General features: G+C 36.6%; 1 protein-coding gene and 1 long non-coding RNA gene across 3 annotated transcripts in view; both read left to right on the forward strand.

Moving 5' to 3' along the window:
- The first annotated feature begins 6465 nt into the window (after positions 1–6465).
- LOC112633774 lies at positions 6466–26643 on the forward strand. Its single transcript, XR_003121583.1, has 2 exons — positions 6466–6652; positions 26038–26643. It is a non-coding gene; the product is annotated as an uncharacterized LOC112633774 (long non-coding RNA).
- Positions 26644–53021: 26378 nt separating this feature from the next.
- The window catches only part of ANKEF1 (ankyrin repeat and EF-hand domain containing 1), a 22216-nt gene continuing 3148 nt past the window's right edge, over positions 53022–72089 (forward strand). The window contains exons 1-9 of one of the 2 annotated variants that reach the window (XM_025398262.1): positions 53022–53356; positions 56288–56677; positions 58791–58836; positions 61258–61457; positions 62530–62679; positions 63708–63831; positions 67866–68688; positions 70168–70394; positions 71620–71783. In XM_025398262.1, the coding sequence (XP_025254047.1) occupies positions 62551–62679; positions 63708–63831; positions 67866–68688; positions 70168–70394; positions 71620–71783 (1467 nt within the window). In that variant the 5' untranslated portion in view covers positions 53022–53356; positions 56288–56677; positions 58791–58836; positions 61258–61457; positions 62530–62550. The remainder of the gene's footprint in view (positions 53357–56287; positions 56678–58790; positions 58837–61257; positions 61458–62529; positions 62680–63707; positions 63832–67865; positions 68689–70167; positions 70395–71619; positions 71784–72089) is intronic. The other variant, XM_025398261.1, reaches the window with a different exon arrangement.

The raw sequence follows: 72089 nt of genomic DNA on the forward strand, positions 1-72089 counted from the left end.
AAAATAAGTTGCATTGTACAGTAAAGTGAGAAATAAGGAGCAACAAAAATGATGCCTCAGCTTGGCATGGGGACTCACACCTCTAATCCCAGCAGCTCTGGAGGCTGACGCAGAAGGATTGCTTGAGGTCAGAATCTGAGACAAGTCTGGGTAACATGGCAAGACTCCATCTTTAAAAAAATTTTTTAAATAAATAAACACCTGGGTGTGGCAGTGTGCAACTGTAGTCCCAGCTACTGGGGAGGCTAAGGCAAGAGGATTGCTTGAGCCCAGGAGTTCGAGGTTGCAGTGAGCTATGAGTGCACCACTGTACTCCAGACTGGGTGACACAGTGAGACTCTGTCTCTAAAAAATATATACAAAAAATGAAAATAATGCTTCATAAAGTTTATAAAGTTCTTTCTATGCACCTGATAATCTAAGCAACTTTTTAAGATAGGCAAGATCGCTAATAATGCCAGCTTAAGTTTGAATACTTAAGACAGTTTTCCAGCACTTTATACCTATTAAATTATTTAATCTTGTAATGGCTGTATGAGGTAGGTACTATTATTTTCCCCCTTTTCCAACAAAAGAGACTAAAATAGAGAAAAGTTAAGTTGCTTCCCAAGGATATACAACAACTAAGCTAGCTGGAATTAAAACTCAGATAGTCTGAAAAACTCACACAATCATTGCATATCACTTTTAGAGGTAAAAATGGACATTAAAGTTTACATAACAGGTTATTAAAGGTGCAACTGAATTTAGAACCAAGGCATTAATGATTTGTGGCCTGATGATCTTCCTTGAATCACATTTCATTTTTTTTTTGGATAATTCCTGACTTGCCAAAAATTACATCTCCCTTGAATATAAGTGCCATCTAGACTGGTCTACACACAAACTGTGGGAGGTTGGTCTACCACAGATATTTCTCTGCACCTGACCACTGTGCTATCTGGAATTTCATGCCCACCCATCTCTGTAGGTTTCAGAATAAATAAAGTCAGCCTGCTCTTCCAAGACTCTTCCCAGTTACAAGTTCTTGTCTGAGAAGTCTATAGTGGCCAGTTTAATGCTGACCTCAAGGAAGAAGAGGAAACAGAGTGGTCTTCAGACTTTAAGATTCCAGACCTGTCTTCACTTTGGCAAGAAAAAGGAGATTACTAGATGCCTTCAAGTATAGGCAATATAGTATTCCTGAAAGCAGCTTGCGCAGTCTCCAATATTTTCCCAAGGATATGTAAGGATGATAGGACAGAAGTATAGAAGTCCCAAATCTTAAGAAAATAAGATACCACTCTCATTGGCTAAAGCTTTGCTGAGCTTTCTTGGTTTATTCCTGTTCAAGCGTTTCTTACAGTTTCTATGTGGGATGCTTATTGTATCAGTCAGCTTGTGCTGTGTTATGCTACGGTAACCAAAGACACCCCCACCTCCAAATGTTGGTAGCTTACAACAAACAGTTTTCTTTCTTTCTCATTTTACATGTCAATCATAGATTGACTTAGGCTCTTGTATCTGGAACCCACGCAGGCTGAATGAGCAGCCCCTACCTGGGACCTACCGGGCCACTGGCAGTGAGAAGAAAATGATGTGAAACCACAGAGTGGTTCTTAGAGCTTTGGCTCAGAACTGGCTTCTGACATTTCTGACCACATTTCATTGGCCAAAGCAAGTCATGTGGCCAAGCATGATGTCAATGGGGAAGTCTTAATCCTTTATAAGAATGTCTTAATCCTTTATAAGAATGGAGAGTTCCCTAATATTGGGAATGAAAATACAATGATCAGACTTACTGAATTACATTATATTAGGCATAAGGAGGCTCCTATCTGAATAAATTAATAGGGTGAAAATACAAGCAAACTGTAGAAACTTCAACTAACTCTATAAAATAAAAATTCAAGGAGTCTAAGCATTGAAACTCTTCTCAACCTTTCTCAGCAGTGGCACAGTGAAAAAAATAAAAAGTCATTTCAGGGCATGGTAGTTGACTTGAGAGGGCAGGAAACATAGCCCAGGGAGCTGCTGAGCCCAAAGTGGAAGTGCTCCTCCATCAGCAGCTATAAAGCACGGGCCAGGTCACACAGCTCCTTATTTAGTAAAATTGGCAAAAATCCAGGCTTCATTTATAACTCACTGCATTGCAGTCCTTTTCGAGTACATTACCAGGACTTCATAAAGATTGATTGAGCTCTGGGAAGCCATTGGGTTGAAAGTCCAGATGTACATAAATCAAGTTACAGCATCATTTAATTCACAATGTATCTGCCGAAATCATTTTGGGGTGGAAGTGAAAAGATTTATAGTAAGTCTTATGGGATTTGATGATCTGAAAAGTAAGAGATATTAAATGGGTGATTTAGCTGCAATAGTCAACTGCAGTAGTTTTAAATGGACTGCAGCCTTCATTGCTACTGGTTTAAAATGCATTTTAAATAATTGGAAGTATATTTTGGGAGCTCTTTAGGGTGACAAGTTAAACGTGATTTTTGGCAGTTAAAAATAAGATCTGATTTATATTCAGAAAAAACTCATCCATCAATAAAATACATGTCAGCAAACCTCTTTATATCTTAAAGCACTGTTCTCTACCATACTTAGTCCTAGATCTAAAAACTTTTTCTTAAATCTGTTTTATGATAAGAACCCAAAGTTCTTGAACTTGATGAAAAGAATTTCTGTGATCCTTTTAGTCTTGAGCCACAAATCAATCTACAATTGAAATCACACCAGTTTTTATGTGGAAGGACATTAAAAGCCACAATTCCAATTCATGCCCTCGTGGTCTCACACTAGCCAGGCACCTGGAGTTCCAAATCTGTAGAGGAGGTGAAGTTTGCTATAATCTTCTCTGAGCCCAACTCTTCCTGTATCGTTTTCTTTTCTTTTTTTCTTTCTTTTATTTTCTTTTTTTTTTTTCAGTCAGAGCCTCCCTCTGTCTCCCAGGATGGAGTGCAGTGGGGACTCCAGTGATCTTCCCACCTCAGCCTCCCAAGTAGCTGGGACTACAAGCATAAGCCACCATGCCTGGCTTATTTTTTTATTTTTTATAAAGACCAGGATCTCACTATGTTTCCCAGGCTGGTCTCAAACTGGACTCAAGCAGTTCTCCAGCTTTGGCATCCCAAAGTGCTGGGATTACAGGCTTCCGACACCGGGCCCGGCCTTGAATTTCATGATGTTTCTTAATGCCTCAATTCCCCTTTTCTCTTTTCCTATCTTTTCATCTTTTTCTATCTTTTCTTTCAAAATCTATTCTTTAAAAGAAGTTATTTTTAATTAAAATTCACCGTCAGATACCTTAAAGGCTGAGGATATTTAACCTACTAGCATAGGCCATCGTATGCAAGTATCAGTAGAAAACAAAGTTTTGGCCAAAGGAAGGATGATCTAAAGGGAAATTAAGACAACTGAAAGTGAAAGTGGGATATATTCCTCTCTTTTTAAAATCACAAAGTGGAGCAAATTTAAAAACAAATATTCAAAAGGACAGTTGATTCATATGGATGTTACATTTCTGTCTGCTCCTCTCACAACTTTACTGGCGTTTTTGATGGAACAAATTCTTAAAGGAACAGAGTTTTCTCCCCAGTGACCTCTAAAAATTTGCTCTTCATTGTGAAAGACTGAACTCAGTATTTTTTCCAATTAATTGTAATATTTATTTAGTTTTACTTGATGTTCCTGAGAAATGTCGACTCTACATTTGATTTTAGTAAATGTTGCATGTGAATTTACTTTCATTCTATCTTTAAAAATTGCAATTAGAAAAATCTAGATCCTTTCCCTGCCTTTGTTACTTCTCTAGCAGTTCTGCGAAATTAGGGAGTGGAAGCCGAGATAATACTTGAGGGTGTTCAATTCTGAAATTCTTCATTGGTTCTTTTAGTTGAGGACAAGCTTCCTTAGTGAGAATGATTACTGCCAAATTTATCTCTTTGTTAAATTGGAGCATGTGTGTATTACTTAAGCATAAAGCTAAGTACACTGTATTAATCATTACATTGCCATCTTCTACTGGCTATCAAAAATTATTATTTAATCCAATATGTAGAAAACTACCCAGTGATTTCTAAAACTGGATCGTAAGTTTAAAAAAATGCACTATTGATTACTATAATACATTTTAAAATCTAAATTTAATATCTAAAACGTAGATTATAATATATTTCATATCCAAAATATAATTATAATTATCTACACTTCCCTTTCGTTCTTTTCCTATAGGTGTGTTGTTTTTACATTTTGTCTAAATTACTCTTCTTATTTCATTTGTTTGATTTTTGCTTTCAGTTCACCCCGCTAATACACTCTTTAAAAAGGTATTATAATTTTTATTCATTATACATTATATTTTATGTGTATTTCAGTCAATAAATGCATGGACTTGATAATAAAAATTCAGGCTACGCAAAAGAGCACAAAGTAAAAATATAAAGTCTTTCTCTATCCCTACAACTGTCCTACTTTGCAAAGAGGACTATGTTTAACATTTTTTGGTTTTGGTTCTTGTGATGATTAGCTTGGAAATTCTAACTCACTGCTGTTCAATAGAAGCATAGTGTGAACCACGTTTAATCTGTCTAGTAGCCATATTTTAAAACGTAAAAAGAAACAGGTGAAAATAATGTTAATGATACATTTTATGTAATCTCATTTATCCACAATTTTATTATTTCACATATAGTCAACATAGTCAAATTTAAAAATGAATATTTTAAATTTTATGTTTTATCTTAACTGTATTTATACTTATAGCACATATTAATTCAGATTAGCTACATTTCAAGTGTGCAATGGCCACATGTAGCTAGTGGCTATCATACTGGACAGTAAAGATCTAGATAATATGCTAAATAAATCAAATTTTTTGTTTAGCAGTTTTAAACAGTATTTGCTAATTTCCTGCCAAAAAGATGAAGAATTCAACATCTTGTGCTACGCATTCTATCTTACAAATCTCATTAAATATGTATTTTTAGATCTCCCATCAGTCTTCTTTATTATTTTGAAAACTATACCTACTCTTCTTTTCTTACACTAGTATTAGACAATATCCTTTGAATTCCAGCTATGCAAGGTGTGGAAACTAATATTCCCTCACTTCTCTCCACCTCTCCCACCATGCCTCCCAACTTTTGTCAAGCTATATCATTACTTTTAAATTGTTAAAGTTCATAACCTTTTTATTTTGTTCTATCACTTGAATAAGTTTAATTTGCTTGTCTTGTTTTAGGTCTCTAGAAATGTAAAACATGTGACAGTATTTGAAATATTATGAGTTTGGCAATTTCATTGTACAATCAAGCAGTGTGATTGAACCCTTTGGAAGTACAATCTCCCACTCTCAATCTGTGCTACTTAAAGAAGAAACATTCTGAATATTAAGGACAAATAAAGTCTCATTTCCTGTATTCTATCAATTTCTCAGAATTGTGCTTCAGTTTAGTTTGTTTCATATGAGGATCATGGCTCATTATTCAACGTTGTGGTTTTTCTTGAATTCTCTTCTTACCTTTCATTTACCTCGTTAACTAAGATATATACTGGCCATTTTATTTTTAGATCATCATGCTTTTTCATCATACCACTTAACATACGAAAGTGACTGTCTTCTTAAAGACTATCTCTGGTAGCTCACTAAGTTCCCTTCCTAATTTGAATTTATTGCCTTGTATGTCTGCTGCTGAGCTATGATTCTGGGATTTAATTTCATTGCTCTATTGGCTAAATTTGCAGTTTCTTACATGCCAAGTATTTCTCTTTCAGCAAGCAAAATAATTTATTGAATCATATTCTCTAGTAACTTTAAAAAAATACACAAAAGAAATAAACTTTCTGAAGCTTTGCATGTTTGAAAATGGCTTTATTTTCCCTTTACACTGGGCTGGCACATTTTAATTTTCTAAGAAACATCAGATATCTATAATAGCCTTTTATGCTATAAATGCACATTAGGGTGTCTATACTCTGTGGAAATTAAAATCAGTAATTACACAGTTATAGGATGAAATAAATTCTTGAACTTCTCCCCATTAGAGTCCCCACAGTGAAGCAATATTCCACACTTTACCTTTAGCCACTGTTTTGTACCAGTTGGGAAATCAAAACTTTCATTAAACCAGCCTTCCTGGTAGATACTTAGAAGAATTACAACACTCTTCAGCATGTTTAGAAATGTCCTTATTCCTGCCCACATTTTACAAAGACATAATCACATGGTAGGTGCCTTTGGGACTTTTGAAATACATTCTGTGAACGAGAAGAAATGCCAACATGTTGGCAAAACTGATTATTTTCATTGTGGATCTCATGCTTGCTTTGGCCATTTTTATTATCTTTTATTTAATGGCTGTCATTGGTATTTTCATCTCGGTCATTTTCTGTCTTTTCAAAGCGGAGATAGAAAAAAACTGTAACTTCAACCAGCCCTGAATCTGGGCACTGGATTCTCGCAATGCTACTGAGGAGCCTTTGGCAGGCGGCGCAAAGAAAGTCAGCTCCAAGCTGCTTCCGGTCCATTTTCCAGCTGTAGGAGAAGGGTCTTCCCTGCCCAAGGAGAGTGGTCCCCTCTTCTGAAGAGCGAGGAGCTCTCTGCGGTGGAGGAGGCATGTGAAGACTTCCCAGAACGCTGCACCCACCTGACTGAGAGGTACTTTTTAAGGTGAGCATGTTAGACACCGAGCTTCATTTTCCTTCTTAATGCAAGTACGATACATTCTTGAGAGGAGAGGAAAAAAACAAATTCTTTTAATCACTGCCTTCTAGATTTCAAAACTGGAGTTGTCATCCTCTATAAATACTACAAAAGTTTTTGTTTTTAGCTGAGAGTCTCGATTACCCAGCAAACCAAGGAATCCTACCTATGTTATTTTCTCTCCCAAGCACTGATTAGACAAAGGGAAAAAGAGGATGAAACTTCGGTTTTAATCTTCTCTAGCAGTTTGGCTAAAAGGTTTGGTGTAAGAGAAAGTTTGAGAAAATGGATGCTTTGATCATCCCTATTCTATTTCACAACTTTGGTTCAATGGAAGCAAATTAGACCAGTTTTGCCTTGGCTTTTGACAGAAAAAATGGCTACCATAGGTTCCCTGTGTTTGGGTTTTTGTGGTATAAATCCATATATTTTACAGTATTTGCATATATGTTTGTTTTCAGAAGGTTCTAGTAAGTTGATTTAATTTTAGCAGTTGTGATTACAACTTCCTAAAACCAAGTCCTTGTTTTCATATTTTATCTCCATTGACTTGTAGACTTCTGACTTCTTAACTTTTTAAAAGTATTTCTTCCAAACAAACTGAAAATTCATTTCAGTCTAAATGTCAAATAACACTTAAATGAATTCCTTTAAAAATATAGCAAAATCATACTCAATGAAGGGAAAATAATAGGCTTAACCTCAGAGGCCATAAATGCATAAACTTTTAGAAAAAAATAAAGTGCTTTAGTATAATAATGTTATCCATAGATCAGTAATGCTGCTTGTTGAAGAGGACAATAGCTCCTCCACAGAAGAAACTGGTTAAATTTTGTCGAATGAGTACAGATTGTAGTAAGGGATTTTAAAATCATCTCCATTGCATCATTTCCAGGTTTATGCACAGAAGTAGAGGGGCTGATCTACCTGGTGGGATGGGGGATGCACAACTGAAGAATACCTTAAACAATTGCCCTGGCCAGGCGCAGTGGCTCACACCTGTAATCTCAGCACTTTGGGAGGCCAAGGCGGGCAGATCACGAAGTCAGGAGATCGAGACCATCCTGGCTAACACGGTGAAACCCCATCTCTACTAAACATACAAAAAAATTAGCCGAGTGTGGTGGCGGGCGCCTGTAGTCCCAGCTACTCAGGAGGCTGAGGCAGGAGAAAGGCATGAACCTGGGAGATCGCGCCACTACACTCGAACCTAGGCAACAGAGCAAGACTCCGTCTCAAAAAAAAAAAAAAAAATTACCCTTAACTGCTGATTACCTGCATGGAATTTACAATTATGGAAGCAGTATTTAATGAAATGGTTTTTCAGTTATAAGAAAACTTGACTACTATGCAAATATCTGGGAAGAGGCGCCCAGAGTATGTTTCTGTTTGTCTTTAAATCTTGCCATTATTTTACTCCATAACATATGTAGAGGGACTAGAGGGATGAGTAATAACTTAGGTAAATGTTGATTCAGAGGAGGCAGAAGAATAGGTCCTGCATGTGAGGCACTGGTGAAGTCAGGTATCACGGGGAAGAACTCAGGGGCAGGGGTAAGGAAGAGGAGTGTGGAAAAGAGACATGATGTGAATGTAGGATGTGATGAAATTGAAGGGCACCGAGGTGAACATTCACCTTTGGCTTGTGTAAGCTTTTAGAAACTGAAGAAAACTCTACACTCTACTGTGCTAACATTCACTGCGGATGGGTCATGGTTGGACCCCAACAAAGATTTCTTATGTGGTCTTGGCCATTTGCTCCAGAGTTCTCTTGTTTATCTCCTATGTGTTCCTAATGTAAGGGATTAGGGTTGATGGCAATGATTTGATAAGAAAGGAAATAAAAAATGCTTTACATTTTGAACATGTTCTGAAGCTGGTCCTCAGCATCCACTACACTCCTGTCTTACACCTGGCTTCAGAGGACCTGCTGGCCCTGCAAGGAGTTTAAGTTTGTGTAACCTGCCAGGTTCCTCCAGCTCCACTTGAGTGAGTTTTGCATCCAAAGCTGTCTGTCCCTTAGTTTCTATGTGGGTTCCAGAAAGGTAAGTTTAGTACTACTAACTTATAAATTCGGTTAGGTGAAAATTCATTTCTGAGACTTATTACTTATCAGTGATTCCACCAGGCAACCTAGGAACCTTTTGGCTCTATTTTTTAGACTACGCCAGCCCACTCTTAAAATTCAAAAGGGTCTTGAGAGTCACTGAGTCCACTTCTCATCCAATATTATGCGGTATCTTCTATGAGACACTTGTCCAACCCACGGTCTGTGGGCTGCCTGCGACCCAGGACGACTTTGAATGTGGGCCAACATAAATTCATAAACTTTCTTAAAATATTATGAAATTTTTTTTACAATTTTTGCTCATCAGCTAGCGTTAGTGTTAGTGTATTTTATGTGCTAATGTTAGTGTATTTTATGTGCTAGCATTAGTGTTAATGTATTTTATGTGTGGCCCAAGACAATTCTTATTTTTCCAATGTGGCCCAGGGAAGCCAAAAGATTGGAAACTCCTCCTCTATAATATCCCTGAAAGATAGTTGTCCACCTTCTGCTTAGCCATTCTGCATGAGCTGCAATTTTTTCCCTCACAAGGCAGTGTGTTGTTAAGAAGTTCTTTATAACATACAGTGGAAATCTGAGTCTCCACAACTTTCATTGCTTTGTCCTATTTTTACTCTGTTAAGCAATCCAGAAAACAGTTGACTAAGTACAATGACTTCACAGGAACCACAAACTCTAAGAAGAAAGATCAGCTTCTCCTTTTATAAATTTCCTGCTTTCTACACAAAGCATTGAATAATGTTGCCTTTTTCAGTGCAAATACCCCATTTAAGATCATAATAGTAAGATAAATCTAGAATTTATTGTGTACATTATTAGAAAATTCTTGATGTGTCTTTTCTGACTTCTTGCACATATTTGCTAATCAGGAATTTTGAAATTCATGTCTTCAAAGCTTCCTCAAGTCTGGGAGTGTTGCCAATTTGCACGGAAGAACATTTCATGAGTGCATTCATAACTATTAAAATATAATTCTAATGCACTGACCCAATTTCACAGCACATCAAAAATTTAATTGAACCCAAAATGACTCTCACAGATGTCTGATAATTTTCCAGTGGATGTTATTTGTAAGGTCAGATAAATTTGAGCATTTTAGAAAATTGTCAATCTTGCCAATACAATTTTTTGTGAATACGGCAACAGGAAAACCTCCAGTAGCAAGCTATGCTAATCTTTACAGAATGAAGCCCCCTTCATCAAAGGTAGCTGAGAGTGGAGAAAATTGGGAAAGAGTGCAGCCATCACATTTCTGGTGGCAGTGGATTTAGCTAAAGAGGCCCTGGGGCTGGACTAAGGAAGTCCCCATGTTCAGGATCCTCATGGCTTTATTAGTAGGTTTGGGGGAGTCAGAGTGCTAGAAGCCAAAGATTTTCTGCCTTTGTGGAAGGCTGAGGGTGAGCAAGCTTCTAGAAGACAAGGAGAAAGTCAGTTCCTGGAATGCATATCTATAGTCCCTTTTTTGTTTCTGCCTCTGGTGACATTTCTAACAATATACAGTTGGCTCTCTCTATGTATGGATTCCACATTTGTTAATTCAACCAACCATGTATGAAAAAATATTCAAAAAAATTTTAAAAGAACAATACAAAAATAACACAAATTTTAAAAATATAGTATAACAACTACTTACATAGCATTTACACTGTATTAGCTATTATAAGTAATCTAGAGATTACTTAAAGTATACAGGAGGATGTGCATAGATTAAATGCAAATACTATGCCATTTTATATAAAGAACTAAAGTATCCTTAGATTTTGGCAACACTGGGGATCCTGGTGCCAATCCCCCATGAATACAGAAGGATAACAGTAAAAGCGTTTGGATCTGGGAGTCCCTTTAGGATCTGGACCACACCACTTACTGGCCGTTTATTTGTATCAAGTGACTGCCTCCTTTGGCCTCTTTTTCTCCATCTGAAAAGAGGGGCATATGAAACTAATGCCTTGGAAGTCCCCTTAAGGCCTAAACTACTATAAATGTTATCAAACAAAATGAGTTTAAAAGTCAGATGCTGGCCGGGCGTGGTGGCTCACACCTATAATCCCAGCACTTTGGGAGGCTGAGGTGGGCAGATCACAAGGTTAGGAATGCAGGACCATCCTGGTCAACATGGTAAAACCCCGTCTCTACTGAAAATACAAAAATTAGCTGGCCATGGTGGTGTGCACCTGTAATCCCAGCTACTCAGGAGGCTGAGGTAGGAGAATTGCTTGGGAGGGGGAGGTTGCGGTGAGCCGAGATTGCACCACTGCACTCCAGCCTGGGCAACAGAGCAAGACTTCATCTTGGAGCGGGGGGAGGGGGGAAGAAAAGACACCTGGTCGGCCAAGAGGGCAATTTACACAGATGGTTTCTCAGCATCTGTCACTATACTTTGCTAATACCTGGGAAATGCATGAGTTGTGGGAAGCCTCAAGGGGCAGGGTAAGAGTTTTCAGGAGCACGTATAGGACTAAGGGTAAATTCTTAGAATAAATTTTCTTGGGGGCCCGACATTTATCTTCATGCCCCCCTTGCACCACCTGCTCACAATTAAAGTGCAACATGATATGCACACCTACATCCCACAGGTGTCCATTGTCCTGTGTGTTCAGACAGGCTATCTAAACATCTAAACCCGAGTATTTTTGTTCTGTGTACAAGCAAGGTATCTGTTTTATATTCAGTATTAATCACTTGGATTATTTTGCCTCCCAAGATATCAATTTGTTCAACTATAAAATGAATATATGGTGTAAATACTATCAAAGAGTACCACCTGGGTTAATATTATTTTAAGGGTATATTGAGTAGCTATTCTTTGCTATTAACTCTACTAGGGGGTTTGGCAAAACAAAGACACATAACACATAGATGTAGACTTCAAAAGAGTTATCATGTTATTTCTATTTGAAAGCATCCATGAACTAAACATTAACTAGAAACTTCAGGTAAAGTAATTAACTAAACAAAAAAAAGTAATGTTTTTTCAAAAGTTAAAGTTCAATAAAGTCCCAGAGTTTGCCAACTTCGATTTTGTTTATTTTTAATATCCTGTGTTTTGAATGTGAAAAGCCAGACAATCTAATTGTTTTGCATTGTAAATAATCTTTCTTGACTTATCAGACAGAATTTGCTAAAAGTAAATGAACTATTTGTCACTCGTTTCTTGGGTATGACACCAAAAACCCAGGGAAAAAGTGAATTTTTTTTCAAAATTAAAAACTTTTTATCAAAGGACACAAGTAACAGAGTAAAAAGGCAACCCACATTATAGGAGAAAAGATTTGCAAATCATGTGTCTAACAAGGGATTAATATCCAAAATGTATAAAGAACTCCTACAACTCAACAACAACAAAAATAAAAACTTGGTTAAAAAATGGGCAAAGGATTTCAATAGATATGTCTTCAAAGAAGATATACAAATGGCCAATATGACGTGAAAAGATGCTCAATAAAAACCACAGTGAGATATTACCTTATACCCATTAGAGTGATTACTATTTTTAAAGAGCAGCAGAAAATAAGTTTTGTTGAGAATGGGAGAAATTGGAACTCTTGTGTACATAAAATGGTGCAGCCACTTTATGTACAGCCACTGTGGAAAAGAGCATGCCAGTTCCACAAAAATTAAAAAGTAGTGTATGTGATTCAGCAGTTCCACTTCTGGGCATATACCAAAAAGAATTGAAAGCATATTGGTGTACATATTGTACACCAAAGTTGATAGCAACATTACTCACAACACCAAAAGGCAGAAGAAATTAAAGTGTCCATTGATGAACGAACGTATGAACAAAATGTAGTGTATTCATTCAATGAAATATTATTCAGCATTAAAGAAGGAAATTCTTACACATGCCACAACATGGATAAATCTTGAAAACTGTTTTTTTTTTGAGATGGAGTCTCACTATGTCACCCAGGCTGGAGTGCAGTGGTGCGATGTTGGCTCATTGCAACCCTAGGCCTCCTGGTTTCAAGAGATTCTCCTGCCTCAGCCTCCTAAGTAGCTGGAACTACAGGTACGCACTACCACACCCAGCTAACTTTTATTTTATTTTAATTTTTAGTAGAGATGGGGACGGGGTTTCACCATGTTAGCCAGGATGGTCTTGATCTCCTGACCTTATGATCTGACAAACTCGGACTCTCAAAGTGCTGGGATTACAGGTGTGAGCCACCGTGCCCGGATGAAGACTTTATGTTACATAAAATAAGCCAGTCACAAAAAGACAAATACTTCCATATAATTTCAGTTATATGAGGTATACAGAGTTGTCAAATTCATAGAGACAGAGAGTAGAATAGTGGTTGCTAGAGATTGGGGAGGGGGGACGTGGGGCATTGTTGTTTGATGGGTACAGGATTTCAGTTTTGTCCGAAGAAAAAGAGTTCTGTGGATCGACAGTGGTGGTGGTTGCAAAACAATGTGAATGAACTTAATGTCCCTGAACCGTACACTCGAAAAATGGCTAAGACGGTAAATTTTACATTCTGTATATTTGAACACAATAAAAAAATAATAAAAAAGAAATTAGATCAATTATATTCTGGCTTTAATTATTATTATTATTTTTTGAGACAGGGTCTCACATTGTTACCCAGCCTGGAGTGCAGTGGTGTGATCTCGGCTCACTGCAGTCTTGCCCTCCCAGGTTCAAGCTATCTTCCTGCCTCAGCCCCAGTAGCTGGCATTACAGGTGTGCACCACCATGCCCTGCTAATTTTTGTATTTTTTTATTTTGTAGAGACAAGGTTTCACCGTGTTGCCCAAGCTAATCTTGAACTCCTGAGCTCAAGTGATCTGCCTGCCTCAGCCTCCCAAAGGGCTGGGATTACAGGTGTGAGCCACTGCACCTGGCCCTGGCATTTTTTTTATAATTATAAAATGTCACATTTATTGCTGCAGTGCTGTTAAATACAGGACAAGTCTCCAAATTGACTTTAAAGAGGATCATTTCAAAATCCCAATAATCTAGCCAGCTGTGTCGACATCTATAAAATTATTTTTCTTTAAAAAAAATGACTTTTTTCCAAAACCAGTTACCTTGAAGCACTCAGAGCACAATTTCCACCCAATAATTGTGGTTTTGTCCACCTCCCCATATTTTTTCCATTTTTTGTGTTGGGTTAATCTCATTATATGTATATAATATATGTAGATATAAATATATCTACTTATAAAGATAGATATCTGTTATATCTGTCTGTATATAGATAATTATATTATGTTAAATTATCTATATAATTATATTATAGATATATAATTGTAGATAATAATATAGACAATATAATGATACCTATATACAGATATAACAGATATCTATCTATATAGGCATAACTCAATTATGTAATTGAATTGTATATATAATTTATTTTTTTGCCTGATTATAAAAACTAGGCTATGGGGAATGATGGTCTTCACAGGGGGTATTTTGTATAGGTAAACTCTCCAGATTATTTGGCTTTTAAAAACTGGATAGGACATATATGCCCAGTCTCAACCATGGCTGCATAATAAAATCACCAGCAAGGTATTTAAAAATAATAGTTTTTTGGTTCTAGGGTAAAGCCTTGACATGGAGATTTTAAAAACATCACCAAGTGATTGTAATTTGTAGCTACAATTGAAAACTACTGCCCTAGGTTCTCAGTCATTGAATTATATTAGTCTGATCATTTGGTTTGTTCTTGGCACTGATAACCATGAAGTATCTTATCTTAGTTTGTTTTGTGTTGCTCTGACAGAATACTTGAGACTGAGTAATTCATAAAAAATTATTTTGCTCATGGTTCTGAGAAGTCCAAGAGCATGGTGCCAGCATCTTGTGAGGGCCTTCATGCTACATCATTCCTCGGCAGAAGCAGAAGGACAAAAGAACATGAAAGCAAGAGAGAGATGTGGCCAAACTTGCTTTTATAACTAATTTATTCCCACAATAATGACATTAATCCATTTATAACAACAGAGCCCTCATGAACAAATCACCTCTTGTTAGGCCCCACCTCCAAACACTGTTACCATGGGGGATTAAGTTTCCAACACATGAATCTTGAGAGACACACTCAAGCCATAGTATATTTACATTGATTAGCTAGCTTTTCGTAATGAAGAATTCAATGTTAGTAAGCCACACCATGAAATCCTACAAATAAGTATGGTATGTTCTTAGATAAATTAAAAACAATTCAGAACAATTCAGTAGCACATTTATCAGATTTGCTTTCAGTCTTGAACAAGGCGAGTCAACAGTTCACTTCATGCTTAATGGCAGTTAATTCTTAAGAAGATTGTTCAAATGTAAAAACACAACAATGACCTGAAAGCCTAACCTGAAGGTTCTTATCAAGAGATACCAAAGTAAAGACAAAATAAAACAATTGCAGAATATTTACTATGTGATTGTTCTTAAGGGAGACTCCTGAACTAGGTGACAACCATATTCTCAGAGATTCAGGTTCATTATTTCTGTTGGGTATTAAGCCATCATGCTGTAAATTTCCAAGCATGAGTTCTTCCCAAAGCCCATTTATTCTTCACATTGCCTCATGCATGCTCAAAATCCTAGCATCAAACTAACAGCATGGTTTATTTCTTCTCTGGGAGCTATAGACGTAGACTCCATTTGAAGTCTTGGCCCTATGCCCTACACATTGTTGCCAGAATAATCTTGGCAAAATTTGTGCTCAAAGACCTGTAATAATTCTCACTCACCTAAAATAGAGTAATTGTGAATAACTTAATCTGGTATTCTTAGTTTTCTAGACATTATCTTTCCAGCCTTATTACCAATGATTTCACTATGCATTGCTGAGATTCAGCTGACCTAAACTAAATGTGGCTAGTCTGGGCTCCAAGCTGCAGGTTGGGCCCAATGCCTGGTCCACAGGTCCCTCTTCCTTCTTGAACTGGCAGCTACATGAGGCATGATCTACTTTTTGTGATGGATGGCTGGAGCACAAGAAGGACATAGGGACACATGTTGACTTTTACAGTGCAGACTTGGAGTTGGCACATTGTCACTTTGGGTTATGTTCCATGGGTCGAAGAAAGTCACATGACTGGGCTCAACATCGGTGGGGCAAAGAAGTGCATGCTGTCTACAGAAGTCATGGAGGGAGGTGGTGAATATATATCTGCTGAACAATAATATAATATACCCATAAAATGTAACTGAATAAAATTTTTCATAATCAATAATACTACCAATATTATTAAATAGTTCTTATTTTATGTAAAATAAAATGCAGGCTTAACATTGCCTGAGTGAAGTTTGATATAGGATTTGAAGTCCATATTCTTAAATGTTTGAGTTTTTTTAATGACTTCCATTGAACAGAAATCAGGTCCACTTACTGGAAAAAAGAAACTGAGTTCTTTCTATGCCATTTTTCAAGGCTGGAAATTGTTCCATGATACGTTCTTTGAGTTTCTTTCTCTTCCTCCATCATCCCTGATAATGGCTAAGCTCTCCCAGAAGTGCACACAGATGAGGCCAAATGCAGTACTTTCTTGGTAGAGAGAACAGGGGCTTTGGTGCAAGGAAAATGAGTCAATCACAGACTGGCTCTGAACTTAGGCCAAGTCATGTAAACTCACAAGTCTATATAGTTATTTAGTAAAACTTGCCTGAACTGACTAATGGGTTGCTGTGTTCATTACGTGAGATACTATCAGAAAACACAATTGGAAATATTAATTATAAAATAGATATCCTTATGTATACAACCAAAGTCACATGTCACTTAAAGAGGGGGATACATTTCTGAGAAATGTATTGTTCAGTGATTTTATCATTGTGTGAAAACATCATAGAGTGTACTACACAAACCTAGATGGTGTAGCCTACTACATGCCTAGGCTATATGGTATGGTCTATTGCTCTTGGGCTGTAAACCGGTACAGCAAGTTACTACACTCAACACTGCAGGCAATTGTAACACAGAGGTATCAAACATAAATAAACCTAGAAAAGGTACAGTAAAAATATGGTATAAAAGATAAGAAATGGTATATGCCAGTAAAGAGCACTTACCATGAATGCTGCTTGCAGGACTGGAAGTTGCTCTGGCTGACTCAGCGAGGGAGTGGTGAGTGAATGTGAAGGCCTGGAACCTTACTGTACACTGTAGACTTCATATACACTGTACACTTAGGCTACACTAAATTCATTTAAAATATTTTTCTTTCTTCCATAATAGCCTTAGCTTGTTATAACTTAAACATTTTTAATTTTTAAAACTTTTCAACTCTTTAAAAATAATACTTTGCTCAAAATACAAACACAGCATACAACCGTACAAAAATATTTTCTTTATATCCATATTTTTGGAAAAAAATTCTATTTTCATTTTTATGTTGTTGAAAACTAAGACATAAACAATACATTTACCTAGGCCTACACAGGGTCAGGATCATCAAGATCACTGTTTTCTGCCTGCACACTGGAAGATATTCAGGGGCAATAGCACGTATGGAGCTGTCATTTTCTATGGTAACTATGCCTACCTCTGGATACTTCCTGAAGGACTTGCCTGAAGGTGTTTTACAATTAACTTTTTGTTTCATAAGTAGAAGGAGCATGCCTTAAGGCAACAATAAAAACTGTAGTATAGTAAATACATAAATCAGTGACATATTTATTATTATTATACATTATTATGTACTGCATACAATTGTATGTGCTATGCTTTCATGTAACTGACAGCACAGTAGCTTTGTTTACACCAGCATCACCACAAACAACGTTAAGTAATGCATTGTGCTGTGATGTTGTGTTGGTTACGATTTCACTAGACAATAGGAGTTTTTAAGCTTCATTTTGATCTTATGGGACCACTGTCATATATGTGGTTGTTGACTAAAACATTGTTAGGTAGTTTTGAAATTACATAACTGCAATTTGTCTAGATTACAGTCTCTATAGATTCTAGTTTTTTTCTACTGGGTTTACTTACTTAATGTACTTTGCCTTTAGCTAGTAGTCAGTTGCCATTAAGAATAAAGCAAAAATTTTCATTTATAAATGGCTAATGGCATTCCTATATTAATTCTCATCCTTAGAGACCATTGACTGAAATAGATTATAATAAATATGATCAATTAGCTAATCATTTAATGAATCATTTGGTACACAATAATTGTTTCAAATTTTCCATTGCATAATACCACCTAATAGATATTGACCACAAAGGAAATATCCCATTGAATCAAGTAATTTTTTCCTCATTTTTAATATATGTGATAATTATCTCAATAAATATCTCGAGACTTACTAAAATTCAGTCAAGTAGCCCTGTTAAACTACTTAAGGATTGCTAAAATTCTCCATTTCACTTTATGTGTGAATGGTTTGCTGAAAAGAAAAGAAATAAATGATTGAGACATATATCCTGGATTTATTTTTCATTTTGAATTTTGATCTTTAGGAATTTTATTTAATAACAAATTAATAATAATAACAAATAATAATAAGTGATTTCATGTCATTGGTAGTTTTGACAAGTTCAAAAGAGCCAAGTGCATTTTTATTTTAAAACAAGACTTAGGCCGGGAGCAATGGCTCATGCCTGTAATCCCAGCACTTTGGGAGGCCAAGGCAGGCAGATCACTTGAGGTCAGGAGTTCAAGACCAGCCTGACCAACATGGTGAAATCCCATCTCCACTATAAATGCAAACATTAGCTGGGTGTGGTGGCACCACGCCTGTAGTCCCAGCTACTTGGGAAGCTGAGGCAGGAGAATCACTTGAACCCAGGAGGTGGTGGTTGCAGTGAGCTGAGATCACACCATTGCGCTCCAGCTTGGGTGACAGAGCAAGATTCTGTCTTAAAACACACACACACACACACACACACACACACACGCAAACAAAGACAAAACAAGACTATGTTTCTGAAGTCAGCCTGCCAAATTTAGGCAATGTATTTGGAAAGACTTTTTATTCCTAGGTGTTATGTTCCTTAGAGCTAGATTCATTTAACTGGAGAGAACTTACAGTATGCTTGAGAAAAATAATATAAACATAACTGCTGTGGAATCATGGAACTGTGTTTATATATCACAGATCTCAGAGATATAAATTAATCATTCAGTGAAAACTACAATCCCTGAAAATAGACATGACTATAATAAAATCAATGAGCAGTTATGTATAAAATCCAACTTTCCTAAATATATGTTTTATAAACACTAATATAAAATACAAATGTGAATAAATATAAATTTTCTCCAACAATTTTGTCTTTAGTTTGAAAAGCATAGTCTTTTGCAAAGTTCATAAATTGGTATGTACACATTTTCAGTTATCCTAGGGTGCAGATCATCTTGAAACTTCAAAGTGAACATACTGACATAGGTCACAGAACAACACATTAATAAGAGCCCCCAAATGAATTGTCACACAGCAGACTTCATTCTATCTTTTTTAAGTGATGAAACAGTCTTCCTTTTAATGAAAAATGTTCCAGGCCCTGACAAGGCCTGGGCTGCATGAGTCAGGGTGAGGGTAGCATGAAGACAAAAGGATTCTAATTCCAAGTAGCAATATATGGAGCGCCCATTGACAAAGCATTTCAATTCCTCAAGTACCTGTGGTCTTGACAATGTGACACTACAACAAACTCCTCCCTATGGAGGGTAATGGCATATGTTTCTCCATTTTTGAATCTGGGCTGGCCTCTGGACTTGGTGAGGCCAATAGAGATTTAAACCTGGGTCTCAAGAGACCCAGCTTGAGATTGGCCTGGGTCTCAAGGGACCTGGCACTTCTGCTCCCTTTCTGTTGGAGTCCTGCCAGCATCTTGGGAACAAGTTTCAGAAGATTGCTAGAGGATGGGAGCATATGAAGAGCAGATCGCAACCATCCCAGGGGAGGCCAGCCTAGACCAGCTATAGTCACCTGTCTCCCATACATGGAGAGAGGCCCCCGAGTTTAGCAGAGCTGCATACTTGACCCACAGTGAACCACAGATGCGTGAGGGAGTCCAGGTGAGATCACAAGAACATCCAGCTGACCCGTAAGCTTATAAGCAGTAATATCTACTTATCATTCTTAGCTGCTGCTTTTGAGTTGTGCCAACTCATGCTGGGGATGCAGTGTTTTTTAGAATATCTCAGTGCTTTCTAAGAAACTTTTAATTTTTCCCCCCACAGAAACCGCTGTTTTCATGCTAGATTTAATCAAACTTACAGTGGTTTTGTAGTTGTGAGATAATTCATTGACTTAAGCACATTTATAGAAACTCCGTAAAATGAGTTTGAATTAAGTAAGCAAATGAATTTCTTGTCTCGTCGTCCTATACCTCAGACTAGCTAACTAGTAAATTTGTACATAGTAAAAAGTAAATAGTGAAAGAAGGTATAAGTAAGAAGCAGTAAAAACAAAGTAGCAAAATGCTTTGTTCAAATAGCACTGCCAGTACCAAAAGCTGGAGTCCAAATGAGAAAAAAAAAAACAAACAAACAACTAAAATGAATATTAGTTTGCAGATTCAAAAGCTAGTTCAATTGAATATATAGTATCGAAAGCAGAAAAGATGTCAGGATGACAGAACTAAGTCTAAATATAACTTTGCTCTCAAACATGTCAAGATATACATTAAAATGAATAAAAAATTTTCACAAATTAAATTAAAAAGTAGCTCAGGAGGCTGAGGCAGAAGAATGGTGTGAACCTAGAAGGTGGAGCTTGCAGTGAGCCAAGATCACGCCACTGCGCTCCAGTCTGGGTGACAGAGTGAGACTCCATCTCAAAAAAAAAAAAAAAAAAGTAGCAAACACATATCCTATAAAACATGGATAATATAGGGAAATTCTAAAAGGGTAAAAACTTTCAAAGCTTAAACAAATCCAGACAGACCAGGAAAATATTAATACAAATTTGAAAGTATGATACTAATGTCAGAGAAGTTTGAATTCAAGGAAGAGTCTAAAGGAGTTTAAACACATAAAGATGAAACATTTAGAACACGCATTTACCTAAATAATAAGATAACAATAAATAACATAGCAAAAACAATGACAAAACCGTAAATTTCAAGAAATGCTGGGAAAAAATATATAGATAAGAAAAAATTTGAAATTCTGCACAAAATAATTGAAGCTAAAATAATGAAAATATATTAAATTCTATAGTCTTATAGAATATACTTCACTTTAATCACTTATATTTATAAAGCAATTGGCTGTATATTAGGAGAAAAGCAGAAATAGTACAGACTACATTCTTGATGCACATACACAACCACACACAAAACATAAAAGATAATAATGAAAATCAGGGAGAAAAACTACAACCACCCTGAAATTTGTAATTTTCTTCCTATAAATGTCTAAGATCAAAGAAGTAATCAAAATTATAATTGCAAAGTATTTAGAAATTATTATAATTAAAACAATAAATATTAGAAATTAAAAGCAGAGAAAAATACCTACCCTTGCATATCTATATAACTAGCAGGAAAGAATAAAAACAAAAGAATTTAGCTACTCAAGACCAAAAGTTAGAAAATAATAACAAAATAAACCTAAGAAAAGGAAGAAAATAATAAAGATAAAAGCAAAATTAATTAATTAGGAAACAAAGTGGGTAAATAGATTGAAAATAAGTAACTAAGAGTGAAGTCGTCTATAAGTAACTTGCTAATGAACCTGGTCACCAAAAGGAAAAAACACAATATTAAAATTTGAAAATGAAGAATAACCAAAAACAGAGAGGAACATAAAACTACCCAAAGAAAGTATGGTGCACACTACAAATAAATTGGAAATTTTTCCTGATATTGAGGATTGTATTGAAAAACAGAATTCCCGGGATTGACTCCAGTCACAGAATGTAGCACATATTTACACATTTGCTTCCTAGAAGCAATCACAAGAAATTGATACCAATTACTTCTTTGGGAAAGAAACTTGCAGGGGAAGGAGAGAAGTTCCTTTTTCGTTTCATTCCTTTCTGAACTATCTGTATGTCCATATTTGATTTTTTTAAAAATATGGGCTTATTGGGAAATTAGATTATATATTTATTTGTAGTAAGACAAATGGAGAGAAACAAAGAATAGTGGCTCACACCTGTAATTCCAGCACTTTGAGAGGCCAACACGGGCGAATCACAAGGTCAGGAGATAGAGACCATCCTGGCTAACACAGTGAAACTCTGTCTCTACTAAAAATACAAAAAAAAATATTAGCCCGGTGTGGTGGCGGGTGCCTGTAGTCCCAGCTACTCGGGAGGCTGAGGCAGGAGAATTGCTTGATTTGAGGACGAGGAGGTTGCCATGAGCTGAGATTGTGCCACTGCACTCCAGCCTGGGCAACAGAGTGAGACTCTGTCTCAAAAAAATAATAAATAAATAAATAAAAATAAAGAATAAAAGGTACAATCATGAGTAGAACACAAAGGCTGATGATCAAACAGTCCAGCCACAGTGATGATGGGTGGAGGCTGGAAGAAACAGACCCAGAGACTTTGTGCTGGGCAACATCTGTTTCTACACCTGCCTGGCTACCCCATGGACTGTCACTCAGAGTTCCAAAGTATACCATGTTGGTATATGTATTTGTTTTTCAATATTTACTTAGATTTATTTTGGAAAAATATCCAGTATATCCAGCTATTTAACAAAATTGAGGATTAAAACTCTTTGATTTGGTGCTATTTTTGGACATGCATATTACACCAACAGAATAGCTGCTGATGCAAACCTGTTTGTTCCCTCTAGACAAGGAGATTAGAAAGGGTAGGTAGGTTCCTCCTTAAGAAAGAAGCAAGTAAGTTGAAATACAATTTGTTTTGTTTCTTGTATTTGAAAGTGCAGTTTAAACAAGCCAAATAGATACCATATGGCCTTCAGTAATTTGACATTGAAGAACAATGTATGATTTATATTCTATTTCCAGCTACTGCACAGTGAGTGTGCTGTGATACCATGTTTTTAAATTCCTCTCTGCCTTTGCCCTTGTTGTGTCTTAGAGGCATTACATTTATTTATTCACTTATTCATTTCTTCTCTTTTTTTAACCAGTGAACTCCAAAACAGATTGAAACTAAAAATAAATAAATAAATAAATAAGTTCAAATTAAAATTTCTCCATTTTAGTGACCTCACTGAAGCTGTGTCATTATCCAGGGTAAATACGCAAGGTTTGTCTCTCCCCCAAAAAGATTACGGGGACACACAGGGGGAGGGAGTTTAGGAGTGGAGGTTTACTAGCTAAAAGAAAGAGAAAGGAGAATAGATCTCTCTCTCTTGTGAGACAGAGGGGCTCCTGAAAGGGAAAAACCAGCCTGTGGCATACTGCACCAGATTTTATAGGCAGGCTTGAAGAGGCAGTGTCTGATTTACTAGGGCCCACAGATTGGTTGGACCAGGTGTGACATTTACACAGTGCACAAGGAAGGCTGGCCAGCCCACCCTAATCTTATTATGCAAATTGGCTTTTCATTTGGCTGGGGCCATCTTGTCTGCTCCTTACTGTATGCATAGCTGGCAAAAGAAGGGAACATGGAGTCACCATTTTGAACATGCCTAGTCCCAGGTAGACTTTTCCTCTTGGCACAACTACTGGCATTCACTTGTGCAAGTTTCCAGCTTGCTTGTCTATGTCTGCAGCTCGATTTTACAGGCTGCTCTTTGTTAGAAAAGAAAATGATTTGGGGGCTGGTTTTCATTAAAAGGAAAACTTTACCAAGGATTTCCATACCCTCACTATCTGCCTAAATAATTTTTTCTTAACTCCTATATCATCACCACCTCTATGAGTTAATATCGTTTTGTTGACACTCCTAAGTATAGCATTATTTTGTATTGTGATAGTATATATAGCCCTGACTCCCCTACTAAACCCCAAGCTTCACAAGGTCAGGGCCATGTTTCATTGTTTTAGAAATCTGTAACACCTAGCATGTTCTAGATTATTTTTAAATGTTAAGAGAATTGCATTAAAAATTAAATACTTAAATATTTTTAGATCAAAGCATCAAGGTTAATATCTTTGTACGGGTTCTATTATGAGTGGTAATTAGATTTTCCCATTAAGTTTGAAGAACGTCAGTTTCACAATGCAGACTACTAACCACTATACGATCACAGCTGAAGGAAGCCAGTTTCAAATATCACGGTCATCCCTCATTTTATCTACAACATGGATATATATGACCACATTTGGGTTCCCAATAAGTAGTGAGAGACACAGAAGCATTTAATATTGCCAAAAAAAAGAATCGTACCATGGCCATGCTGATCTGTTTGTCTGTCATGATAACTAGTGCGGCTGTCTTTGATAACCAGTAGGAATAAGGAATTCCCTACAAGTACATAGTACTTAAACTAATATTTGAATAACCTACTTCAACATGAATTTTCAGTCCTCTTGGATGGCTAACAAGATGATCCCCTCCTCCCCAAAATTGCATCATGTATTTGTTCATTTATCTTTTCAATCAATAGTCATTTGTCAGGTGCATGTCAATTTAGGAGACACTAAGCTAGAGACACTTACACAGCATAGACGAGTGTTTTAAAAAGTGAAAATACTTTATACATTCATCACTTCCTCACTGCACTGCTTTGACCCCACACAAGAAAGGTGTAAGAGTTTCTCTTGGGTTTTGCTCATAGCTTCTCCAACAGATAAGAACGTTTTATTTCATTTAATTTCATTTTAAATTTATTACTTCATGAAAGTGAGATAAAATTTCCCTCATTATCATAAGAAATATGGAAATGAATACTGGACATTTTCTAAGCACATGCATAGTACAGTGGACTCACAGCTTCCACTCTGTGTTTCTCAGTGATGGAGGAGTTAGTGAGGTCTGTCCATCAGTGCCTGCCATGGGGAGGGTGAGGGGCAGGGTTCAGGCCTCACACTTATAGCAGGCCTCATCCTATTCCAGATGTAATCTCCACATGCAGCCACAGCGAGAAGTTGCAGGGTTAAAAGATAATACCACTTGAATCCTTGAAAATAAACACTAAAAATATATCCAAATGTTTGACCGAGTTTGGTCATTTTTTCATTCTATTTTCTTCATTTTGGTCACTTCTTAATTTTGTTTAAGGCTCTCACTAAATTATTTGCATCTTGATCCTGGCTCAGTATTCTTATTTTCTCATTTTCAAGTGCCTTGTTTCCTAAAACCTTAAATGTCAAAGATCCCTGGAGGGACAGGTGGGGCTGAGGGGAGAAAGACAATATATAGAACTCTCAAATATGTCTTTCAAAAGAGTGTCATAAAAAACTTTTAAGACAGTATTTATTTACTTCCAATTTATGCACCTCAAATCAAAGAAAACACAGTAGGGTGTCTCCTCCCTCAATGTGATTGTCCCCCTCCCCTTCCAAATGGCATTAATTTAAAATGAAAAAATAGGATAGAATTCTGTGTTCTTCCTTCTTCCCAACTTGGTACCATAATTCACACGCTCCTCCTGCCCACCAAATTCATACCTTTTATCAGTCTTACAGGCGTAATTACAAGGAGAAAATTTCATTTAATTGTATTCATTTTATTTTAGAAAGGAGACTGAAACTTTGGAGGATATAAAAATATTTACAAAGCTATGAAGTATGTGCTTAAGTAAACTAATTTCACCAGTTCTCTTTATATTTTTTAAAATTTGAAAATAGTGAAAAAATATAAAAATATAAATGTGCTATATTCTCACATTAAAAAAAAAAATCCTATGAAAGGGAGAACTCAAAAATCTGTTCTCTAATATTCTGCCCTTGAGGTCACCACTGTTCAGAGCTTGATATTTGTTCTTCCCATGTTCTTCTTAGACTTATTGTGAAATGTGTATGGGCTTATCTTGTAAAAATAATATTGAGCACAGGGCTCATCCTTCCTTGTCTGGTACCTGGGGAGATTTGGGCAGGTGGAGAGACTGGTGTATGAGAAGGACCTGATAAGGAAGTGATTGGGCTCTGAATTGGTTGGTTTGCATTTGAAAGGTTTGCTAGCAGGAGAGTTGTTGACTTACTATCTCTAGAAATTAGTGAACCCTGTGAGGCAGGAGCAAGGCCCTGGATGTCAAGCCTTCAGAATACAGAAAATCAAAAGACACAAGGTTAGTATACCCTCATACCTGCTTTTTTAATTTAAAGAAACCCAGAGAATTTGCTTAAGTGTTTCAAGCTAACAAACATTTTATTCGTGTGGCATAAATAATATATGAACAGACTTTTATGAGTAATATAACATCTGCAGCTCTTAGAAAATAAAACATAGTTAATTAGAGAAGGCATGAATTATGTAATCATTACTTTTATGTTTTGTTCTTTCTAGGTCATTCAAACTGTCATCCACACATGAATAACAATGAAATTCTCATAAAGAAGCAGAAATACCCAGGAGGCATGAAGAGTCATCATGCTTCAAAAGTGCATGTATTAGGACTTCATGACCTCAGGAAAAGTAGACCCCATAACTCTTAAAAGCTCAACCTTGGAAAGGAGAAACATGCTGTTTGATGACACAGCACTGAAACTTGTTGAAATATCCTTGGAGCTTGAGATGCTGAGAGCCATCAAAATGTTCTTAACAATTAAATTGAAAAATGTTTCTTCAAAATGTCTTAGCCAACCAAATACAAACATTTTTGTCCTTGTGAAAAAAAAGAAAAAAAAACTCGCCAATTGCCTTTGCTAGTCTCAGCACAGCCCAAGAGGAGCATCCTTCACTAGCCAACCGAAAAACAGTGTGCAGTCTATGCTTCTGACCAGATGGGCTTCTCTTGTCACCATAACATTATGTATTAGGACTTCATGTATTATGTGTTATGTCAACACTTTATTCATTATGCTGATCATACTCTGTATTTCACTTGCTCTGGTTATTTGTAAAGCTTTTCCTATTTCATCATTAGATTATCCTTAAATTTTAGCAACTGCATTTTAGTCACTCTGTATTCTTAATAGTGCCTGCCCAAGTGACATATTAATAAGCATTTTTTTCTGAATCAATAACCACCCCCAAAAAAAATCTGCAGCCATAGTTGTAAATACTGTACATTCCAAAGAGAAGTGGAAATGAATGAAGGACCAATTTTGAGGAAGAATTAGAGTTCTCAAAAATTTAACAAGTATAATCAGGAAGTTTTTAAAAATTTAACAAATTCAACAAGTATGTCAACAAGTATTCAACAAGTTAGAGTTATAAACATTTGTTCAAAATTTTACACATGGTTAATACCTTCAGAGCAGTGAGTCAGCAGCAAGACTCTCATTTTTAAAACTTTACCCCTTTGTTCATTTTAAGGGTGGAGACCATTAAGGATGGAGACCATGTTGATGTCAGAACAATTGGTCCAGGGGTGTGTGAGGAGCCACTAGGAAGGGAGAAACAGGGAAATGTGGACCCAAGCAGCATAGTGTTCCCCAGAAAGTTGGGTTGGACACAAGTGTGTACATGCAGGAAAAAGTAAAACCACGAAGATGTGTTAATCTGAACAATGCTGTGAGCAAATGAGACACAGTTCTCCAGGGGACACTCTGAGAAACTACACAGAATACACTTCAAAATTATCCACCAGAAGGACAAATGAGAGGAAGGATGATCCATTGGCTCTCTTCTACCATTGGTCATGTTGGCCCAGAAGGTGTTCACAATCTTGGACTTCAAAGATTGCACCTGCTTCAGAATGGCTGAGTAGTTTGCAGAAGGCATCTTAACAGATGGTAACAGAGAAGCAAGAGATAAGTGCTGCAACTGATGCAAGGTGCTGGCGGTGACACTATCACAAAGCTGGTTGCTGTAAAAATGTGGCCAAGAGGATGTGAGCTACAACACAAGAGTGGTTCAACATCAACTCTCAGAAGCACATGAGTCTCATCCAAATCTATTGTTCTTGAAATAATGAGCAAAGGACCATATTCATCCCTTTTGGGCAATAGTCAGAGAAAGGGGCACCCATAGAGAGAAAAGATCTGGTAATACTAGTTAGGGAGTGGAAGAAGCCAGTTGATATAGTTTGGCTGTGTTCCCACGCAGATTCTCATTTTGAATTGTAATCTGAATTGTAATTCCCATGTGTTGGAGCTGGGAACTGGTGGGAGGTAATTTATTCATGGGGGTGGTTACCCTCATGCTGTTCTTATGATAGTGAGTTCTCACAAGATCTGATGGTTTTATAACAGGCTTTTCCCCATTTTGCGTGGCACTTCTCCTTGCTGCTGGCATGTGAAGAAGGACATGTTTGCTTCCCCTTCTGTCATGATCGTAAGTTTCCTGAGGCCTACCCAGCCATGCTGAACTGTGAGCCAACTAAACCTCTTTACTTTATAAATTACTCAGTCTCGGGTATGTCCTCATAGCAGAGTGAGAACAGACTAATGTACCAGGGTACAGAAGAAGCCTAAGACCAAACTGCACCTCTCTGTGCTTTAAACACAGACCAACACCTGGATGAGTGTTTTTCTTTTTCTTCTGTGCACATTTTTTGTATTTGGCTGCTTTTTAACTTGCCAGCTCTGACAGAACAATGCCATCTCTGAGACACATAAATTAAGTTGCTTTTTATCTACACATAAATTAAGTTGCTTTATTGCTTTAGCTTCTCTGAGTTTTGTGCATTTTAGGGTGAGCTCTCAGCGTTTCCTGCTTACAGTCTTACTTTAGGCTCCTCCAAAAGCCAATCCTGAGAAAAGGATGTAGATACATGTATTTTATTTTATTTTTTAAGAGACAGGAGTCTTGCTATGTTGCCCAGGCTGGACTAGAACTCCTGGGTTCAAGTGATCCTCTCACCTCAACCTCCTGTGTAGCTGGGACTACAGATGCTTGTCACAATGCCCCAGGTAGTTTGAGAGGTGATCCCAGGAAGTGCAACAAGGGAGTGAGGAGTGAAGTAGAAAAGGGAAGACAGCCAATGAAAGCTGTGCACAAGGGAGCAGGTTACTGCTATCTCAAGCTTTCTGGGAGTGTGGCCCAAAGAGAGATAGGGAAGCTGGACTGTTTTTGCACCAGTTCCAGTTTCTCAGTGGTTGAAAATTGCTGCTGGGGAAATTAAACCCATTACACTTCTAGGCTGCCCTGCATACAGGCAGAGCAAACTCCTCTAGTGCCAAGAAAGCCCCACAGGCAGAGAGGCATGGATGGTTGAGGTAGAAAGACACGGATGTGTCGCACAACTGCAATGAATCCACACATTTGACTGAGGGGTATAGATTGGGGCATCAGTTGCTTCTATGATACACTCTGAGATTATTTTGCAAAGGACAAAAATCCTTAAGCATGGAGAAAAACAATAGCAACAGCCTTCTTCTGGCATCTAGAAGGAAAGAAGATAAGTTAATTAGTAAAAGGTTAGAGGCAGTTAAAATGAACTTTGAAACTGAGACTATTTGTTAAACTTTGCAGACCAAATCTTTAAACTGGAATTGGATCCCTTTAATGAAAATCCCCTTTGCTGTTGCTGAAGAACAAATGAGGAAAGAAAAGAAACCAACATGTTTATTGCTTTCACCTATAAACCAAGAACCTCACTGAACTATGTTAAATAACAACAGTTTGGCTCTGTTTCTGTGAAGACCACATGGGGACTGATGGGTATTTTTAAATTTTCTCTTACTAGTCATTGTTCTGATTCATTACTAAGATGGAGCCACTCAAAGATGAGTGCTTTCTGATAGAAAAGTTGGGTGACAAAATATGAAAATGGGTCTTAAACGCAGTGGATTTCACCAGGGTTGGAAGCATGGGCAGAGCAGAGAGAAACTAGAAAGGAAATACTCTCAGTGGTATCATAGATTTTTAAAATTCACCCCAATTCTTCATTTCCTCTTAATTAAGTTATAAATGCATACCTCTGTCTAGTGTACTGAGTGAACTGCCCCACCCGTTGATTCTAGATTTGGCCATCTAACTTACTCTGGAAAAGAAGTTGTTAGCAGCCATAGCATAACCTGTATGTTGGCTTATCTTCTTGGCAATCGTGATCATTCATGAAACGAACATGTCCCATGGGCTGCTATGTCTTCTCCTTTAGCCTAGGCCCTGGAAAGAAAAGTGGAGCGAACTTGAACCCATCATAGCCAAGAGCTTCAGTCTTGGAACATAAGTACGGAAATAGAGCTGCCCAATCAAGCGTATTCTAAATGAGTCAATAGCAGTCAACTCGAGAACCTAAGCATGAGAGCAGATGCTTACTATTGTAACCACTAAATTTGTGGGTGAATCTATAACGTAGCATTATAGCAGCAATAGTTGACTGATATAAGTGGTAGATTATTTTTCTTTTCTTGCCTGTAGTTAGGGTGATAATTATAATAGGGGAATAAAGACTCTTGCTAAGACCAAGGGTTTACTGAGGAAACTAAAAAACATGAAATGATTAGGAAAGAGCCAATGGGAAGGGCTCCTGGAGGGAATCTGTAGAGGATTCTGGGTCAAGTGACTGCTGTCCCAGTGACAAAATTCTGCCTCCTCACCAGTGATTGTGGATGATCTGAGTAGATGAAGACAATGGGGCTCTCCAAAATAATGGTCATCTGTATTCATTATTTTTTGTTTTTGATAAACATTACAGAATGTTTGGAAATAGTTAATACTCAGGTTTTGAAAAGGTGAGCTTTCCTGAGTATATAGGGGAGGTTCTCAAACGAAAAGATATTTTAATACCTTTTAAAATATTTAAACAAATCAGAGCTCCTTTATGCCAATACATCTCTGAAGAAAAGCTTATTCCAAATAGTTGTGCTATGAAGATAATGTGTACATAATATTATACTGACCTTTTGGACACAGAGGGATATACCTCGAATCTTTTCAAGTACAATAGAAAGCTATTTAAATAATAAAGATTCAAGAGAGTCATACGAGTGTTTTGAATGTTTGCTTATTGAATTTCAATATACTTCAAATTAGAAAATCAACATTATTATTATTATTATTATTATTATTTTGAGACAGAGTTTCACTCTGTCTCCCAGGCTGGAGTGCAGTGGCATGATCTCGGCTCACTGTAACCTCCGCCACCCGGGTTCAAGCAATTTTTGTGCCTCAGCCTCCCAAGGAGCTGGAACTACAGGTGCCTGCCACCATGCCTGGCTAACGTTTTTGTATTTTTAGTAGAGATGGGGTTTTGCCATGTTAGCCAGGCTGGTCTCAAACTCCTGACCTTAGGTGATCCGCCGGCCTTGGCCCCTCAAAGTGCTGGGATTACAGGCATGAGCCACCATGCCCAGCTTAGAAAATCAACATTATTGAAGAACTTGAGATGAAAATCAAAGATCTAGTCTTTGCATCCCCATATTCCCTAATTTGACAGCAAGTCTTACTGGTTTATGGGTAGGGATTTCTATAAAAATTTTAATGAATAAATAATCCCTTTGACATTTATAATCTATTCCAGAACACTAAAAAGATGAAAACCTTCCTAAATAATTACATGTGGCTTGACAAATGCTAATATTATGCCCAATAAAGAGAGCACCAGTAAAGAGAATAAACATTAAGCTCGATGCAAATAAAAATAATGAATAAAATATTTTCAAATTTATTGTAACAACATCTTAAAGTATTAACAATGCATGACGATCAAGGAAGGTTTACTTTAGGAATGCAAGAATGTTGTAGTAATAGGAAATGCATGCATGCTTAAAGCACTGGATTAACAGAATAAATGAGCAGAACATATACTATCTCAACAGTCGTTGGAAAAGTATTTGACAGACTATATTAGCCACCGCTGTCTAAAAAATTAAAAACTCTCAGGGAGTTGGGAAAAAGAAGACATTTCCTAAGTTTGATAGATTGCCTTCAAGAAAACTGTCAAACCAATGATAAAATGTTACTTATTCTCATTAAAATCACAGGCAAGGCAATAATTCCACAAATCCCCATTATTCAAAATACTCCTGAGGGTCCTATAAAAAGAGACCAAAACATTGATAAATACTAGAAAAAAATAAATCCTTTCACATTGAAATTTAAAATAATGAAATAAAAACACATTAAAGAAATAGATTTGCAAGATGTCTAGGAATAACAAAACATACAAAAACCATCATTTCAATATAGCAACAATGAACCATCAACAAAAAGATACCATTCAAAATACAACAAAAGCATAATACCTGTTTCCCCACAAAACCTTAAAGTTACTAAAAAGTCATATTTAAGGTCAGAAAAATAAACCTAAACATAAGAAAGTGAGTAACATGGCTTGAAATGGGAAGTCTCACATTTATAAGTTTTAAATTTTTTCTTAATCTATCTATTCAGCATTATCCCTATTAAAACTCTAAGGGTAATTTTAAATGAAGCTATTCCAGTTGATTCAAAATGCTATCTCTAAGAGTAAGTGCATAAGAACAGCCAGAAATATTATAATAAAGATAGCATTCATGTGAGTAGAAAAGGAATAAATAAATGGTATTTAAATATGTGGTACATACCATTATTATTCCATTTACACTTTACACAGTTGAGGAAACTGAAATACAGGGAAGTTAAATAGCCTGTCAAAGATCGCATAGCTGCCAAGTGGTGAAACCAAGATGCAAACTCAGAGCCAATGCTCCTCACTTACTTACCAGCATGCTATGCTGCCTCTGGCAAAAATATACATGTGTGTATACAAATATTGGACAAAAGATTGATATCCATCACATACAAAGTTCCCACCAATCAATATTAAAAACAAACAACTCAATAAAAATAAAAATGGGAATAGGGTCTATAAGCAATTTTCAAAAGAAAAAATGGTGAGTAAATGTATGAAAAAATGTTCAAACTCACATTGGGGAAATGCAATTTAAAAATAACAACAAACATTTATAAAGTTTACAAAAATTTTAAAAGAGTTCTGATATTCAATGTTCCATGAGGAAGTAGGAAAATAGCTTCCTACTCCACAATGTTGGACATCAATTTGGCATTGCTAGTCAAATTAAAAATGAACTTTAACTTAGCCATTAGCCTACTAAAATACTCACATATGTGCAAAAATACATGTAAAAATGATTGTTATTTTTAAAAGTGACCAATGGAAATAAACTTAATCAATAGAATGGAATAATATGCAGTCAAAAAATTAAATAAATATGGACATGAAAAAATGTCAATTTGAAGTTTTTTAAAAGCACATGGAAAAAAATTGCACATAATGTGATCCTCTTTTCTATTTTATATTCATGGATGTGTGCACATGTGTGTATCCACTTCTAAATGCATTGTAAAAGTTCTCTATAAATACCAAAGTATTCATTATACTACTCTCAGTTATTTTCATGTGTGTGTATTTGTGCATATTTATATGTATGCATATTATACCAAAATATTATCCACAGAGAAGAGAAATTAGAAAAGAGAAAAGGTTTCAATGAAGAATAAAGATGGACTTTTACCTTTACTCTATATATTTCTATAATTTTTGAATTTAAAAAAAGTTACTTGTATAATTTATAAAAGGAAAATAAATCAGACAAAAATTGTTTCCACAAATGAAAAAAGTTCATAAAACAAAAATATTATGTTTGATTAATATTTAACTATCAAATTACCATTTATAGATTCTAGTAACTACCATAATCAATTAAAATCTTGCAACTCAAAGTGAGGTCCTTGATCAGCAGCGACAGCATTACCTGGGGACTACTTAGAAATGCAGAATGGCAGGTTGCACCTCAGACCAGCGGAATTTGAAATTTAATAAGATTTCCAGGTGATTCTTATGCACATTCAAGTTTCTGAAACATTCTTCTAAGATTTTAAACATTTTGTCTTCTGCTTCAATCACTGATAAAGAAACTGCTTAAAAAGTAACATATCTCATAAATTTATTGTATAATACACAAAAAAATACTGGAAAATGTCTTCAAATACCAAAGACAATTTGTAGAGATAGTCGTTTCACAATATTAAACAATAGTTTTAAATGTTCAAATGTTAAACACAAAATTAGAATTTTTCCCATAACTTGGGAAGCAGGACAACTGAGTTAAAAAAAAAAAAAATACGTATCTTAAGAAGGCCAGGGTGATCTTTGTAGATTGTAATTTTCCCTCTTGCATCTAAAATCAGCGTGTTTCTGCTACCTGAATGAAAAGCCAACCAAGCCCCAGATGTCTGGATTTCCCCATCCCCAGGTGAACTTACACAGTGCATCAGGAAACAATATGGAGAAGTAGACACATGGTTCATACCCCATTACCAGACACTCTACAGAAGGTTCAGCTTCCTGCTTTCACACAAAAATCAAATTTTTCCCCTTTACACCTTCACAACCTCTCACATAAATCTCACCCAAATTCCTACTTAGCATTCCCCAAAGGAAGACGCTCCCTGGACCAGGTGTGACTTCACCTCTAATTATTCTTTACTACATCTGCATGTGGCTTTCCTCATTATACTGCCATTAACATGAGGAAAGGGCCTCTGTTGCCTGAGCAACCAGAACTAGCACATGCACATGCCTACTGACTGCAACCCTACTTGTAGTTTTTCTATGATGTGCTTGGGTCCTCTCACTTTCCCCAGTTCTGCCCTTTCTCTTCTTTGTGGCTCTCTTTCCAGTGTCTGGCTGATTTGTCCAATTTCTCTTGAATGTATTACCTCAATTTCTCTTGTTTCCATGAGCTTAGACTGATGTTTTCCATACTCCTAATCAGACTCTCCCTTTGAATTGCTCCTCTGCTATAGACTGCTGCCCCAACATTTTGCTTACCTTTTACATGTGTCTCTCTACAATATTATATTCACCATAAAAATGATTCAATTTGCAAAGATTCCTTGTCTATCCTTATTTCCTTCCTTTTTCCTCTTGCTGTAGTTATTTTGCTACTGAAATACAAGGCTAATAGAAAAATGATGACCTCTATTATTATAATTCCTGGTAGTAAGTCACATAAAAATATTATATGCACAATCTCTTTTTTTTAAAGTGGTGGTTCTTAACCTAGGCTGGATGTTGGAATATTATGGGTAGCCTTAATAAATACTAATGCTTGGGTTCCATCCCCAGAGATTCTGATGTAATTGGTCCGGGGTGCTGCCTGGGCAAGGAATTTTCAAAACCTCCCTGGATGATTCTAACTGCAACCAAAGTTGGGAAGCATGAAGGCTGATAGCTTTTCAAGCTAGCCCTTTCCATTTTGTTATTCCTTAGCATTTATGATGGTAAATTACAAATGCACCTTATCCTTAATGGTCTTATGCCAGTGTTGGCCTATTTGCCCTCCAAACCATTATTCTTTCCTTGCTGTGGGTAGTGCATTTTGGGGGATAGATACCCATAGGTTCTTTCCTAGGCTCAGGAGATAGCTGGTTCCCAAAGAGCTTCACCCAATATCCAGTGGGAGGCTCTTCCAGGAACCTGGAGGGTGGGAGAAAGGGTGTCTCTTCCCCTCTCTGTGTGGTGCCTCTAGCTGTGTCCTGTGTTTCCAGCTCCTGCCAGACAGACTCACTGCGGCTTCAATTTCTTAGGTATAACCTGGCCCACAGACTTCCTTAACACAGCACTTTCTTTTGATTTCCAGTGAAGGGCTATTAGTAGTTTCCTCCTATATGTAAACTCTGGGGTATCTCACCACTCCATTTGGCAACTCAGTTCCTCTATCACCTGTATGACCAATTCCCAGTAAATTTTCCTCTGTGTTAAATACCTTAGAATTGTTTCTATTTTCATGGTACGGCCCTGCTTGACACAGTTTTCAGCCTACTGTCCAGTTTCCTGGATGTGCTGTATCTCTGATTTTCCCTCCACTAGAGCCCACTGTGATCCTCATGAAACAGATACCATCTTAATGATGCCAGGTCTATGTCACATTGCAAGATACATACATCACACATTGACCCAAGAGCTGTTGTTCAGAGTTACTACCTTAACAGTGTAGATATAAGAGAAACTTCCCTTTCCAGAAAAATTATATATCACTAGTGTTATGTTCAGAAGTACAGTGATACATCCCATACCAGACCTTGGAATGAGTTCTATAAGCCCTTTTTAATCCCAAGGAGCATCAATATCACCCCAGAGCTTTCAGAAAACCAGAATCCTGAGCCCCACTCTAGACATGAGTTTTTAAAAATTTACATATAAGCTATTTCATATTTTGTAAGATTTATCTACAGTCGTGAATTGCTTAACAACAGGGATACTGTATTAGTCCATTCTCACACTACTAATAAAGACATATCTGAGACTGAGTAATTTATAAAGGAAAGAGGTTTAATTGACTCACAGTTTCGCATGGCTGGGGAAGCCTCAAGAAACTTACAATCCTGGTGGAAGGGGAAGCAAATACGCCCTTCTTCACATGGTGGCAGGAGTGAGAATGAGAACTGAGAAAAGGGGGAAGCCACTTGTAAAATCCCCAGATCTCATGAGAATTCACTCCCTATTACAAGAACAGAATAGGGGAAACCACCCCCATGATTCAATTATCTTCACCTGGTCCTGCCCTTAACACATGGGGATTACTACAATTCAACATGAGACTTTGGGTGGGGACACAGCAAAACCTTATCAGATACATACTCACACAAACCTGGATGGCATAGCCTATATACCTAGGCTATAAGCCTATTGCCCTTAAGCTACAAACCTGTACAGCATGTTACTATACTCTTTACTGTATACCGTAGGCAATTATAACACAATGGTAAGTATTAGTGAATCTAAATATAGAAAAGGTACAGTAAAAAGATGGTACAATAAACAAAACATGGTACACTTATAAAGGGCATTTACTGTGAATGAAGTTTGCAGGACTGGAAGTTTGTGTGAGTGAGTCAACAAGAGAGTGGTGAGTGAATGTGAAGACCTATGACATTCCTGTATATATATTCTGCTGTAGACTTTATAAACACTGTAGACTAAGCCTGCACTAAACTTATGAAACATGTTTTTGTTTCTTTAATAGTAAATTAACCTTAACTTAGTGTAAACTTTATATATTTTAACTTTTTAAAACTTTTTGACTCTGTCACAATAACAGCTTAAAACATAAACACATCATACAAAAATATTTTCTCTATACGCTTATTCTTTATTTATTTATTTATTTATTTTATTTTATTTTTTAAAATTTATTATTATTATTATACTTTAAGTTCTAGGGTACAAGTGCATAACGTGCAGGTTTGTTACATATGCTTTATACCCTTATTCTATAAGCTTTCTTCTATTTTTAAAATTCATGTAAATTTCATAGAAATATTATTTAAAGTGATAAAAGCCAAGTATTATTTCACCTATATGAAATTTACATGAATGTATATAAAATGTTCAGAATAGGCAAATCCACAAATTCATAGAGACAGGAGATTGGTGGTTGCCTAGGGATTAGGGAAGGAGCAAATGAGGAGTGACTGCTAATGGGTCCAGGATTTATTTTTTGGAGTGATGAAAATATTCTGGAATTAGGTAGTGTGATGATCATACAATGTGGTGAATATACAAGAAACTCCACTGCATTGTACACTTTAAATACGGTCATGCGTTGCATAACAAAGTTTGGTTCAACAACAGACTGTATATAAAATGCACTTGTTTAATTTGTTTCATTGTTTCCTAAAACTACATTGCAAGTTAAGAAATATATTGTCATGACTATAAAAGCTTTATTGAATTTGATCTGTTTTTGTAACTATGTATAAAAAATGAGACTTCACAGCCTTTATTCAGAATCATACTTTATATTGCTTATAAGTGGCTCTGTAACCATTCATAAAATTATATAGCATGTTTGGATATGATGAAAAGTTAGCATTATCTAATGTAAAGCCAAAAGAGAGAGATGTTGGAGAAATCTAGTCCAATTCTTTTATTATTCAGTTGAAAAAATTGTAAGTTACAAATATTAAGTGGTTTGTCCAAAATCAGAAAGGTAATTGGTGTCAGATCTGGAACCGGAAAGTAGAACAGGGTTTAGGAAACATATTCATTATAAGGTTTAACTGTTGTAATTGTGGCTATTATTGAAAAAAGAATAAAAGATGCATTGAAAATGAAATGGATAATTGACAATTATCAAAATAACTGTTTTAAATAACTCACTTAACTACATAATTCAGACAAAAGTCAGCATTGTAGTTTCTTCCTAATTAAATAGATATTTAATACTAGTTTTCTACGCATGCAAATTAAAACAGAAAACCCTTTAGAATCTTATTGCTTCCTCTTATTTAAAAACATTTAATTAATTGGGTTTAGTATTTCTATGATTTATTCATGCTGTGGCATGTATCACTACTTTAATCCTTTTTATAGCGAATATTCTATTTTATGGATATACCACATTTTGTTTGTTCATTCATTAATTGATGGGCATTTGGCTTGTTTCCCTTTTTCGACTTTTATGAATAATGCTGCTATGAACACTCATATAGAAGTTTTTGTGTGAATATATGTTTTCAATTTTCTTGGGTATATATACACCTGGGAGTGGGAATTGCTAGATAATATGATAGCTCTATGTTTAAACGTTTGAGAAACTGCAAGGCTGTTTTTCAAAATGAAACTACAAGACTGTTTTTCAAAATGAAACTGCAAGACTGTTTTCCAAAATGGCTGCACTATTACACATTCCCATTAGCGAGGTCTAAGGGTTCCAACATTTCCACATCCTCACCAACACTTGGTATTGTCCATGTTTTTGATTAGAGCCATCCTCATGAGTGTGAAGTAGTATTTCAATGTAATTCTGACTTGCATTTCCCTCATGACTAATAATGTTGAGATTTTTTTCTTGTGTTATTGGTCATTTATTTATTTCTTTGGCTAAGTGTCTATTCAAATCTTTTATTTTTTAATTGAGTCACTTGTCTTTTATTGATGAGTTGTAAGAGTCCTTTATATATCCTGGATACTATAACTTTATCAGATATATGATTTGCAAATATTTTCTCCCAATCTGTGGGTTTTTACTTCTTGATAGTATTCTTCATAACACAAAAGTTTTTTCTGAATGATGTCCTGTTTATCTATTTCCTCTTTTATTACTTGTATTTAGGTATTATATTTAAGAGGTATTATACCTAATCCAGGGTCACAAAGACTTACTGCTATGTTTTTGGCTAAGAGTTTTATAATTTTGCCTTTTATATTTAGGTCTTTGGTCCATTTTGAGTTAATTTTTTTTTTTTTTTTTTTTTGGCATAAGATGTGAGGTAGAGGTCCCACTTTATTATTTTGCATGTAGATATCCAGTTGTCTCCATATCATTGACTGAAAAGACTATTCTTTTTACCACTAAATCGTCTTGCAACCTTGCTAAAATTCAATTGACCATAAGTGTATTGGTTTATTTCTGTACTCTCATTAGATTCCATTGACCTATATCTCTATCCTTATGCCAGTACCGCACTGTTTTGTTTACTGTAACTTTGTAGTAAATTTTGAACTCTAAAGTGTTAGTTCTCTAATTTTGTTCTTTTTCAAGAGTGTTTTGGCTCTTCTTACTGCCTCCCTTGCATTTCCATATGGATTTTATAATCAGTGATGTCAACTTCTGCAAGAAAGACAGCTAGGATTTTGATAGGATTGTGTTGAATCTGTAGTCCAATTTTGGGAGTACTATCATGTTAACATCATCTTCCCATTCATGCACGTGGACTAGCTTACCATTTATTTGATCTTCTTCAATTTCTGTCAATAATGATTTGTTTTCAGTTTCAATTATTTTGTTTTCAGTTACAAGTCTTGCACTTCTTTTGTTAAACTGTTTCCAAATATTTATTCTTGATTACATAATTCTCATAATAAAATTCTGAAATCTTATTAATTTCATTTTTGTGGCCATGCACTTTAAAACTTGCCTTTTAACAAGACTTCCAGATGATTCTTATGAACATTAAGTTTGTGAAGTGCTGCTCTATTGACAAACTGAACTCACGTGACATTCCACACAGCACTGGCAAATTCTGTCCCGTAACTCCGCTAGCTCTCCAACAAGAAGTGACTTCAGGCAGCCCAAAGATACTACTTAAAACAATGAATTAAATGTTTTTAAATCAGAGGAAGCAATAAGATTCTAAAGGGTTTTCTGTTTTAATTTGCATGCAATGGAAAACTAGTATTAAATATCTATTTAATTAGGAAGAAACTACAATGCTGACTTTTGTCTGAATTATGTAGATAAGTGAGTCATTTGAAACAATTATTTTGATAATTGTCAATTATCCATTTCATTTTCAATGCATTTTTATTCTTTTTTCAATAATAGCCACAATTACAACAGTTAAACTTCATAATGAATATGTTTCCTAAACCCTGTTCTACTTTCTGGTTCCAGATCTGACACCAATTACCATTCTGATTTTGGACAAACCACTTAATACTTGTAACTTACAATTTTTTCAACTGAATAATAAAAGAATTGGACTAGTTTCTCCAACATCTCTCTCTTTTGGCTTTGCATTAGATAATGCTAACTTTTCATCATATCCAAACATGCTATATAATTTTATGAACTGTTACAGAGTCAGTCATAAGCGATATAAAGTATGATTCTGAATAAAGGTTGTTAGGTCTCATTTTTCATACATAGTTACAAAAACAGATCAAATTCAATAAAGCATTTATAGTCATGACAATATATTCTCTTAACTTGCAATGTGGTTTTAGGAAACAATGAAACAAATTAAACAAATGCATGATTCCTTAAATTTAGTTGACATGGGATTTAGTTACATGTAAGACTCTCCTCCCCCAGCCAGATTAACCCTGTTCTGTATATTTAATACTCATCTTCCCCCTAAATTTCACAATAATAATTTTATAAAAATCAGTGTGTAAACTGCTGCATTGTCATGAAAGGCTACTAATGTGATACCTTTCAAAGATAAAGTGAACGTTTTTGTAAAAAGCCACCAAACTGGAGGCATTTAACAATATTCATCTTCCTATGGCATCACTACCCTAGATGTACTTTGCAATTTTAATAAAGCCTTGTCTTACTTCAGGCTTCCTAGAAATAGAGCACGAGGCAGGGATTCTTTCTTGCTCGGTGATTTATCGAGGAAGTGCTCTCAGAGGAAACTTTCCGGTAAGAGGCTGAGGATAACAGGAAAAGACAGGAGAAGGGGGCTGAGCAGAGATGGGGATCCAACTGGAATCTGGCCTTTGCTGATTACCAGAGCAGCTCTGGCTGCAAATGGTGAAGTGCTTTTCTATTGACAAACTGAACTCAAGTGACATTCCACGCAGCAAATTCTGTCCCATAACTGCTAGCTCTTCAACAAGAAGTGACTTGAGGCAGCATAGTTACAGAAAACAGCACAAGAACCAAGGATACTAAACACAGTGACTTAAATGTTTTTAGGTAAGAGGAAGCAATGAGATACTATAGGGTTTTAATTTCTGGGCAATGGAAAACTAGTGTGAAATATTTATTAATTAGGAGGAAATGACAAGGCTGACTTCTCTCTGCATGATAGACAAAATTGAGTTCTCCAACCATGAGGCAAGGTGCTGGACTTTTGTACCCCTGCACTATTCAGTTGATGGGTGAGTGGATTGTAACTTCCCAGGCATTTCCTGGTAGGCGGGCCCCACTGGCCAAGGACATTTCCCAGGAGAGTGAATGGCTGTGAGCTGCTAGCAGTAGCACTCACAGCAGCTGGGGGAAAATGCACTGCACTGGTCAGGTAAAGGGCCAGCATGTACCAAGGTCCAGTTCCACAATTAGTGGATAAATATTTAATAACATTATTTTAAAAAATAATTAGGCTATATCACTTTGATACTTTTTCTCTAGCAGAGTGACTAAAGAGAAGCAGGTTTTTAACTGGAATTTTGTTTCTGTTGTGTCTCTAGCCAAAGCTATGCTGATGTTTGATAGATTTTTTTTTTTTTTTAAGAGACAGGGTTTCACCATGTTGGCCATGCTGGTCTTGAACTCCTGACCTCAAGTGATCCACCCGCCTTGGCCTCCCAAAGTGTTGGGATTACAGGCGTAATCCACCGCACCCAGTCAGAATATTTTTTCATAAAGAATAGAACAACATTATAAAATTTTATGCATTAGGGACAAATTTTATTTTACAATTTTCATTTCAGTGAGTCACAAGATATTCAACACAAAATGAAATTTCACAAAATTTCACAAAATGAAAAATTTGTTTCAGATTCAATGTCTGCCTCCATCATCCATATTCATTCTTCCAATCTCTCAGACCAGAAATTTGGAGTATGTGGCTTCTCTACCTCATACAATTTGCTCTAACTTCAATATATACTCCAGAAATTACTGACTTTTCACTGTTTCTATGATTCCCATGTGTAATATATAATGCTTACAATGCATACATGCATACAATAATACAATAATTCTCTGTCACAACCACACCTAAACTGTTAAGTTTATATGATTATAAGCTGAGAGGTTTTGCTGATCTTGGCTGAGCTCAGCTGTGTGGGTCTTCTGGTCTTGGCTGGGGTTCACTCACACACAAGCAGCTGACAGTTGGCTGATCTAGGATGGCCTCAGCTGGGATGACAGGCTATTTCCTCACCTTCCAGCAGGCGAGCCAGTCCCAAGAAAGAGAAGGCTGAAATAGGGAGGCCATTAATTGAGCCCACCACATGAAATGCATCTGCCACACCAATACAGTTTGATATCAACTCTCACTTGGATGTTTGCAGTCACCTAACTTTTCTCCTTTCACTCACTATGCTGCCTTACAAACCTATTCTCCACAGATCAGCTAGAGCAACCCTTTTAAATCCTAAGTAGAATGCTACCATTCCTCTGCTCAAAATACTAGAGAGAAGATGCCACAGTCTTTACCATGATCTTCAAGATCCTATGGGAGGTGGCCCTGTCTTACCACCGTAGCCTCCTACCACTGCCCCAACATGCACACTGAGTTCCAGCCATAGCATCTGCTTCTTCATTGATCTGCCAAGGACATGAATGACTTAGAATCTTAAACTTATACTTCCCTCCGAATCCACTGAGCCTACTCCCTCTTCTTCTCAAATGGCAACTTCTCTGGCCAACCTATATGTACTAAAACGTCCATCCAGCACTCTATGTCATCCTTACCATGGTTTATTTTTCTTCATAGCACCTACCAATTTGTGAATTACTATATATGCATTTTTGTTTGTATGCATCTCTCTCCCTGCACCAGTATGTGAACTCCACGAGACTGGAGAGCGTATTTATTGTGTTCACTGCTGTAACCCCAGTGTCTAGAACAGTGCCTGGCACACCGTAGGTGTTTAATATTGATTTGTTAAGCTAAGCCAATGAATAAATATTCTTTTGCCTATGAGATGATGTTTAAAATTGTTCAATTATTCACAACTGCCTGTAAGGAATGAATGTTAGTGAATTACTGTGATACCAATGAAAGTTAAATGATGCAATGAAGATTGGGTGGATCACAAGGTCAGGAGTTTGAGACCATTCTGGCCAATATGGTGAAACCCTATCTCTACTAAAAATGTCAAAATTAGCTGGGCATGGTGGCGGGCGCCTGTAGTCCCAGCTACTCAGGAGGCTGAGGCAGGAGAATCGCTTGAACCTGGGAGGCGGAGGTTGCAGTGAGCTGAGATCACACCACTGTACTCCAGCCTCAGCGACAGACTGAGGCTCCATCTCCAAAAAAAAAAAAAAAAAAAAAAAAAAGATCTAAATCTAAATATTATTATTGTCTGCCCCCGTCTGCTGTCTTGGCTTTAGGTCATGCTTAGATCTTTTTCAGGTGCAATTTGAATTGATGCAACTAATGGAAACTAGAACAGAAGTTCATATTGAACTATTGTATTACACTATTGGACTCATCTTTCAGTATCACCAGGTGCATAAGGATAATGTCAAAAGTAATTCAAGAGAAAGAAATATGATCGCAGCTTAACACAATGTAAATTTATTATTTGTACTTTTTGTCTAAATGGTTTGCCTAAAAGACTGAAAGACGTTTTATATTAGTTAAAATACTTGAGGATAATAACATAAAAACAGTTTCCTTTCTGACTTGTTTATAAAAGGAAATCTTCACTGTTTTGAACATCAGTTATTTTAAACTTTTAAGCTGTTAGCATAGGAAAAGCAACCAAATTCTAAGTGCAGTAATCACTTTACTGCATGGTCATATGAAATCAAGGCGATGTTATGGGTATTACTGGAAAGCTGGACAGAGTAATGGGAGAAGTGACTAAAAGTATGCAAAACTAAGCAGATTGTGTCTCTAGAGTATTTCCTATCTCAAGTTTAGTTATTTACTAATTTGACAACATCTGACCTATCTTTACTTGTGAGAAAATAAAGAAACACATAAACCAACTCCCAGAATATGGTTATACATAGGTGTAGCCATGACTTTGAATGTATTTGTTTGAATAGCATAAAACAAAATAAAAATAAAATCTTGTTATAGTGCAAGAAATGGCAGTCATTAAACTAAGATGAGGCAAGTGCCATGAAGTATGAAAATATGGTACTTGAATTCTATTTATTAGAAAGTCTTCAGTGAGCTGAGCATGTTTTTTTAACAAATTCAATTACTGATTTGAATATTTATTATACTTAATTATTGCAGCCATGAAAAGAGGTGCTGGCTGAGGCTGCATTTAATAAAAACATTTAATCAGCTTGAGGTTAATAAACCATTTAATTTGTTTTCTCATGAAGATTTAACTTCTAAAATAATTTCATTTATATATAGCCCTAGATTCCAGTCTACATAATATACAAATCATTTTAGAATGACACTAGGTTATTTCAACTGCTTTTCTAGAGAAGTGTTAAATAAGGCAGTAAAGTTTTGGCTTTTTCTATAATTGAAATAAGTGTACAATGAGCAGTAACTTCCTGATTTCACTGCTATTTTGTTTAATCAACATAATGATGTAGATTTACTCTGCATATATATGGAAGAGTGAAAGAAGGTTGCGAAGGAATAACTATCAGTTAATATAGGCTATATAGTAGTTATTTTTACAAATCAACTATAATTTCTGAATGGATATTCAGACCATATTTATATTACATAGAGGAGGTAGACACCAAAAGATTTAACAAATGTGCCAAATATTGGTGAATATTTAGTTAGGTACCAAAAGGATGTTGTATAAATTAAGATGCCTTTGGCCATAAGAGACTCATCTCAAAAATGGCTTGAAAATATGGGGAATTATTATCTCACTTAGTATGAAGTTAAAGGTAGGGCAAGTCCAAATTAATTCAAGTTAATTAAAGCCCCAAGTTCTTGGAATTTGCTCTGCTGGTCTTAGCTGGTTAGCTTTTGTCCTGAAGTTTATAACTTCATGACCAGAAGATGACTGAAGTATTTTCTAAGTATAAAGCCTGAAGGTGTAAACCAGGTAGTCTCAGTAAAACCACTGATGCGTGGTCACCTTTCCCTTAGTTAACAAATATTTGTCTTCCAGATACTTTGAATCAGAATGGGCATTTTAACTAAGATCCAGTACAACTAAAGGCAATAATCAAACAAATGATAAAATAATTATTCTGAGCTGAAAACACAGTCTGAATATTGGAAGAGGTTCCTGATTTCCAGGCAGAATTGATAAGCAAAGATATCAACCTAAACACATCCTGGTTATAGTCTAAAATTTAAAGAATAAATGGGAAAAGATTACGAACTTTAAGGAAGAAATAACAACTTACACACAAAAAGGAAAAACTATCTGTTGACAGATTTATCACCTGCTAGATAAAAGCAGAATAACCATTCACTAGGAGAAAACGGGAGAAGCTAGAAGATACTGGAGTAACATTTATAGAGTACTGAAGAGAAAAAAAAAACCGAGAAATTCAATACACAGCTAAGATATCATTTACCTATAAATGATACATGGTAAAATAAAGGGTAAAATAAGGATATTTGCAGATTCACAAGGAGAAATTAGCCTTCAAGTACTCAGCTGAGGAAAATCCTAGAGACAAAACTCTAAGAAAAACAAACTAACCGGGTGCAGTGGTGTGGGCCTGCAGTTCCAGCTACTCAAGAGGCTGAAGTAAGACGATCACTGGAGCCGAGGGGTTCTGGGCTGTACTGCGCTATGCTGATCAGGTGCCCGCACTAAGTTCGCCAACAACATGATGACCTCCCAGGTGGCAAATGGAACAGGTGAAAACTCCTGTGCTGATCAGTAGTGGGATCGTGCCTGTGAGTAACTGCTGCACTCCAACCTGGGCAACATAGCAAGACCTCATCTCTAAAAAACAAACAAACAAACAAAAATGATTTGGACAAATGTCAAGATAGAGAGAGTAAAAGAAGAAAGTATTGAAGGCCCTTCAACATAAATTGGATCAGATAATAAAAATAATAGCAAAGTTCTTTTCATGCTGTATCCTTAATTCCTCACCATAATCTTAGGAAGTGAATGTATTAATTATCTTTTGCTATATAACAAATTACTCCCAAAACTTAGTGGCTTCAAACAACAAATATGATTTTACAATTTCTGTGGGTCAAGAATTTGGAAGTAGTGGCTCTGGCTCAGGGTCTCATTTAAGGTGGTAGTCAGGATGCCAGCCAGGGCTGCAGGCATTAGAAGGGTCTGCTTCCTCAATGGCCCACTCACATGGCTGTTGGCTGGAGGCCTCACTTTCTCACCTCATGGGCCTCTTCATAGGACTGCCTGAGTGTCCTTACAGCATGGCAGCTGGCTTCCCCCAGAGTGAACATTCTGAGACAGAGAGTTAGAAGGTACAATGTCTTTTATGACTTCATCTCATATGTCACACGCTGTCACTTCCACTGTATCCTATTCACCAGAAGTGAGAGACTAAATTCACCAAACAGAAAAGTGAAGGAGAATGAGGTTTCAGTTTTTTTGGGGGGAGTTGAAGAACGTTTGGATATTTTGAACAACCACAATATAATTCTTCTTTTCACTGAAGCACAAAGAATTTAATTTGTCCAAGTGTACACAGTTAGCAGGCAACATCTTTGAGAAAAAAATCCATATAGTCTGATACGAGCACCCAAACTCATAACCACAATGTGAATCTGTTTTTCAATGAAAAAAGAAAGAGTCCCTTCAAATGTGGCATACGCATTCACATGGAGCTTTCATACTGCCAGTGATAGTACCATAGTTATCTGGAATTAGAAGTTCTAACTTATCTTGGCAAAACTGCAGACTTATGGCTGGGTAGAAGGTTGGAGGGATGTAAGGTCATTCTCAGGATCTCATCTTGGAGAAGAAAACAAAATGGGGAAGTAGAAGACAAAATGTTTTTTTAGGTTGGGAAAGGACTGGGAGAATCAAGCATCTAAAATGGGCACAAAGAGTTACTTTATTTTATTTAAAAAAAATAGATGTTTGACTATTAATGCCTGAAAACAGCAGGTGATTATTAATGGGATGAAAAAGTTCATTAGATTCTCCAAATTAGTAAGGAAGGACTTGAAGACCAAATTGATAAAAATTAAAAAAAAAAAAGATGTCATAGAATAATCTAGATAATAAACAATACATAAGACTGAAAAAATAAAATCAAGTATATCACTTGTTACACTAAATATTAATACACCAGATTCTCTCATTAAAAAACAGAGAAAGTCAAATTAGATTAAATAAGAACAAAAAGCTAGCTATGTACTATTTATAAGAAATATTCTTATAAACCAATTGACAATGAAAGATTAAAAATAAGAGATTTGAGGCAAGACAAGCAAAAAGAAATAAATATTAAACAAGGAGAAATTCAAGGTTATGGGCATTCCCTAAGGAAAAGGATGACATAGTGTTACAGTGGCAAAAGTTATGAAGCAGATGACATAAATCTATATGCACAAAGAGTATGGCCACAAAATACATTAATTGAAAATTACTACAAATATAAGGAGAGTTTGATTAAAATACTAATTACAAGGGATTTAACATATTATAAAAATTAGGCTGATGCGATAAATTTAAATATAATCAAATATTAGGAAAATACAATAATACAACAAAGTTGATTACATATATTCATTTCCAGATAATATACTTAATGCCTATGAAATTGTTCTTAAAATCAATTATATATTTAAGCACGCGCACACACACACACACACACACACACATCTTTTCTAAAAAATCGGGATTTAATAGCCATATTATCTGATCACAGGCTGCTGAAAATAAATGACTTAAGGGTGGCCTAAAGTTTAAGTACTTGCAAATTAAGAAACATCCTCTCCCATTCAAAGAGAAAATTACAACTAATGTTACTAATTTTCTAGGAAGCAATTCAAAGAACACTTAATCTAAAGCCCATGAGATGCAGATGAAACTGTGTTCAGGAAAGAATGCATAGCCTTAAATGCTTACACTGATAAAGTAAATGAAAGGAAAAAATAGTTTTTATCCTAAGAAATTAGGAAAAAAGCAAATAAAGTGAAATGTACTACTAAGAAATAAAGGGAAACTTACTGAATTTAATGAAATAGAAAACAATAAAATATATTAGAAAGGATAAAAATACTTTCAAAAATCTGCTCTTTGAAAGAATCTGTAAAACAGAAAGCCTTATGATTCAGATTAAAGAAAAAAAGTGTGTGTTTGTGTATATGTATGTGTGTATTGTTAAGAAAGGAGATACAACTTCACAATCAGAGAAGTTTCAAAGAACTACCGTTATATGGCAATAAATTTGAAAACTGAGAGGACACAGAAGATTGTGTGACAAATTAGAAATTATGAAAATTGACCTTATTCTGAAGTAGAAAGCAGGTATAGATCAAGTTTCATGCAAGAGTTTGGAAAGATGATTAAAAATGTACCCTCTGAAAAGCAAGCTGGGCGTGGTGGTTCATGCCTGTAGCCCTAGCTACTTGGGTGGCTGAGTCAGAAAGATCACTTGAGCCCAGAAGTCCAGAAGTTCGAGGCTGCAGTGAGCTGTGATTGTGCCACTGCCTTCCAGAGAAGAAAGAAAGAAAGAAAGAGAGAGAGACAGAGAGAGAGAGAGACAGAGAGAGAGAGAGAGAAAGAAAGAAAGAAAGGAAAAGAAAAGAAAGAAGAAAGCAAAACAAAAGCAGACCAGACCAGATTTCATAGCTGTATTCTGTCTATCCTTAAAGAATACATAATTCCACTTATATTTTAAATATTCTAGACGACAGAAGAAGGAGGAAAGTTCTTAGGAACAGATAAGAGAATTCAGAGAAACCAAGATTCAGTAGCCTACAAAGAATGAAAATATGCTCATAACAAGACAGCTTTTGAGATACTCATTTCAAAATCGCAAAAACTCCCCCATGCAATCTGAAAGAGGCTTTACTTTATTTAAGCCAAAGAAAAGTGCAGATCCTGAATATATTTATCTACAAACGGCTCATATTCTAAAGTAATGCTATTCAACCCTCATTCACTCAGGAGCAGTTCTGTAATTGTTCCAATATAAAGGAGTGAAAACAATTTCTTAATGGAAGTATTAAGTAGTGTTCTATGTTGGCAACTAATTTATTTCCCATTTCAGACGTTATTTGACGTGTTTTCATTTCTTTTTTGGAAGGAAACAACTAAATATGTTATCAATCCATCATTTACTTGTACAATAAATAAAGTTCTAAATCACTGCACAGTGTAGAACAGCAAAGAGACTTCCCCATAACACAATGTCGTCCTGAAAAGTTTTGTTTGTTTTAGAAGAAAAAAATTTTAAAACCTGAACACTATAAGATATGAATTTTGTAAATAATTATGAAAAGAAAGCAACAATAACAACACTCTACTAACCTTAGCTCAATCTTATAAAAAGTTCCATGATTCATCAAATTTTATTTCCAGTTAAATATGTTATCACCCAGTAGTATGCCATACCAGTTTCTAATTCATACTTCAATTATCTTCTAATTTAAATTAATGACTATAGTAGCTGTTACAGAACAACAGCTCTATAGCTTGCCTTTCAGACCAGTAAATAAGAGTTTAAGGGCCTGTGATAGCAAATGCAGTTTCTTATTGGATTTAACGAAGAATTTTTATAAAAATGTGTGAGGTTATTCAATAGAATCACATTTAATTTGCCAAGCATTTTGCAGAATGCCTAGGACTATGTAAGAAGTATTAAATTTGCAAGCCCTTTGAATAGTTGTAATTTAAAGACAAAAACTGGTTTAATACCAGACAAAGATAGCAGCACAAGTTAGGTTATTAGGGAATTTAGACAATACATCAGTTTGTATCGTAACTTGTTGGCAAGAACAACGTGTAGTTTTCTGTCACCTCCCAACTAGCTAGGTTTTGAGCAGCAGGAATACTTAACACCCTTTCCTCCCATTTTTCCTTTGTGTTGTTCAGATTCTGACAACTCTATTGCCATATAGCTCAGGGCAAAAATGGTAAAGTTCAAGTTCAGAAGGCTCTGCAGTGTTCTCAGTTCTCCTCTGGTGAAAGAGGAGAAAGGTTGTGTCTAATTACTAATTTGAGATTTCCAAAATTTTACCCATGCCATGCCTGCCCCCTCATTAGCATGAAGCTGTTATTTAAATAGTTCAGCAATAAGGACTTTAGTAGCCTCCCTAGGTTAAAAAGATTGAAATTAAATGTGTTTATCTATTGTTTTACTATTCAACTACCTGATTATAAAAACAAAGATTTTTTTCATGAAACTCAGTACTCCTTCAGGGAAAAAAAGAAAATTCCCTAAAACAAAGTTAGGAGAGTGAATCAGACCACATGCTTATCTCCAAAGTCTCAATCAACCAACAAATGCTTACCCAACTTCTATTCAGAATATTTGCTCCAGTAGTTCTGATATGACCCAAGCAGAGTTTACACATTATTAATGTACTCCTTTCAGTCTTCTAGATATGTTTCTTCCTAAATCTACCGGATTCTCAAATAACTTCAGGAACTTTCTCCAGAACAGAAACAAGGTTGTCGCTGACATCAACTTTGTCTCCAAATATGGGGAAGATTATCACTGGAAAGATCTACTGACAACCTATAATACATAGTTGGAACTGTTTATCCACAGAAGTATTCCCCAAGAATCAACCACAGAGCCAAGATGGAGCTTATCTCATTGCTATGCCTACTTCTTTTATGGCTTATGAAGTCAGTTCATATTATTCCGATTTTACAACTGAGACCTAATGAACCTGAGTGACTTGTTCATCATCACTAGGCTCCATTATGTCCAAAAAAAAAAAAAAAGAAGAAACTCAAATGTGAGGCTTTGCCTACACTGAGAAACAGTAGTTCAAGAAATGGTGCCCTGGTTCTGTTAAAATAATCTGAGAGTTATGTGGTAAGTACTTGAGGGTGAATAGGGTAGCTTGACAATAAATTTACACTCAAATATCTCCAAGGAATCAAACTTACAGATTAATAATTAGTAATCAGGTCTTGTAAAGTAAATTATGAAAGAGCATTGATACCAAGATTAGCAGAAAGTTTTTTGTGTGACAAAACCAAGTTTTGGCTGAGATACACACTGCTGATGGGAGTCTAAATTGCTATATATACCTGGAAAACAAGTTGTCTTTATCTTGATGTTATGAATGACCTATGACCCAGAAATTTAACTCCTAGACATATACCCTAGTGAAACTCTTGAACATGTGCATCCAAAGACATGTATAAATGTGATCACAGTAGTATTGCTTTTAGTAGCAAATTCTGGGAACATCCCAAATGTCTATCAATAGTAGAATTGATTTGAAAGGGATGTGGAATGGTAATACAATGGAATAGCATGCAGCTGTTTAGATAAAGGAACTCCAATTAAACATATCAACAAAGATACATTTCAAAAACAAGATGTTGAAAGGAAAAAGGTAATCAAAACAATACACAACATTCTACCTCATTTTTATAAATTCTTAAAATATGCGATATTAAACATACATTATTTAGAGAGGCATTCATAAAAAGCAATGCATTTTTAAGAGGCTGGGATGATAAATGTAAAATTCAGAACAGGTATTACCTCTGGGAACAGGAAGAGGAAGATGCAGTGTTGGGAAGAAATACACATAAGTACAGCGGTAGAGGCAGACTTTTTTTCCTTTTTCTTTTTCCTTTATTTTTCCTAGCTTTTTTTTTCTTTAGCTATTGTATGCTTTGTATTTTTTGTACTTTCCATATATCAGATAGTATATTTTGGTGTGCATGAGATAGTCCTTAATAACATTTTTATTATTTTTTATTTGACTTTTAAGTTCAGGGGTACATGTGCAGGTTTGTTATATAGGTAAACTTGTGTCATGGGGTTTTGTTGCACAGATTATTTTCTCACCCAGGTATTAAGATTAGGACCTATTATTTTTCCTGATCCTCTCCCTCCTCCCACTTTCCACCCTCTACCCTCCAATAGGCCCCAGTGTGTGCTGTTCCCCTCTATGTGTCCATGTGTTCTCATCACTTAGCTCTCACTCATAAGTGAGAATATGCAGTATTGGGTTTTCTGTTTCTGTGTTAGCTTGCCAAGGATAATTGCCTCCAGCTCCATATTCCTGCAAAAGGCATAATTGTGTTCTTTTTTTTATGGCTGCATAGTATTCCATGGTGTATATGTACCACATTTTCTTCAGCCAGTCTATCACTGACGGGCATTTAGGTTGATTCCATGTCTTTGCTCTTAACATTTTTAAACGGTCTCTGAGTAGAATAGGGTAGGTTGGTGTAAGGAATTACTGTTTTTAATTGGAAGCAATTACATACTGCATTAAAAAGCATATATATATAGACACATATATATATGTTTTACATTCACATAATGAAACCAAAGCTTTCAGAATTTTCCGCCAAAAAGTATGTGTGGAGGGAGAGAGAGGGGTGTTACGGCGCATTTGTAAGCCCTGAAATAAAATGATCTCCATATTTGCTTCCATTTGTGTATAAATATTTTTTAAGCATATATGCATCCTAGAGTGTGGAAAGAAAATTTCTGGGAAGATTTACAAGAATCTGTGGCAGTTGAAAGTTCACTTTTAGCTTTATTGTGTAATTTATTGTATTTTTCATTTATTTGTACTTTGTAAACTATTTTATTGTATATTTGATTTCGTTTTTAATTATCATATGCAGCTTTAATTTTATAACTAAATTACATTCTGACCCACGGCAGGACGTAGGAGAAGAGGATGAGAGAAGGACGGAATCCTGAAGACCGCAGCATTCTGCGCTCCGCCCCTGGGATAGAGGGTTCCTGGAACGCCCAGCGCAGCTCCGCCGTCCAGCCTAGGCCGGCCACCTGGCGGCGAAATGAGGCGCGCGGGGCGGGGGCGGTGGCGGAGGCGGTGGCGGAGGCGGAGGCGGAGGCGGAGGCGGTGGCGGAGGCGGAGGCGGAGGCGGAGGCGAAGGCGAAGGCGAGCCCCGCCCCACCGCGCACGCTGTGGTTGCCCTGGCAGCCGCCCCGTGCGTGGCCGAAGCTCACAATCAGCCCTGTCCCTGTGGCTCCCACCCCGTCCCCTGCGCTCACCTGCTCGGGCGCTCGCCCTCTGGGGACCCGGGGCCCATGGACATACACACCCAGTCCTGCCGTCCCGCGCGCCAGCTCTCCAGCCTTAACCAAAGGGACACAATTCACGCCTGGGCGCCTCCGCCGGCTCCGGGAGCCCAAGGTCGCGGCTGGGCCAGCGCTGACCATCAGGGGAAGAGAGCAGGAGGCTCCCCAGTCGCCCCAGCAGGCCCAGGCGCATAGGTGCCCAGAGATCCCTGGCTTCTGATCGCCCGGACGACTAAGAGGTGAGCGTGACACCTGGCCTTTGCTTTGACATTACATCTCTACCCGCTCCACTCCTCTCTTCTCCAGATTTTTCTGGAAACTAAAAAGTGGAAAGCACAGTAGAGAACCCCCAACATGTAAACTATCGCTTACACTGTGAGTGAGCTGAAACCCACAAAAGTTTGTTGTATTCATAAGGAGCCTACATTGAAGGACTTTGCTAAATATTTTACAAAGATTATATATCATTTCCTTTTCACACAACCCCATAAAGTGGGCACCATTGCTATTCCCAGTTCACAGATTCAGAAACTGAGGTACAAACTAGGTAGGTAGCCTGTCCATATTTATCCAACTAGTTTGTGTGAATAATGATACAGGGAAGGGAGGATCACAACAGATTTCCCCACCTCAAACCCTACACTCTCTCCACGGTACCAAGCTTGTCTTCATCCATTCCGCTTTCTAATGATCCTCCCTTGTCGCATAGCCCCCTTTGAGAGTTAGATGACCTGAACACACGCACATTCCCACAGATTTTCGGGTAATTTCCGAGTATTCAGACCCCGAACATGGACCTCAAGTCAAGACATTCTGCTCTATTCCACTACCTTGGTAGATGGTTAGATGTGTCTGAGGTGGCCCAGGGTCGTGCTGGCGAAAAGTGCAGGTGTGCTTATATGTGGAGGACCCTATATGCTGCTCAATTTATAACGTAGGACCCAAGGGCTACACTTGTGTGATTTCCTCCAGTGGGATGAGCTCTTGGTCAGTCTTAGCAGTTGATTGTAAAGTACATTACACAGGGTGCTGCCCTCTCCCCTAGCACTTCGGGGCTTTAGCTGGGAGGGAGGCAGTCCACAGGAAACTGACCCATGGAACCTACTGAATTCATCATTGTAGCTACTAATTAATTCTCCATTAGGGATGAATGCTAACAGCGGCAACGTTGAAGTCCCTGATTGGAAGTCCCTATTTTCACAAATCAAGGGGCATTGATTCAGTCCAATCATTACCTGTGAAGGAGCATCTCACCCTATTCTGTAGATGACACATATACATATGCAGTATGATGACACTGCACCTAATCGGAATATGACTGATAATAATAAAACAATTAAATAGCAGCTGAGGTGAATGTCACCAAGCCGTGCAGCAAAGTCCAAGTGGATGACTCTGAGGCAGCCTCAGTTGGTTCCCTAGTCCACCACATGTTATAAACAGATTAAAAGGCAAAGGAGGCCTGGCCCGGTGGCTCACACCTGTCGTCCCAACACTTTGGGAGGCAGAGGCGGGTGGATTACCTGAGGTCAGGAGTTCGAGACCAGCCTGGCCAACATGGTGAAACGTGTGCCTACTAAAAATACAAAAATTAGCCGGGCGTGGTGGTGGGCACCTGTAATCCCAGCTACTCGGGAGGCTGAGGCAGGAGAATCGCTTGAACCCGGGAGGCAGAGGTTGCAGTGAGCTGAGATCACGCCACTACACTCCAGCCTGGGTGACAGTGCGAGAGTTGGGCTGAGGGTCGAGGGTCATGGGATAGGACGAGACACCAGGGAAGTGTGTGAGGTCAGAAAAGAGTCTTGAGGACCTAGCCCTGGGCACCCAACATAGCCTTCTTGAAACAGGAGTCAGCAAAGGAGACTGAGAAGGAGTGGGCAGTGGTGTTAGATGGAAGCAGGCAATGGGGATGTTGCGGTGCCTAGAGAGACACGTTTAAAGGAGAGAGCTGACTGCCATAGAGAATGTAGGTGAGGGAGCAGGCTTGTGATGGAGAAAAATGGTGCATAGTTTCAGCTTTTGTAGTAAGCTGGAATCTTTTCATTGCAAATTTTGGAAACCCAGCTAACTAGCTTATGCCAAAATAAGGTCGTGGGGGTAGACGATATATTAACACATAAAGTGGTAGATGGCTTCTGGCACCATGGAATCCATGTTGCAACTCATGCCATCAGTCTCAGTCTCTTTCCAGCTTCCAAGCATGGACTCTCTCTGTGGCACCTAAGAGAGCGACCTGCAACCCCAGCCCCACACCATGACTGCTTAACAACTTCAGCAGAGTAGTCTTCCCTCATAGTTCTGGATGATGGGCTGCTGATTGGTTGATGTCTTTTATGCACGTATGTTTGAGCTTCAGTGTACCCAGAAAGGGACGGTTCCCTCAAATGGGCCAAGCCTAGGCCACAGACCCTTTCCTCTGGCAGGGAACAGAAGGGACAGCCCCATCCAAGCAACCCGGATAGGATTCCCTATGTGATAATGGGATTCTTTTTTCATAAGAAATGAAGAAAGAAAACCAACTGGGCATACCTAGCATGGCCTGCTACTCAATCCAAAAGATTATTTTACCTCCATGCAGGGAGGTAAAATTACATACTAGAATGCCCATCACAATTTAACAGGGGGATTGTTTATGAAGATTTGCAGTTGCCTTGCGGCCATTTAACTACATCTTTTCCACTTAAGATGACATAGGAATCACTCATCACATCTTTGATATGTTACAGAGCCCAGTAGATTTCTGTGTATAATGAACACCTCAAAAGTATGTTTTTATAACACCTGAAAACTATTAAAACCTGTATGATCTCTATATTGTGCTGGTATGAAACCATGTAGCTAGATGGTGGGAACTTGAACCCTTACCATGGCAATTTAGTTAACCTCAGCTTCTTCATGGTAAAATGGGCAAGTGTGGTGAGGAGGGAAGGTTAAATGGATAATAAGAAAACCACCTGGCAAACTATTTTTAATTATGATAGAAGATTTGTTTTGAACTGTTTTAACTTTATGCCCACTGAATATTTTTGGTATTTATGTGTAAATCCTATTTTCTGAACATTTCATAAAAAACAATCTCTGTTCTTAAGGAAGGTCCGAAATATTGTTATTTAATCAAAATGAAGATGATAAAATTAACTTTGGGTTATTTTTCTTTTTTGTTGCTTCAGTTTTACTCTTGGTCCAGAAAGCATTTTCAAGGAGCTGGTCAAGCATGGCTTTAGTAGATAAGAGACTTGAGAACTTACAGATCTACAAAGTCCTTCAATGTGTGCGGAACAAAGACAAGAAGCAGATAGAGAAGCTGACCAAGCTTGGATACCCTGAACTAATCAATTATACAGACCCCATTAATGGACTTAGTGCTTTGCACTTAGCCTCAGTTTCCAATGATATTGATATGGTCAGCTTTCTCCTTGACCTTGGTGCTCACCCTGATGTGCAAGACCGAATGGGCTGTACTCCTACAATGAGGGCTGCAGAACTGGGCCATGAATTGTCAATGGAAATATTAGCAAAGGCAAAGGCTGATATGACTATAGTTGATAATGAAGGAAAAGGTAAAAATCCCAACATCCTCCCCAGCAGATTGCAACTCACTTTGTAGCCAGCAAGCAATAACATGGACTCTTTTTGTTTTCCAACTTTAGAAGTGAATTCCTTATGGTTTTAAGGGAAAGGCTAAATTCTCACCCCTATATCTAAACCTACTGTCTCCTCATAGAGCATTTCTTATTCTTTTTTTACATTTTAGAATTTCGGGCAGTACTACACCTAGGACTCCAAAAGGATTTTGACCCCCTCCATAGTAAGTCTGATGTAGGAAGGACTCGCACTTGGAAACTTGAAAGGACTAAAATCAATTCTGGCATAAACTCCAACTTTCTAGGATCGTTTAAAAATTTATTTGGAAATAAAACTTCAAACTTTAGACAATTATTCAGGTGAAAGAGCTGCACTTTCACACCTTTAATCCCATCATCTCAAGACAATGGTCTGAGAACTTCTTGCCCAAATAACTTAAGGTTCAGGCAAGAATTGACACAGCCTCATAAAAATAACTGAGATAATTATCGATAAGCTCAATGTAAACTGGTAGGTTTAAGCAGTTGTCCTGAGTCGCTACAAATACAAAGTCGTTAACATCAGCCCTGCAGTGCAGAAATGAATCTCATTTTATAATGTGAATATTTACTGACAAGAGCAAAATCTACTTTTCTAGTTGTCTCCAGACTTGGTGTTTGATATGATTACTTGCTTAGAAGAAAAGAGGACAAAGAAAAGGGATAATTACATATTTAATTGTACCATGTAACAAAATAAACTTCAGATGCATTCAGGGGCCAAATGTGTTTTGAAATGGTAAATCCTGAAAAAACAGTATCCTCTCAAAGCTCTATAGAATGCCATTCTACAGAGGGTGTTCCGTGGACCACTGAATTGCCAGGATGTTGAGAAGTACTACAGGCAAAATTGGTTTCACGGTCGCATTCATTAGAGACACATTTTAGACATGTATCTTTCGCATTGTTGGCTGAAAAATGGTGACATTTTCCATATTTATTTGACCACAAAATATATATATTTTTTAATGGCATCTTATATGCCTGGAGGTTTGTGGACTAACCTTTGGGAAACACTATAATAGAGAAAAGTTTAACTTACTGAGTTTGAAACAGAGATATAAATCACAAAGAAAAAAGAAATTCTATAGCATAACAATGTAAAAGTGTAATTTATTTATTTATTTATTTATTTATTTAGAGACGGAATCTTGCTCTGTCGCCCAGGCTGGAGCACAGTGGCACGATCTTGGCTCACTGCAAGCTCCGCCTCCCAGGTTCCCACCATTCTCCTGCCTCAGCCTCCTGAGTAGCTGGGACTACAGATGCCTGTCACCACGCCCAGCTAATTTTTTTGTATTTTTAGTAGAGACAGGGTTTCACTGTGTTAGCCAGGATGGTCTCCATCTCTTGACCTCGTGATCTGCCTGCCTCGGCCTCCCAAAGTGCTGGGATTACAGGCGTGAGCCACCACACCCAGCCAAGTGTAAATTTTTTTTTAAAAAAATAAAGGTAAAATTGGAAACAAGGTCGAGTAAATATTTGCAGCAAATGCAACAGGCATATGGCTAAGGGAAACAAATCTCATGAGCAGAACTGAAACTATGAAAGGAAACATAAAATCTTGTTTCACACATAAGCTTGTTAGGATGCCTGCAGCCCTCACTCTGCGTGACCCAAGGTACTGCCCATTGTACAGAGTATATTGTCTCTTCCCCACATCAACAAGCCTCACTCACCTTGCACATCCCTCAGTTTGGCTGCCAGTGGCCAAACTGCTTTGCTTATTCTACAGTACCCTCTCTGTCATTGACGTCCTATTTTCCGGTGACTCATGTTTGACTCACTGTACATCATTTCTAAAGGATAACTAAACATTTCAATGGCTAAGCGGGTCTTTAGGATGTGAGACATGCCCTAGGCCTAAGCTGCACTTTCTCTTTGAACAATTTTACAGAATATGGAGAAGGTAAAGCTCTACGCCAACATATTCTTTCTTGTATGTTGTCTTAGGGAATTAATTACAGCGTGGAATTATTCTCCTTAAAAGTTAAGCTATAATAGTTCCTTATAGCACCCATTCCCATTCCACTGGTTTTCTCATGTATAGGAATGTGACCTCAGTCCTCAATGCAGTCTGCCAGTTCTATGATAAGGTACAATATTTTTCAAACTTGTTTTCCCTTTAGTTTAGGAATGCTGATTCATGTTCTTTGTGGCTTAAAGAGTCAGCCCAGATACAGTTCAACTGTGTGTTGTACATGCCATTATTATGAAATGTTCATTTCATAAGTGGCTCTGGGCCTTTTGTAATGAATTCAGCCGCCTCGGGTATTATGCTTAGGTTGTTTTGTTGTTGCTGTTGTTGTTTTGGTCTGTTCTTACCTTCTATGTCTTGCTCTGTCTTTGACTTTCTGTTTTCAATAATATCCTTGACCATCTTTTCTTTTTTTTTTTTTTTAAACTGTTCTGAGTAACCCTATTTTAGGTACATCGGTTTATATAAAATATATTTAGGTTCTGATTTTCATATACATTTTATTTTTTATTTTAATGGTGGAATTTATCCAATTTATAGTCATCTAGATTTACCATAGGTTTGGCTTCAGAAACATCATTTATTTTATATTGTGAAGGCAAAATATATCTAATATATAAAAATATGTGAAAGTATTGTCACATATGGTCCATATATTTGTTTTACTTTGCTGTATATGCGTGTTTTTCTTTATATGCTTATAAGTGTATTTTCTAAAACTGATGGGCTGTTTTTAGTTATTTTAACGGTTAACTTGATACTTCATATATCCTTAAACCTGTTTATTGAGTTAGCATCTTAAACAGTATTCATTGATTCTTTACTCTGATTAGTAAGATTAGTACAATAGTACAAATGAGATAAGATTAGTACAATAACCCTTCCTCTTACTTCTGCTACTTCCCTTCTACCACTCAATTTTATAGTCAATTATAATTACTTAGTTCTTTCAATGATTCCCTTTTAAATAATAAGTACCTTTTACTTTATCTCCTTACCTGCTTTAAATAATATCTCAGTCTTAGCCCTAAACAATGAGAAGATCAAATACTTAAACTATTTCTCCTTCCTTCCCTTCCCTTCCCTCCAAATTTTTGATAAATTATATTATTTTTACATTATTATGAATTGCAGTATATATTTCTCTATCTAAAATTCCTAAGGTGACTTAGCTTTGGTTCTGCGGCTAAAGAGATCCAGTATTTATAACTGTTCTTTTAGTCACATATTCTCTATTGATCTGTTGGAAAACTCACTTTTGCCATCAAGTAGTTTAAGTCACTTCTGTGGGCTTATGTCCCTGACTACTTATATCCTTAAGACTATACATGTCTGTTGCTTTTATATGAACAAAGTCTTGATTGGGTATAAAAGTTCCCTGGTTTTTATCCCAAGTTATGGTGTAGAGATCCTTTAATTATACTGTAGCATTGAATGTTGTTGTGATAAGTTTTTGAGGGCAGCTGGACTTTTCCCCTTTATAGATTAGTTGAATTTTTGCCTGGATTCTCATGAGACACTTTCTTTGCCTAGCTTTACCTAGGCATACCTTGTTGATTGTTGTTAATCAACTTTTCCTGAGACCCAACGTACCCTTTTAATCTTACGATTCAGGTCTCTCTTTGCACTTTTATTTTAGAACAAGTTATATTTAGTTTCTTTGCTATCATGGAAATGAATTAGTAATTTTTCCTGATATATCTTTTCTAGTATGTACCCTTTTTGCTTGGCTTTCGTTATCAGGTTCTTTTTTCCTTGCAGTATTTTTTTTAATAGGTTGCATAGTAGTTTCTTTTTTGATTATTCTTTGAATGAAATCCCTTTTTGGAATGAACCCATTACAAAGTCAGTTTGGAGTTTGATTGTTATTTACCTAGGACTTTCTTAGCAACACTCTGCCCTGGGTGTATAACAGTAACCCTGATGTGCAGTATGCTTTTGACATGGATTATATTGAGAGCCTGTATGTTACAGGTCCTGGGTGTAGGGATTTCGCATTTTCCTTTCTCCAATAGAACAAAATGATTTGCTAAAATGGCAGAGCCACTTGCCATCTAAGTTTTCATCTCTTTACTGCTATACCGACAGCCTGCTTCTTACAAACATGGCCAGTCTACACATTTCATCACCCAGTGCCATCTCTTTTGCCATTCTGCAGTTTTAGAGGGGACCTGGGGGCTTACCAGTAGCCCTTTGGCACACATAGCTATAGCCCTGCTCATTCCAAGAAGGGACACTCAGGGTACGTACTGCAAGATGCCAAATACTCAGGGTCAGCAGGGTTCACCTGTCAGCACTCCAATTCTTCCATAAGCCAGGTCCTATCACATGTGGTTGTGACAGTTTTCTAACTATGTCAGGAATTAAGATTTTTTGTTTTTGGTTTTCTGTCTTGGTGTTTTAGTTGGTTTCAGAGAGGAAACCAAGACAGCTATGCCTTTAACTAGCTAAGTATGATTTTTAATAATTTTACTTTCCTTCCTGTCAAATATGTATAGATGTTAATTAAATACTCTCTGGGGATTTTATTTCTCTGCAGGTGTTTTGTTTTACTGCATTTTACCAACTAAGCGGCATTATCGCTGTGCTCTGATTGCCCTTGAACATGGTGCAGATGTCAACAATTCTACCTATGAAGGAAAGCCAATATTCCTTAGAGCTTGTGAAGATGCACATGATGTTAAAGATGTGTGCCTGGTATTTTTGGAAAAAGGAGCCAATCCCAATGCAATCAACTCAGTATGGCTATTCTTGTGATTACAAATATTTCTTGTTTCAATTACAGCATAGTATAATCTTTGCATTTAAATACGATGACATTATCCTGTTAGCTGATAGACTGTTCATTTTGATTCAAAATACTTGAAGATGCTATACTTTTATTATCTTCATATTGCTGTGATTCTGCAGTCTGTTTCCTAATTATGTTTGGAAATTTGGTATTTATTATGCATAATGTCAAGGTACCATTATAGGAAATAGTAAAAAATGCATTGCTGATGCCTAGTAGGATTTATCTTCTTAGAAAAAAAATATATAGTTCTGCCGTTTCTTTTCTTTTCTTTTCCTTTTTTTTTTTTTTTTTTTTTGAGACAGGGTCTTACTCTGTTGCCCAGGTTGGAGTGCAGTGGTTCAATCTGGCTCACTGCAACCTCTGCCTCCCAGGTTCAAGCAATTCTCCTGCCTCAGCCTCCCGAGTAGCTGGGATTACAGGTACACACAACCACGCCCTGCTAATTATTTTTTGTATTTTTAGTAGAGACAGGGTTTCACCATGTTGGCCAAGCTGATTTCGAATTCTTGGCCTCAAGTGATCTGCCTGCCTCTGCATTCCAAAGCGCTGGGATTACAGGCACACCCAGCCTAGTTCTGTGGTTTCTTGTATCAATTTTGTTCGCTCTCCTTATTTGGCTAATTTCGAGTTTTCTTGTAATTGCCTTTTCTTGACACTAAACGTTGATTTTCTTCTCATTAGAAAACACCTATGACCTAATTTTATATTAGGTATTGATATTTTATCTCTTTTTCTCCCCTTTTATTCTGCTCTATTTGCAAGAAATACATTTTTAGCATGATATTCTCACAGGGGCATGCAGTGTGGTCTTGACTTTGATTTTAGAATTCTACGTTTTGGGTACTGACCCATTGTACTTGCTTAATTTTTCCTCTCTGTTACATGAAACTAAGAAAAATGTAGAGAACTAAACTTGTAAGTGTAAGGCTAAGGTCAAATGGATTCAGGCTGTATTTGTACTGATTCTGCTATTTAATATGATGGACATAAACAGCATCTCATCCATTTCATATCCAGTCCACAGGCCGCACAGCTTTAATGGAAGCATCAAGAGAAGGGGTAGTGGAATTAGTTCGAGGCATACTGGAAAGAGGAGGTGAAGTGAATACATTTGACAACGACAGGCATCATGCTGCTCATTTTGCTGCTAAAGGAGGCTTTTTCGATGTAATAATCTATTCTTTGCTTTAAAATTAGTTGCTAAAACTTTTCTGTCCTTTTTCTCAAATTTTTTATATGTCATATAGATTACACTAAGGCAGACATTTTTCTGAGTTACCTATGTTGTTTTCATCTTGATTTCCCCAAATAATTCTAAAATTATATTTTTAAAGGCCTTTATCTCTTTAGTTTTATGTGTTTGCTAATTTACTTATTTAATGTTATTCATAATATTTTTCTGTACACTCGGTGATAACAATTTAAAACTTCTGCCAGCTGGGACTGCTGTATTTTATGCCTTCATTACATATTAGAATCTTCAAACTATGATGATCTAATTATGGGAGAACAATGCCCTCATATTCTTATCTCCGTGGTGTTTGTGTGTATTAGATAATGATATACCTGAATTTTAAACTCAAGTATTCTGATTACCTAAACATACAGCAAAGAGTATCTCACTGATACAGTAACATTGCAGAAACAAAATAAAAATTAACACTATTTTTTAAAATTCTGAATTCCATCTGAAATTTCTTTACTCAATTTTCTTTGAGTTTTAACACAGTTATCTTCATTTATATCACTATTTTCCCTGCAATAAAAGTATACACAAAGATAGAAACCATATTTGGTAAAGAATTTTCCTCCTGGATGCTGTTTTCCATGCTCTGATACTTTCTTAAATTACCTACACTAACAAAAATGGTAGTGCCCCCTCTAAGTATAGAGTTTTCTATGCTCTAGATCAACGCCATTTAATAGAACTTTTGGTGCTGCTGGACATATTCTATTTTTGTGCTATACAACACAGTACAACACAATGGCCACGTGGCTTTTGAGTACTCTAAGTGTGGCTAGTGAAACAAACAAATGAAACTTAAATATATTCAGTTTAGTTCATTTCAATTTGGATTTTCAAAATCATACGTGGCTAATTGATAATGTACTGGATAGCGCCGGTCTAGCTGTCAGTCTTTAGTTAGTAGATGTACATTCCTATTCCTCCACAATATCCGCTATTTATTTTACAGATATTGAAGCTTCTTTTTGCCTACAATGGAGACGTGGGGCTGATTTCTTTAAGTGGGAACACACCACTTCATTACGCTGCCATGGGTGGTTTTGCAGATTGCTGTAAATATATAGCTCAGCGAGGTAAAATCGTCTAGCAATTTTGTGCTTGAAGTATTTTTGATTTACCCATATCATAGATAAGCAGAGAATTTGGGCCTATCACTTGTCAGTGGCTTATTTTTTTCTATAGCAAAACCTCACTCATATGTAGAAAGAAAATTGAAAATTATTTCTCTGTTAAATCATGAATCTGGTATTAATGATGAAAATCCGTTTCTCCAAAAATTTTAAGTTATTGTTAAAAACCTAAAGGGGATTGTTCCTGAACCAGCTAATTATTAAAATACTTACGGTTGAGGGCAGGATATGGTGGCTCATGCCTGTAATCCCAGCACTTTGGGAGGCTGAGGCAGGTGGTTCACTTGAGGTCAGGAGTTCAAGACCAGCCTGGTCAACAAGGCAAAACCCCGCCTCTACTAACAATGCGAAAAGAAAATTAGCCAGGCATGGTGATGGCGCCTGTAATCCCAGTTACTTGGGAGACTGAGGCACAAGAATCACTTGAACCTGGGAGGCAAAGATTGTAGTGAACCAAGATCATGCCACTGCACTCCAGCCTGTGTCTCAAAAAACAAACAACAACAAAAAACGTACAGTTGATTAAGTTTCTTATTTTAAAAATGCCAACATCAGTCTAAAAAAGGACACACACTGAAAACCATTTGCTTTCATTTGAATTTTTAATTAGTTTATTTTTAAAAATATTCCTTGTGTCAAATGCAAAGATAATTTTTCTGGATAATTTGCAGTTATGGGGAAAATAATTTGGGGAAAAACACGAAATAAAAATTTTCGTGGAAAATTTGAAATGTAAGCAGAATTTTTAACTTTAGATTTTCCTGTAGCTTTTAAATACTAATTTAGAAATATGAACTATATCATATATAGCTTAATGAGTTTCTTAAAATGAAAATATTAGTTAATTATATTTAAGGATATGAATTAATTTTTGTTAATTACTTACTAATTAAATGCACATTAAAAGCTTTTTAACTCTGTTAGAACTGCATTTTGCAGAACTGTATATATTTTTTCTAGTTTATGAGATATAGGCAAAAATTTAAAGTCCAACAACTCTATAATAGAGCAAAGAAAGTGTTTTATTTTTCTGTCTTCCACATAGACACAAAATTTTAGAAGTCACTAAAATTATAGATAAAACTAACATGCCCACATAACTATAATAGCATAATAACTATCCATTTTTACTTGTATAAATGTATACTTTCCCTATGTCCCCAGTGTGATAAACCCTTTTAGCAAATGAGGAAAAAATATATCAAATGCAATTTTGGTTCTCTCAAACTGTCTTAATTGTTTGAGAGATCTGTCTCTATTAGTAGTTTATTCTGACATTTCAGATTTAACATTATGCATTATTATTATTTTTGTTTTAAAGATGGAGTCTGGCTCTGTCCCCCAGGCTAGAGTGCAGTGGCCGGATCTCGGCTCACTGCAAGCTCCGCCTCCCGGGTTCACGCCATTCTCCTGCCTCAGCCTCTCGAGTAGCTGGGACTACAGGCGCCCGCCACCTCGCCCGGCTAGTTTTTTTGTATTTTTTAGTAGAGACGGGGTTTCACCATGTTAGCCAGGATGGTCTCGATCTCCTGACCTCGTGATCCACCCGTCTCGGCCTCCCAAAGTGCTAGGATTACAGGTTTGAGCCACCGCGCCCGGCCAACATTATGTATTTCTAAAAACTAAAGATCCACTCAGGTTGAGACAAATTTCTTTAACTTTAATATGTTGATTTATTTCTTATTGGGGCAAATATCACACATACTCTATCATTTATGTATTCCTGGAATAAAGTCACAGAAAGTAAACGTTGAGAAACCAAGAACCAGAGCCTGGGTCATGCAAAAAGGCCTAATTCAGTGATGCAGAAAAGATCCATTTTCCTAGAAGAATCAATCATAAGGTTATTTTAAAGCTAATATTTGAAAATGTTTTGAGTTCTGTGTGTGTTCGGAAATATAAACACGTCACCAGATCCTATGTGGGTGACCCAGTTTCGCAGCAGAAGTGTTGTCAGTTACATTTTCACCTTTAGAATCTTACATCTCAGGCAATCAGAGCAGCAAGAAACCCTTAGCGATCAAATGCTTGTTTCTGAATAAGCTCCCTGGGTTTAGTGTCTTCTGTACTTAACTGTAAAGCATTTGTGCTGGCTGGATACGTTTCTCACATTTCCTCATGATAGTCCTCTTTCGCCCCCTCCTCCCCCTGCTGGGGCAATTGACAACTCCCTGTAAGCATGTGAGAGCCACATCCAAGGGCAGAGGAAAGGAGCTCAGGGAGTCCTCCTCCTCCTCTTCCTGGGCCCTCAACTCCCTGATTCTGCAGCACCAGCCAGCTGGAAGTTGAACATCTTTACCACAGAGGAGCATAAATCTCACAGGGAATGAACAGATCTTTATTTACTAATCATAAAGGAGGAGACAGAAAGCTCCAAGTCAAAAGGACAGGAAAACTGCCTTTAGCTCTTTTAAGTGGGGTGTTGGAGTCTTTTATACACATGGAAGTTTCTAACTAGGATTAAGCTGGAAGCTGCAGAGGGTAAGCTAAAGCAGGATGAAAATCCTTTGGTCCTTAGTGCTGGGTGAACACAGAAGAAGTGGCTTGAGAGGTGGGATCAAAACCCCCCTGACACCCTCAGTATGCAAAATAAATAGCTAAATAAAAACAGCATATCAGAATTAGTATGGAATTGCACTATGGAATTACTATGCTATGGAATTACACTATAGAGTCACTCTTCTTATAACTATCCAATATAGAAATTGTGGAACCTTTATTATCCCAATAGCCTTTTTTAGTTTTTCTACTACTGGTAAAATTACCAGTCTTAGTATAAAAAGTGTGTGTGTGTGTATTAAAATAGATTTATGTGTGTGTGTAGTAAAATAGATTTATTTTCCTTTTTTTAATTTTTATTTTTTGATAGAAGTGTATATATTTGTAGAGTATGTTAAATGTTTTGATATAGGCATACAATACTTAATATTATCACATCCTCTAGAATGGGGTAAGCATCCCCTCAAGCATTTATTCTTTGTGTTACAAATAATCCAATTACACTCTTTTAGCTATTTAAAAACGTACAATTATTATTGATTATAGTCTCCCTGTTGTGCTATTAAATAGTAGGTCTTATTCATTGTTTCTATTTTTTTACCCATCGTGTAAAATTTTAATTTTTCACAATACTAAGGAAAGTGTTAATCTTGAAAAACATTGTCTGACTGCTTCTTCAAAGTCTTACTTATACATACACTTATTATAGACAACACAGTCTTTTTGGTAGCACTAAATGGATTCCCTAACATGTTCAGAAAAGTTTCTTTCTTTGGTGAATATTTACAATTAATGTTGGTCTCATCATTTTGTTAAATAAGGACCAAAAAGGAAAATGAATTTTAATATCTAACTTGCACATAAATATAATGCTGAACTCCTCAGATTTAATTACAAATTACTTTTTCCTCTGTGAAGGTTGTCCACATGGCCATACCACAAAACAGCAGATTACTATAAATGACATTATTTAATGAAGAATACGGAAAAAAATAGACTTTAAGATTATACACAGATTTATAGTTTAAATCATTCAAAAGGAAGCAGGTATTCTGCTGCTTTTCAGGTTCAGATCTGAGTTCATAAGGTCCTAGGTAAGCTGTTTGAATCCAGCTTCTTTCCAAATTCAAATGTGTCCTTGCTCTTTTCCTGTTGGCCTGAAGTCCCCTGAGCAAGTGTACCAATATGGTATGTGTTTCAAATATCTCTAGGGATCAATGTTCTAATCCTATTGTAAATTGTAAACTTATCTTCTTCAGAATTCACCAAAGTGATACTCACAGAAAAAAAAAAAAATCACAGCTCAATTTTGTAATTATAACAGCAAAATGTGCACATCTCTATATACATATAATTTGGGGACACTTTTTTTTTTTTTTACTAATCATGAGAAATTAAGAGAACAGTTGGATGAATGTCACTTATTAGCCATGCAAATGCCTTGGCACCATTCGTAATTATGATGCTTTATGTTTTAGGATGTGACCTGAAATGGAAGAATTTAGATCATAAAACGCCCAGGGCTGTGGCTAAGGAAGGCGGCTTCAAAGCAGCAAGCAAAGAAATACGCCGAGCAGAGAGAATCGCCAATAGACTAGCCAGGCCGGGAGCCAAAAATCCAAATCCACTGTGGGCTCTTAGACTGCACGATTGGTCCGTAGAACGTGAGGCTTTCCTCCGGGAAGCCTTTTCGGTTTTAGACAGGGGTGATGGGACCATCAGCAAGAATGACTTCGTGATGGTGTTGGAGGAAAGGCAAGAGTATGCGAGCTCAGAACAGCTGACTGCCATCGCTCAACTTCATGAGAAAACTCGGGGAGGAGGAGTCAATATTAATGAATTCTTTAAAGGAACCAGATATTTAAACAAGTCTTTTGTATTAGGATCTTATGGACCTAAGAAAAAGAAAAAAGGGATGGGCAAAAAAGGAAAGAGAGGGAAATTTGTCTTACCCCTTCCAATTTGCGTCATTCCTGAGTACGTGTTTCCACGCCGGCAGGATGGTGGGCCACCGTATTACATGATTGAGACCTACAGGAATGTCACTGATAACAGCCGGTTTAACAGAGATCATCCCCCAGAACATCCCATTCAGGATGACTCTGCTTGGTACATTGATGATTCAGAGAAAGTATTTTCAAACATTAATATTATCACCAAAGCAGGGGATCTGGCTTCTCTGAAAAAGGCCTTTGAATCAGGAATACCTGTGGATATGAAGGATAATTATTACAAAACTCCGCTAATGACGGCGTGTGCAAGTGGGAACATAGATGCGGTCAAGTTTCTTCTTGAAAAAGGGTATGTGTCTCAGTCGCGTGTGGCTTAAATTTTCATGAGTCTTCACATTTCAAGGAAGTGAAGGGACGACAGAATTTCGTAATATAGAAAAGTGCTACTTTATTAAAGTCTCTAATAAGTTAAGGCTTTAATGTATAAAAACCTTTTATTAACACTTAATAAATTATTATAGGCTTCATTAAAGAATGTTATTAAGGAATGCTTTATTAAAATGCTGATTTATTATATGCTTTATTAAAGTCTATAAAATGCCCTATAAAAGGTATGTGTTCATATTATTGATGGCTAGGGTTAGAAAAGGATAATTTATGTTAGATTTATGTTATGTTAGATTCCTAGCCCCTTTATTAAAGCCTGTAATAGATTAATTAAGCCTATAGATTTTATATGGGAAGCCAGGATAATGGGAGCATAGGATTGTGTGTGCACAAAGATATTTTGCCAATAGCAATTATGCACGAAGCGAAGGCCAGTAAGTGTTTACTCGGGGTAAACAGTCTTCTGATTGTTACTGGCCTTCTGTCAGTGGCAGCACAGCTCAGTCCTGTCTCACAGTCTCACCTAGATGGTGTAGAGTCACTTTTTAATCTGCCTCTATTTGAGGATCTCGACAACTTCAAACAAGTGGAATGGTGGCTATAACAACATGTTTTGGTCCCCAAACCTGCTGCCCTCCTCCAGTGTGGGGCAGCCTTTTCCTTGGTCATGTACATATCTTTAAAATATCAAATCATGACATTTTTATAATACTTAACTTTTTAGACTACAACAGTCACTTAGGTTTAATTCCTTCTTCTACCATAGTTGTGTAACCTGGGTGAGTTTCTTAATATTTTTATGCCTCAGTTCTATCATGTACGTAATGAGACTGTAGTGGAACTCATGCCACAAGATTAGTTGAAGATTAAATGAGTTCAAATATGTAAAGCTCTTGTTAACACAGTTATTTCATACTTGAGAAATAAAGTACTAATCTTATTAGTACTTTAATGTTAAAGAAAGATTCAAATTTGTATATTACCAAGAGAGCAACTAATGAGAATATGAACTTTCTGGACAGTGAATTTCTAAAAAGGACTAAAATTTTAAATAATACATCGTAATATTTAGAATTTTAATAATGAAGTTTCATTTAAAAATGTATTATATGCAGAGAAAGTAGTCACAAAATGAAATAATATAACTTTTATATGTCCTGTCAGCTTTTATCTTCATTGGATCTAGTTTTATAATTTTCCTTGATTTTAACCTTTGCAAAATCGTAATCCCTAGAATCTAAAGTGCCTTTTAATGTAGATATACACAAAGAAAGTTAAGACTGCCAAATAATACAGAACAAAGAGGTTTGAAGAAAAATTATGGCACAGAGTTTACAATTTAGCAACTTGATAGAACTCTATGAAATTTTACTTTGCATTTTTAGTGTCCAGTCATTGGAAAACCAGTATTTTTAGCTTGTTCATCTATCTTATTTTACAGAGCTAACGTTAATGCAACAGATAATTTTCTGTGGACTCCACTTCATTTTGCATGCCATGCAGGCCAACAAGACATTGTTGAGCTTCTTGTTGAATCTGGAGCTTTCATAGACGCAGTTTCAATCAACAACTCAACTCCTTTAAATAGAGCCATTGAAAGCTGCAGACTGGATACTGTAAAATACCTACTTGATATTGGTGCTAAATTCCAGCTGGAAAATAGAAAAGGTATGTGTTCATTTTATTGATGATTAGCATTAGAAAAGGAGAATTTATGTTAGATCCTAAGCCCCTTCTGATTCTATTCTCGTAGGCTTGCATTGTCCACTGTGTTCTTGGTGCAAACACAAGCCTGAGTTAAATGTTATGGAAGTTTGTCTTATACCAAGTGCTTCTCCACTCATTGGTGTTGGAGGGCCAATTCTTTATGTTTGCAATCTTTCACGGACTGAAATACTTTTGTAAAACATAATAAAAATTATTTATTAGAAAAATAAAATGAAAAAAAAATGGAAGGCCAAACCTCTGTTTTTAATATTTAAATTTTAATGACAGAAAATTATATTAAGTTGCTATAAACATTTGTAAACACTTAGTTTCTGTACTTACTTCATTATGGATCAGTAACTATTAGTTTGTGGACTTGCACCAGTTTGCAGATGACACACTGAGTTATTACACTGTTATGGCTGTTAATTACTAACAATTACATACTCTATAGACTTTGGATTTCTCTTAAAGCTGGACAAAGTAATTCCTGAATTGAGGCTTCCCTGACTCTAGGAAGTAAACACACGACCTACCTTGTATCGTAAATACCACACAGGAAAAAATTAAAAAATCATTTGAATATATTTGAGCTCCTTGTTTGGAAGTATCATTTTCCTACGTTGGAAACCACTGCTTCCTTTGACTGAGTGAGCATCGTACCTCTGGTTGGTTCAGGCTGCCTCTGAGTCACAGGTACTACTGCACCTGTCCTGCCTGATGATATTGTAGGTAACATATCGCCCAGCCATCTGCCTGGAGCACCTGTGGCCCCCAGACCTTTTGGAATTTCCCTCCTTACATCAAGGAAAGGGGAAGATAATGTAAAATTATCTATCACATACAAGGAAATTTGCACAATGTGGGGAGAAAACAATCAGTTTGGTATTTAAAATGTAATATAATATTTCCTATCACTCTTTAAGAAACATAGTAAAAAAAAAAAACTAAGGAAAAAATAATTTTATGTATTTAGATGGCACTATAAATCATGGGATTTTAAAGCTGGGACCACCATAGAGAATATCTGATCTAGCTCTGTGAACTTCCCTTGTATATATACAACTTGCTTTAGGAATCACCCTTATTAGGGCAGGCTTAGAGCTGATGTGCTGAGATATTTTTCTACATGGTTAATCATTAATATGTTTATAGTCACTCTGAATTTATGTTTATGTTTCAACAGGGCATACTGCCATGGACGTTGCAAAGGCATATGCTGATTATAGAATAATTGGTATGATTAAAGAAAAGCTAGATAACTTGCCAAAACCAGCAGAAAATCAAAAACTAAAAGGCAAGACACCTCCTATACTGAAGACTGAAGGCCCTGAAATTAAGAAAGAAGAGGTAAGAAAAAAGGTTGACTACCCATTAGTAACTGGAACTCTTTAAAAATCTGTTTTGGGGAAAGCAGAAGCACTATTTACATACTGTTATACAACATGGGCAAGATAATATGCAGTGCATATTTTCAATACCATTATTATATAGTACTTTTAAAGAAATACATAATAATATTATTATCACTGAAGAGCCTAATAAGTACTCACTGCAAAGAAAATCCATACAAAAACCAAATGGGTTCAGCCAAATACAATTGGAATGTTGAAAAAGAAAAGCAAAACTGGTACTGGATTTGTATATATTTGGTCC

This window comes from Theropithecus gelada, chromosome 10, assembly GCF_003255815.1.
Source record: "Theropithecus gelada isolate Dixy chromosome 10, Tgel_1.0, whole genome shotgun sequence".
Classification (NCBI taxonomy): domain Eukaryota; kingdom Metazoa; phylum Chordata; class Mammalia; order Primates; family Cercopithecidae; genus Theropithecus; species Theropithecus gelada.